The 72,089-nt window shown below is 40.9% G+C and overlaps 2 protein-coding genes across 2 annotated transcripts in view; both read right to left on the bottom strand.

Annotated features, from left to right (window-relative positions):
• PDK1 (pyruvate dehydrogenase kinase 1) overlaps positions 1–6,752 on the bottom strand; it is a 12,578-nt gene extending 5,826 nt beyond the window's left edge. The window contains exons 1-5 of the mRNA XM_082484129.1: positions 6,564–6,752; positions 3,086–3,227; positions 1,378–1,449; positions 567–751; positions 180–269 (exon numbers count right to left, since the gene is read on the bottom strand). Of these exons, the coding sequence (XP_082340255.1) occupies positions 180–269; positions 567–751; positions 1,378–1,449; positions 3,086–3,227; positions 6,564–6,681 (607 nt within the window). The 5' untranslated portion in view covers positions 6,682–6,752. The remainder of the gene's footprint in view (positions 1–179; positions 270–566; positions 752–1,377; positions 1,450–3,085; positions 3,228–6,563) is intronic.
• A 9,617-nt stretch (positions 6,753–16,369) lies between these two features.
• Positions 16,370–40,101, bottom strand: ITGA6 (integrin subunit alpha 6). The gene is made up of 24 exons (XM_082484441.1): positions 40,022–40,101; positions 38,009–38,264; positions 36,387–36,518; positions 33,895–34,105; positions 33,251–33,444; positions 33,023–33,111; positions 32,142–32,269; positions 29,593–29,688; positions 29,023–29,084; positions 27,520–27,677; positions 26,460–26,615; positions 24,964–25,079; positions 23,852–24,041; positions 23,687–23,770; positions 23,405–23,484; positions 23,164–23,241; positions 22,959–23,061; positions 21,669–21,842; positions 20,578–20,676; positions 20,076–20,186; positions 19,892–19,990; positions 19,420–19,545; positions 17,832–17,961; positions 16,370–16,477 (listed from the first exon to the last, which is right to left on the bottom strand). The coding sequence occupies exons 1-23, from the start codon at positions 40,088–40,090 to the stop codon at positions 17,854–17,856; spliced, it is 2,919 nt and encodes a 972-aa protein (XP_082340567.1). The 5' UTR covers positions 40,091–40,101; the 3' UTR covers positions 16,370–16,477; positions 17,832–17,853.
• Positions 40,102–72,089: the final 31,988 nt, after the last annotated feature.

The following is a 72,089-nucleotide window of genomic DNA, read 5'->3' as shown; positions in this document are numbered from 1 at the left end:
GAAAACTGTGCATTGTCAGGGAGATTTTGTATTTTCTCACAAAAACTGGGTATGAAATGAAATTTCTGCTCCAGGTAGGAAAGAACTAAACAGTACATGAATATCAAGATGTGTATTGGCTCTCAGTATAGACATTCATATAAGTTTTCAGGATTCTTGTTCTTATCTGATGAATTTACCTCTAATAACTTCAACAACATTGCAGCTAGGATCAATGCTTCCAATGTGTTTTGGATGAGCTGGATTAATTTTCCCACCAAACAGTAATGCTGCCAAAAAAGAAAATATTATTTAATACCCGATATAATTTTATATTTTTAGTTTGTGTCTTCAGTTTTGCTAAATAGAAATTTATAGGCAATCTATAATTCCAATCTTCACCATACTTGAAAGCCTACTATTAATAAATATTTTAAGAACTGTATTAAGAATGAGTTTATAAATAGCAAGGCAAATAGTGTACTTCTAAGAAGCACTTATGTACATATTAGGGACTTAAAAATGAAAGGAAAATACACTGACATAATACAGGTGTCATTTCCCCTCCTTTCAAGAATGGCACTTACAGTGTTGATTAAGGAGCATTCTAATTGAAATGCGACTCATGTAGAAACGGTCTAAAAAATACTGCACATTCTGTGAGGTCACTGGATCAATGCCAAAGCTTTCCTTGTACTCTATGACTCCTTGAGCCATCGTAGGAATTACATCATTGTGTCGATTCCGGATTTTTATCACAGTGTCTGTAAAACTAAAATTAATACATTGTTAGTATTTCTCTTTCACGTGGATTTAATAGTCTGGCAAACAGAGTATCTGCCCACAAAAATGAAGACTGTTACATACAGAAATACCACAGGTCTGCCTACAGCAATAAGACGACAGGTCAGTCTTTACAGCATATTTCAAGTGACTAGCATTGAAAAAATCAGTAATCAACCATTACTGATTACTTATAAAATAATTATTTATTTATTATCTTCATTACTTCCAAGAAAAAGAGAAAACTGTGCCAACCATTTTCACGCAGATCATCCCATACCTGTAACTTGGCAATTGACCAAGCCTCCTCCACAGGCGAAAAGTTCCATACATCAGTTCCAATATTACAAGTACGGAATTGGTAAATATTTGGTCCTTTAATGTATCCATAGCTTCTTCAGTGTAACAAAAAACACCCTGACCAGAACGATATGGCATAAAAGTGCTTTGTTTCTTGTTTTAATGTACCCTCCTTTTAGGGACAAAGGGTGACATTACTGCAATTCTTACGTGAAGTTTGGGGATAGCTGAAAGTTTTCTTAAGCTATCATTTTCTTGCCAGTCCTTCTACATAATATTAACGTAATATTAACATATGTGACAGCAAATCCTTACCTATGAATTGCCCCTGAATCTTCTGAGCTTTTGTCCTTAAAATCAAGGATCTCCTGAAGACTTTGGACATACCTTTAAACGAAAGAAACATTACAAAGACCAATTGTAATGACCAATTGAAAGGCTGAGGGACTTGGGTCTTTTTAGTCTAGAGAAAAGAAGACTGAGGGGGGATCTTATCAATGCTTATAAATACTTAAAGGGAAGGTGCCAGGGGAATGGGAACAGTCTTTTTTCAGTGGTGCCCAGTATTAGGACAAGAGGTAACGGGCACAAACTTGAACATAGAAAGTTCCATCTTAACATGAGGAGGAATTTCTTTACTTTGAGGGTGGCAGAACACTGGAACAGGCTGCCCAGAGAGGTTGTGGGCATGATGTTTTCTTCATGATGTTTTCTTCCAAAATTTCCAGAGCAATGAATTCCACAATTTAATTAGAATGCATAAAAGATCTTCCTTGTGTTCTAAACCCAGTAGGCGATCACTTATTTGCAGCCCCAGCGAGTTCCTGTTATTAGAAAATCTTCCCAGCTTGTTCATGATTTAAGTATTTCTGCCATCTCTTTCCTTAGATGTGTATTTTCTAAGCTGAAGAATTCTATTTGGTTTCTCCTCACGTAGAAATTGTTCCAACCCTCTGATTATCCCGCTTGGTCTTTTCTGTTCAGGATGGAGTGACTAAAACTGCATGCAATTCAGAGGAATAATGGGCTAACACAGTGGTACAATTATATCCCTCCCCATTTGTTACTTAATTCCTAACACTATTTGCCTTCTTGCCCATCAAATAACATATTCAGAAAAATATCCCCCGAAAAATACCAAAATTTCTTTTTCTATTGTAAGCAAGCAAACATACAGGGAGAGGAGGTTCATCTCTGTGCTCTACTTTGCATTTGTCCAAGTGGAATTCATCTCCCATTTGATCAATGTCGCTTAGTATCATGAGAATTTAAGCATTCCTGGTTAATTAAAAGCCTTCATCTTCATTGATAGCTCTTTTTATATTCAGTCATGTAATCAATCCCACTTATGCACTGGCAGACTTTCCAGTATCTTTAACTTTAAAAGCCTTTCCAGATAGCCATGTGCCTTTAGCACTTGCCAAGCAATCTCTTTGTTTTGCTTTCATCTTGCAAAAGTTTATGCTTATATGTAAGTTCCTCACTTAAAAGCAAATTTTACTTTTCGAAGTCTTTTTTACTTTAGTAGCCTCTTATTCTTTCTGTTGCTTTACATATTTTGGCTTTGGGAGCTTCCTATTGCTCTTTCTTCATATTTTCTACACCTATACTCTCAATCTGCAATAACCTGTCTTTTAAATGGTTTCTATTGTCTTTTGCAAGCATTTTATGCATTTGCCTGCTTCTGTTGGTTTCTTCAACTAACTTCATTTTGGATAAGTCACCTACCAAACATTTTTCTGGTGGATTTTTGTTTTTACTGAATTCTCATAAACATGACTATCTGCAGTACTTAATGATTTTTAATTCCCTTGTGGGTTGTCTAATTGCTCCTAAAATTTTCTTCCAAGTCTGTACATTTATTTTCTGATTTATGTCAGATTGGGATAGTTACTCAGTCTAAATAAGTGATGTTCATGTAACGAGCACATGAAATGTTCTTTCTGTAGAAGAGAATGAGTTCCTCCAACTTCTGTATATGCAGAAGGTCACCCTTAAAGGTATGAAACGACACTGTTCTTACCAGCTCTGCACCAGCTGAACTGAAGGTGTTCTTAGGAGGTTGTCTGGAAGCAGGCTTATTTCCTTCATTATGTTTGCCAATCTCACAGGCAACTCTTGTCGCAGAAACATAAATGAAGTCTTTTCACAAGCATTTTCAGATCCTAAGACCAAAATAAATATGTGACAACATCAGAATAAAGTTAATACTTGTGGTAGAGAACTACACAAACTCTTACTTTCTTGCATAAGAGGTCTGTGGTTTTGTTTTAAAGTTGACTCGGGGAGTCTGGTAAGCCAATGTTTCTTTCATGGCAGCAGCCCACTTATATGTCAAAGTGTAAACTCATATTGAAACTTACCGGTCCTGTTGTGGTAAGAAGAATCTTCAATATATAAAGAGTAACTAGTGCAATAGGTGCAGACACATACTATTCAACTTAAATATCGCTTCTATCCATGTAAATCGTTCATTTTATTTGCAGCAAACATTGACTGTAACTAGCACTGATCAAACAGTATGTCATTCTGAGCATGTCGGAGAGGCAAAAGAAACCAGCACAGGAAACCATGGGAAGGATGCTTGAGAAAGTATCATGGTCTCATACACCCTCCCTGATCACTGATCTTACTGAATTAGCATAACTCATATGGGAACACTTTCAGAAAATAAAATTCTGTAATATTTATCTCATTTTCAGCTCGATCTGTTGTAGTTTAAATTCACTGTCTTAAAGGAACAGAAGATGGATGAATGAAGTCACGTGAATCTGAGAGAGAAATGAAAGTAGGACAGCGACTGTGCTTAGCCATTACAATAGCAGTTCTCACATACATTTACTTTTTAATTTTTTTACATTTTTAAGAGCTAGAAGCTAAATTACTGCACCTGTTGATAACTGACCTGTCCTTTTATAAGGAAGGTGTCATCTGTGTAGGTGGCAATTAAATGTGGTTATTAAGATCAAGACCTAAATTTACTCCCACAACGCTCATTTTACTAGGCGAGAAAGGAGGGTCCGGAGTGGGGAAGAGGATAAGAAATTATGTACTTTATTCTCAGCCAGACTTCTTTCTAGACTTCAACAGTGTCATGTAAACAGCATCTAAACTTACTATCCTGTTCATGTGCTGCAGTGAAGTAGGTGAACACCTCAGGCTTGGTGTTTCATAACAGATAACTCCTAAAAATTAACTCTGGTGTTTCTGCTCTGTTCACTCCTTCCATTTGGCAAGGGGCAGTTGGGGGAAGAAGATTAAAGGAAAGGACATGGGAAAAGAGAATCTAGGAGTGTCTTAAACAGGAAAAATCTTCACCAAATTGAAATGGAGTAATTTAGTTTAATGCATCCCAACTCAGATATGTCATAAACTACACTGATGAGAGAATGCCAGTTAACTTAGTAAAAAAGTGAATCGCTTACAAGAAATTCCTGCCCAGTGACACTTACCAGTATTATGCGCTGTCTACATATCACCTCTGCCCAGAAACCTTTCATTCTTCTCCCTAGTCAGATTGCGTTTCAGGCATGACTGTTACTGGTCTTTCCCTTTTCTCGGGTAAAATTCCATGAACAAGTCAGACTGAAGGTATTAGAATGTAAAGATAATCTTCAAATGCCTCATATACTCAGCAAATGACATTCCACAAATTAGTTTTGTATCTGGAGGCCGTATCTTTGCAATCCTGGGTCAAATATGGAAGACAGCTTTAGGGTAAGCAAGACTTCAGTGAATAGGCAAATGACTTTGTTTCCCTGTGCCACTGTGGTCTACCTAGGCAAAGAATGGATAAGACTCCTACTGTGCGTTTATAACCCAAAATAACTGATGTATATGATCCAGACCTAAATTTGCTTATGGAATATTTCATTTGCTAGATCAAAACCTGGAGGAACTAGAACCAGACTTTTTTTTTTCTTTAATGTTAGCGTTACCAGATTTTATTTCTTCTTTGACTGCTCTCACTCTAGAGAAAGGAGCCAAAAAAAAGAGCCAAAACTGAAAACACCATCATATTGTAATGGCTACAGAATGTCTTACAGACAAATACTCAGTCTCAGTAGTGCACTCTACTCTTTTTTTGCCTTTGTTACTAGTTTTTACTATTGATTATTAAATCCTTAAGCAAGAGAGAGGGTAGAGAAGAAGTTTTCAAGATTACCTTACCTTATGTTCAGGTACTAACAGCAAAAAAGTAGCCTAATTTTTGACATGAGGAAATACTATGCCTTGAAAGTAAACACTGATTTTAAGGTAAGCATTATTTTATTGGTATTTTAGTGGTAAAATAATAGAGGTCAAAGCAAACTCTGAATTGCAAGACTCTTTGCTTAAAAGTATGGTGGCAACAGAATATATGCTGGGGTTCCTGTACAAATGTGGAGTTTTAAATACGGGATACATTTTATTGCAATGTATGAAACGTTGAATAGATGGATGAATTGACAGTGGATAGTCAAGAGAAACTTTTCTTTGCAAGTCTTTCTCCTTATGCAAAGTCTGGGGTTCTGGGATTAGTTCTCGGTTACATTTTACTTACAAAACCTTAAAACCCAATACCGCTATTAACTAGTTAAAAGTTTATACACAGCATCTATGTAAACATTTAGGCCTTGGGTACAGAAACAGAAGGTATTATAGTGTGGCTCCATCCCCAGGCTTTGAAAAGGTTTCTCGGTGTGACTCGCAAGACCTTTCTCTGTGTAGTCTTTGAGGCACAACAGAACAACTCCTGCGACCCCTTTAGCTCCCAAGCAGTCGGTCAGACCTGGGAGCACCACCAGTGGCTTCAGTGCGGGGCATAAGACCGAGCGAGTACCCCGTTACCCATTCACTCATTTTCAAGGCTGGATTCCCACTCCTCCCAGCACGGCTCGGAGCGTTTGCGTCCTGCTCCTTCTCTCACGCATCTCCTACACCGCCCACCGCCCGGGAAAGGTGTCCGTGCGGGGCGCAGACGGGTGGCCGAGGAGGAGCGGTGGTGGGCGGCTGCAGCTCCGCGGGGCGGCCCCCGGTTACGACGTGTTGGCGGTGCCCTGACGGGGCGCACGCTGTACCCGGCAAGAGGCTTACCGACCCTCGGTGGTCCTGAGCCACCGCTCTGACAGGGCCAGTGCTCGCCGCTGTCTCCACCCTCTCCCCAACACGTTCTGCAGAACAAAACAAACTACTTCTGTGATGCCAAAAAAAAAAAAAAAACCAAAAAACAACTGGAGGTTTTTCAGCTGGATTTCAACCTTGCCACAATACCAGTCTCCGCGGAAGGAGCCAACTGGGCTCCCTTCTCCCGGAAGGAAGCAGAACCTTTTTTTCTGCCAAAAAGGGCAGTATTAAGAAGAGGTAAGCAACAGCGGGGGCACGCGGCAGCGCGCGCGCCCACGGGGGGAGGGGGCGGGTGGGAGCTCGGGGCCGCGCCGGAGCCCCTCCACCCCACCCCACCCCACCCCACCCCACGCCGCTCCTCACACACACCTGCGGGCAGCGCGGCGGGAACTCACCGAAGTCCAGGAACTGCTTCATGGAAAGCGGCGATGGGGAGAAGCGCGAGTAGAAGTCCACCTGCTGGGGGATGCTGCCCGGGGAGGCGCCGCGCAGCAGGGCACGCAGCAGCCTCATGGCGCGGCTCTCGTCCCCCCTCAGCCCGGCCCGGCCGCCATTTCCCACCACGCCACCTCCCCCGGCCCCTGCCCAGGCCGCGGCCTCCTCCGCCGCGCGGCCGGGAGGAGGTGCCCGAAGGGGTGGGCGTCTCTTCCCGGCCCAGCCCCACGCAGCGGCGACGGGGCGGAGGAGAGGGCGGCTCTGAGGGAGCGGAGTGGGGCGGGAGGAGGGGGGGGTTGCTCGAAGCAGCCCAGCCCCCGAGGGCAGGGTCGCAGCCCCTGAGGCTCCGGTGCCTCGGCTGTCCGCCGATAGAAGGCGGCGCTCGCTTCCCGGAGGAGCCCAGCCTCGGACAGGTACGGTTACTCAAGGGGGCGGGCGCTTACCCGTCCCCGCGGCGGGAAACCGTGAGGGAACCGGAGGCAGCGCCGCCCTCCCCCTCCCCGGCGGAGGGGCGGTGGGTGCGAGGGGAGCGGCCAGGACCGCGGGGGCCTGGCGGCGGCGGCGGGCGGCGTGTGCTCTCCGGTAGGGAGGCCGAAAGGTGCTGCCCACGCATGGGTGCCGGTATCCCGCCGCGGAAGGGTGCTCGGGGAGGTTGTCCCGCTGGCTACACAGCGCGCTGCCCCTCGCCGCGGTCTGGGTCCGGGCCGGCCGGGCGGGGGCCCGTGAGGAGGGGCGGCCCCTCGATGGCAGCGGCGACTCGGCTCCCGGCGTGGGTTACCCGCGGGGCTGAAACGCAGCGGGAGCACCGCTGCCGGCCGGTGTGAGGGCAGAGCCTCACCTGAGGCGGGGGTAATCCGCCATTTAACAGTGTGTCTCCTTACTGAGGCGCCCGGTGCCCGCCTGGCTGTGTGGGGGGCCCGCGGCCTGCGCCAGCCCTGCGCGCCCGCCGCGGGGTCGCGGCACGGGAAGGAGAAAATCGAGGGGAGGGGTAGCTTGTTTCGGCGCTCAGGAGAAAGAGAAACGGACAAAATAAGAGGAAAAATAGGGCTTCTGTCTTTACAGGTGTACCCCGCATCGGTCAACAATGAACACAATGCGTGTCTTTATGGGTTTAAAAAGTACGTGGGCTGTATGTCACACTAACTCACTTTACCAGCTGTTAGGATACTAATGCAACATGAGGTACCCAACAGTGGTATTTAGCAGTTTATTGTCCTATTCAGGTAGAAGTATCCAAAACATTAACAAAAACGTCAGTTAAGTGTGATTGTAAGTGTTTCTGATAAACGTGCTGCAGTGCAGATGTTGAATCCTGTAATTCAAAATTGTATGCCATACAGTAGAATAGTGGATCTGGCCCTATATCATTTGCTTCTTTTATTGTGGATACTTATATTTGCCCCATAAATTTATCATATGAAATCAACTGTTAAGTATTGTTTGGTTTCCTTTAAACGTGCCTTTTACCTGTGGCTTGTCCGTGACCTGATGGCAGGAATGGATATCCAATGGCCTCCCTAGAGCAGGACTTATTTTGCTATTTCTATCACATTAATCCATTCAGTGCTTTGATGGATTGGTTGGAACCTCCCATTAGAGACATGAAGATACCATAATCAATTAAGGGCTTTTTTTTGTTTTGATGTTGCGATGAAATATGGAAACCATTCATTCAGTTTGCCTCCAGAGGCAATTTTCTGAGCAGTAACTACACCAATAGTATATAAGAATTAAGTGGTAGTTCAGGATTAGGTTGCTTCATCTGGTTTGTAGTCAGACTGTACCTTCATCTTGTGCCGAAAAATGAATGGCTTGTGTTCTGGCCAGGGAGTAGTGGCTAACAGGGCAAACTAACAGCTTGTCCGTCTTTGCAATTCTACAAATACCGGTTGCTGACAGTGTTTGCTTTATCACTGCTTGTAGGCATCCCCCAGAAGCACCAAATAGTAGCGCATGCTACTCCAGTTTGTAATAGTTCGGGACTCCTACTTAGGAATTGCTGTGCTTAAAACCAATTTATAATGGCCTCTCTGTTGTGAGCCAGCACTAGTTTAAAGCAGTGCCGGCAAGCAGCAAGTTGGGTATTTGAAAGCTGTTGCCATTTCTTATGATGACTCTGGATTGGCTTCATTTTTTATGCTTATATGTTACTGTCTCAATGCCTGATGTTTCAACTTAGAGGCATGCCTTAAAAACTGGCCTACTGCCTAAAGTTATCTTTGGACAGCAGTCCCCAGCCAGAAGATGTGACAAAGGCTGTCAGAGGCTAAGTAAATCATTGCACTTTGTAAGCTAGCACCTGTTTGCAATAATGTAAACAGCAAGCACTTTTCTCAGGGAAAAGCATACAGGATGAGCAGTCACAGAAGTACCATGGATAAATAATTGTGGATGATTCTTTAAATGCTGTGTTTGGTGCAGAACAAACCCTCTCTGTTTACCTGAAGGCGTTTTCTTGTTTTTCCCTAACTACTGATCAGATATTGATCCATGTAAATGTGTTCTGTTAAAATATTGGAGAATATTTTGAATCCATAGAATCAGAGAATGGTGTAGGTTGGAATGGACCTTAAGGATCATCTAGTTCCTACCCCCCTGCCATGGGCAGGGACACCATCCACTAGACCAAGTTGCTCAAAGCCCCATCCAACCTGGCCTTGAACACTTCCAGGGATGGGGCATACACAACTTCCCTGGGCAACCTGTTCCAGTGCCTCACCACCCTGAAAGTGAAAAATTTCTTCCTAGTATCTAATCAAAGTCTACCTTCTTCCAGTTTAAAGCCATTACCCCTCATCCTATCACTACATGGCCTTGTAAAAAGTCCTTCCCCAGGTCTCCTATAGGCCCCTTTTAGGTACTGGAAGGCCGGTATGAGGTCCCCCTAGAGCCTTCTTTTCTCCAGGCAGAATAACCCCAACTCTCTCAGCCTGTCTTCATAGGAGAGGTGTTCCATCCCTCTGATCATCTTTGTGGCCCTCCTTTTGACTTGCTCCAGGACACAGGTCTGTGTCCTTCCTATGTTGGGGGCCCCAGAGCTGGACACAGTACTCCAGGTGGGGTCTCACCAGAGCAGAGTAGAGAGGAAGAAGCACCTCCCTTGACCTGCTGGCCACACTTCTGATGCAGCCCAGAATCCTCTGTATCTTTTCTCCCCGCTGCCTCCCCCATCCCTTTTTAAAACCTGTTTCTCTTATTGATGATCTTCTGTGGGCTTACTCTGATTTGATCCAGCGTGACACTAGCTGGAGTTCTGTTGTGCCAATTTCTGTAAATTCTTATGCAAACCAAAAAAGAGAAATGCATTCTTTTTGTCATTTGGCATTTTTCTACTCGTATTCCTGCTTGTCAGTGTTCCTGAAATTATAATACATCTGGATCCATAGTTTGAATGGGATAGAACAAATCAGACTTCAAGATAATTGAAAACATAGCATTTGGTTTTAACCTAAGCAATTACTTTTGATTTTTCTTTTCAGTTTAAAGTTTAATAAGATAATTGGAAGCATAGCATTCTTGCAGGGTGTTCCACAGAAAGACTTCTTGGTTTCTTAAGGTGATACTATAAATAACCCCTCACTGGAAGTCTCTCTTCTTGGTTGCTGCATGTACTGGTGCTTTTTTCTTTTTCCTCCCTTTCCTCCAAAATAGGTGCATCATAGATTAAGAGGAAAACTTAAGTTACCAGGTACAGATATCCATAGAATAGCTCTCTTCTTTCAGTGATTTTTATGCTTTGCTATGATGCCTGCACAGATATCTGGTCCATCTATCCATGTCTCTTTTCAGCTTGTGTACTTACTCAGCACAAAGGCTTGTCATTGTTCTTAGGTTTTAGTCAGTATGTTCAGCTGCTTTTTCCTGTTGTCGTGGTTTAACCCCAGCCAGCAATTAAGCACCACCCAGCCACTTGCTCACTCCCTCCTGGTGGGATGAGGGCAAGAATCAGAAGAGTAAAAGTGAGAAAACTCATGCGTTGAGATAAAGACAGTTCAATAAGTAAAGCAAAAGCTGTGCACATGAGCAAATCAAAACCAGAAATTGATTCACCACTTCCTATCTGCAGGCATGTGTTCAGCCATCCCCAGGAAAGCAGGGCTCCATCACATGTATTGGTTACTTGGGAAGACAAAACACAGTAACTTCAAGTGTCCCCCTGTTCCTTCTTCCCCAGCTTTATGTACTGAGCATGATGTCATATGGTATGGAATTACCCTTTGGTCAGTTGGGGTCAGCTGTCCCTGCTGTGTCCCCTCCCCTCCTTGTGCACCCCCAGCCTACTTGCTGGTAGGGTGGTTGTGAGGAACAGAAAAGGCCTTGACTCTGTGTAAGCACTGCTCAGCAGTAACTAAAACATCTCTGCATTGTCAACACTGTTCTCAGCACAAATCCAAAACATAAGCCCATACTTGGCCACTATGAAGAAAATTAACTCTATCAGCACAGCCAAAACCAGCACAGCTATGTTAGAACATTCTTAGGGTTACAGTGACTTGATGTGGCTTTGGTCTTTTTTTGCAGGAGTAGAAATAAAAAGATACAAAAGTGGCACCAAAGTTGGTCAAAAATACAGAGTGGCTTCTGTATGTTACCAAATCATAGTAGATTCAAGAAAAGCATACAGATGGGATTATTTATTTTTATTCAGTGTATAACTAAACTTTGGAGTTTGTGGATTTTTGCCATATACAACTTTGTGACTCAAGATCAGAAGGCAGTTGGAGAAAGTATCATGGATGGCTTTTTCTTCCATAGGAAAAAAATATACTACAATAGCTACTGAAGTTGAGCACTAACTTTTTGTGGGAACAGGAACGGTGAAGTATCAGCATCATGCAGCTTAATTATGGGCCATTGTCCGAGGTGGGATGCTGCTTCAGGTGGATCTGTGGTCTGGTTGGGGATGGCTGTTATTATGTTGTTCCTCCTTGCTAAGCCAGAATCAGTAACAGGCTGTATCCTAAAGTGGCTGGCAATGATAGACTTATCTCTGTAACATTAACTGGTGGTCCTCTCCACTTCAAGAAACCAAGCAATATCCTGCAAACAATCAACTTAGCAGTTGCTTAATTCATACTCTCACAGCGAAAGTATTTTTTTCTGTCCCTTCCTCCCCTGTCCCCTGAAGACACTGGGATTTGAGAGATAAGAAGAAATAAATAGTTAGCACTGTATATCAATGGCGAGGGGGGTCTGTGGTGTTCTACGATAGCTAGTGTCCTGGTTCCCGCAAGGATGGGGGTTAATTTCCCCAAGGAGCCGGCAGGGGAGGCAAGTTTTCCATACCACGTGACCCACGCCCAGCTATAAGAGGAACTAGCCGGGGAGAGGGAGTCAGTCGCCACTCCGGGGCGGGCTGCGGTGGGGCGGGTCCGGTCGGTGCGCTGCGCGGCGGCACTGTAGTCGCGTTCTTATATCGGTGTTATTGTTTTTCTTTCTTCTTCCCTTTGTCTGTTCTGTTAAATTATAATATTTCAACTCACGAGTTTTGCCCTTTTCTGCCGATTTTTCCCACGGCTGTGGGAGTCGAGCAAGCGGCTGCGTGGTTCTTTGTTGCTGGCTGAGGCCAAACCACGACAGTTAGGTAAGCAGTAACAAAGACACCTCTGCTTGTTAAAAACTCAGTTCTCTGCCTCTGTCTTCTAGGATCTTTGAGGCAGGTACAGCCCTGAAGAGATGCTGCTTGCAAACAACCATTTTGCAGAGCTAGAAAATGAAGGAGGAAAGGGTCTTCAAGTATGGAAAACGCAAACTGCAGATCGCCCACCCCCGTACAATGATAATCTCACACCCTGGCTGGGGACTAAAGCCGATTTCTGTGGCAGTCTCTCAGGGTAAGGAGTTGCTGTGTTTTTCTCACAAGGCTCATGGATAGGACTCTAGCAAGGCTTATGAGGTTACAAAATGTGTGTGGTATTAATTGTGAATCCAGGGACTGGGAAGACAAATGAACATTTAAAGATGCCTGAGGACTGGGATAAAAACTGAAGCAACCGCTTACACAGCCACTGCAGTGTAGTAGTCACACAGGGGTGTGTTGTGGGGCAAGCCAGCTGAAGCACGTCCATGTGCCTCTTCTGGCTCAGGGCACTGGCTACAGTTGCCTGTTTGTTTCATCACTGTTTGTTCTCCTGGGTTTTGCAAAGCAACTGCTGACACTCTCACCTACTCTGAGCTGGGAGAAGTTATTTCAGTTGGTTGTACATAAGCAGCTTTCTGGTTCAGTGTAGTCTGTTTATTTTAGTTAAGACATGCTGTTGCAGTGACAGCATTGCAATGTGGGTGCTCTGAATGGGGAGGGGAGTTCTAGTGCCACTTTCAAAAGCTTCCATTCACCTTATGTGCCAATTCCTGACATTTGCATCTGAGCACCCTGTCCCATCTCTTCCTCCGCATATAACTTCTCTGCAGCTGGTTCTTGAACCTATGCTGCAATGGTCCCTTATATTGAAAGCTATATGTCTCCTGTGCTGTGACAGTTAAACATATGTGATGGCATTGCAGTTTACTAGCATTCAGTTTATGTACCTTAGGCTTATATAGTATTTTATTTTTTTTTATAGATATATAGATTTTTATAGATATATTTTATAGATATATTTTATAGATATATATATCTATATATATATAGATATAATTTTATAGATATATACACACACATACGACATACACAATACATATATATAACAACTATAGTACATTAGGTTTTATATGTGTGTATATATAGGTATACACTATACACATATGCTATTATGTATAGTACTGTACTTCTGTGTATATAGTATATACTACTATATCTAGTACTATATGTCTAGCATATAGGAGCATATATAAAACTTAATATAGTACCATACTTCCTATGATCAGCTACTTAACTGTTCTCCCAGTCTATTTTTTGTCTTGTGGATAAATGTTTCTGGGTTTAGTTATGTAAATAAGAGTAATTGTTTAATAAAAGCAGACTGAGTCTGTATCTTTGACATGCTCTGAAAGATGTAGCAGCATCCTCTGGTTCTAGTCCTAGAAGTTTCTTGGCTGCAACAACAAACACTGGTCTAGCAGGTATCTTCCTAACCGTTCTCTTCAGGCCTTGTTGCATCAAAAGGCCTTTCCTTTTCAGCAAAGGCAAGCAAAGCATCCTGTGAGGGTTAACATCTTAAAAATGAAGATAAATTAGGGGCTTTTTTTGGTGTGGTTTTTTTTTTTTCCCCTGCATCTTTTTGGCTTTTCTGGTTTTCGTTTTTTGGTTTTGGTTTTGTTTTTGTGGAATGTGGAGTTGTAGCTGTACCCTGAAATCATATAATTGACTGTCAATATCAAACTGCCAGTGCTAAATACAGATAGGTATGTGAAGTCCTTGACTAATTTTGGGGGATGTATCCATCTCCCCTAGTTACAGAAACACCTGTCTGGCAGGGGAGCTTTTAGAAGACTGCTTGCATTGAAGGTACCCCCAGGCAGCATGAGTGAAGTGTGGAGGAAGAGGGCAGCTCTGCGCCAAGGGGAGCTGACACTCGGTGCTTTGCCAGAGCCTGCTCTGCCAGACTCTTAGCAATGCTGGAAACTACAGCAAGCACCAGACAGCCTGTGGGGCGAGACTGTGTGTCATCTCCTGGAGCTGCCTTTGCATGGAGGAAGGCACTGAGACTTATGGCAATATTGAGAATGAGACAATTTGTTAAAGCTTGCAAATTTCAGTTTGCTCTCCTAGTGAACTTAGCTATGGCTACCTCAGTTAATTATGATAAGAAATCACTATTACCAAAACAGTGTTTAATTAAAAAAAAAATTTATTTCACACTTTTATACAAATATCCACAGGTAATTTCTAATCATGGAATGATATAGCACTGCTAGCTGGTATAAAAAAAGTTTGAGATTAAAAGTATACCAGTGACATGACTAACTTTTCAAGAACTTTCATTTTAACACAGCTAAGGTATTCATGTTCTTAAGCGAGGGCCACAATCTGCTTCTAAATCCAAGGCTATTGGCCAAGCTTCTTAGCCCCTGATTAGTCTGGCTTCTGATTGTGCTGAGCCTTTCAGCAAATAAGCCAGAATTTTAAAAGCTCAAAAACTGGGTAACAGCTAAATACATGTGTAAGTGTCCATAAAATGAGGGTCACAACATACTGAGATTATTTAGTGAGAAGGAGAAGAGTCTATAAATTAATGCACTTTCTATAATGACAACTTTTTAGGTGATCACACCTTTCAAGAAGGTATGTTCACAGTTAGTAGTAAAAATAAGACAACTGCCCTCCTAGCAGTATTTTACCCTATGAGGGGAAAAAAGTACCAAGAGGTTTTTGCATAGTTCAAATTACTAGCAATTAACGTGCACACTTTTTGAGCAGAATTTTGTTTCACATGGAATAAACAACTGTGAACTAAATATTCATTCTTAAATAGTACCAACGCTTTAGAACATGGGTAAAAAAGTAAACTCTTTCAATAGTTTCATCAGTTATGTTACAATAACTAGATTACTGATAAAAACAACATTGTGGTTCTACTTTTATCAACATTCAGGTATTCAAGACGATTCAGTAGTCTCAACGTGGATCAGCTCAGATCCCCATAGTTAAGGTAAGTTAGGCATTTATAGCCTCCTTCAAGTGCTGTATAACGGTTGCAGTAGTCAATGCGTTTTGCCAAACAGGAAGTCCTTATGAAGCTGGAAAGCTGTTTCCAGAGAACCTCTCACTTTCTGGCAGTAAGTATAAAACTGTATCTAAAAACTCTACTTCTGCTTGGTGTCCAAATCATTAAATAGCCTGAAGTAATATACAAACGATGTTACAAGACCTGATAATTCCTATTATGTAAAGTTTAAAGTATCAGGAAAAAGAGCCCCCGTACACATCATTGGAATAAATATTTACATTTTTAGAAAGCATTGGCACCTTCAGTGATGTATTACAGTGCAGTGAAAGCCTCAGGTATCATAATCTGAAGTTCAAAAACACAGTGGATTTTAAGTTTCAGTTAAGTCTTTGGCCTAAAAGTTAGTCAAAGACAATGATTTATAACAAAAATAAATACAAAAATGACTAAAATATATATATATACAGAAAGTACATCTAATATTCAAGCCTCTCTTTTAAAAATAACCTGTGTCTATTTGTTGTGAGCAAGAATCACACAATCTGATCTTAAAAAAAAAAAAAAAAAAAAATGGAGCAACATGACCTATTGCACATGTAATTTAAGATGATGCTTTTTGTTAAGCCCTAACTACTGCAGCAGGCAAAGTTTATGACTAAAGTAGATTTGCAGGTCTTCAGATTATACTTGAACAAAGTGTGTTAAGGCCACTGTGTGTTTATAATGGACTATGCATTGATGGAAGGATGGAGAACCTGTCTTGACCTTAACCATGCATTCCTTGCATACCTAAGGAGGTTAGAATCACAGGAAAACATCCGCCATAGTGGTTTTGCATATTTCGCAGAAAATACCCCAAATCAACACAGTATCTTCTAAAGCGTGAGTTAGATTTGAAGGGGAAAAGAGGCAGTCTGGAAATTAAATAATGCAAGTAGAGTCTGTTGAAGCAATTTTAACTGTGCAAACAAAAGCCTCAATATACGTATATAATATCTACAATCAAATGGTGAATGTCCATAGTGTTCATAGGTCTAACTCCATCAGTATTCCATTAATGAAAACATAAACCTTTATCTGAACTTCATGGATGAAAATAATTTTCCCTAAGAATAACTTTCATTTTCATTCCATTTTGTGAACCACTGTTTTGTCTCAAGGTCTTTGTATTTCCCATCTTTGATCTGCCGCTCTTCTTTTCGAATTCTTACAGCATGGTATCGGGGGAGACTGTCTTCGTACCTAGAACGCTGGAAGAACCCGCACTGGGGCAGAGAAGAAAAAGAACGATTTAGGTTTCAGTTGCTGCCAAAGTACTACAATTATAGAGGCAGTAAATACTTCCTTTGCACAGACATACAGGTAAGAAAATTGGAAAAAAAAAAATCTGCAGGCCAAAAATGTAGGGTATGTAGCTGTAAAAAATGTGAACCAACAGGTTTCCACCTGAACTAACTTACATATATGCTGTATTAGAACATGAGTCTTGCTTAGTTTGCTGTAAGATAAAAAACAGACATAACTTGAAAATTTTGTAATGTCCCCGACACAAGTCTCCCTAGATGAAATCTAGTACAGCTTATTTGTGCCCTGCAATTTTTTTATTCAAAGACACTGTAAAAACTAATTGAGGAATGGACTGAAATTAATTTTCAAAACAAAACGGAGTTATGGCCACAGTGTTACAAAGATGATGATTGGTACACTCAACTTTACAAGCTTATGATGTCAAGATTAAAGTTAAAAGACATTGTGCCATCCAGCTGTCATTACATACTGTTAGGAAAAAATAAATTAAAGTGGCAAGGTTTTGTTCATAGTATTTGGGGTGTTGGCTTTTTTTGCTTTTGTTTGCTTTTTTTTTTTTTTAATAATAATATTGGAACTGAATTTAAAAAAAAAATATGTTCAGACGTAGACAAAATCTTTGGTCGTCTCTTAGTTAAGATTTCATTAAACATTGTTTTGATGTATTTTAGTTAAGAATTCCTCCCCACCCCAATCCCAAGCACCACTTATTAATATAGTGTACATGCATGCAATATCTTAAGTTGAATAAAGGTTGCTAGAAGCATAAATCATCATGCATCTAGTAGCTTCAGCAAAGTGTTCCTAGAAAAGTATACCTTAGAATTGAAGGAAAACAGATGTTTCCACAGCAATTAAATCCCCATTATGAAAATGCCCTTCATTATAAGCAACATGTATCTTTTAGCATGCACTAAAGGTTAGTAAAGCATTTTTTTTTATCATCCACAGTGTCTTAGCTTTAACTCTTTAACTCTTAACTGCAGCATTGATTACCATCTCCCAGGCTTAAAAAGACTTACTTGTACCGTGTTAAAACATAAATTTTTTTTAAAAGTAAAAATACTTAAAAACCATTGCAACAGATGAAGATGTTTTCTAAAGAAATAAACAAAAGGCTTTTTACACCAAGGTAAACACCTGTGTTTGTTCACGTGCACCAAAAGCCAAAAATCTATTGACAGAACGAGCAAGCAAGTACAATAGTTTGAAATCCGAAAGTTAATAGAACATATGCAGTAAAGCTTCATAGTTAGCCACCGCAACCATAGCACGTGCCATAGCTAAAAATTAAAAAATATCATCAATTACCAATTACAGAAGTAGATCAATACTATGCATCAGAAGTAAGCCTCTCTTTATCAGATGGCTGAGCATGGATCTCAGCCTTGTGATATGTGGCATCATAATGATCTTTCTTATTTCTCTTGAAGAAACCACACTACAAGGAAGCAAGGTATTTAGTCAATTTTTGTGGACTAGAAGAAGTCAAACCTATTAAAACTGACTTAAATTACTGAACTATCTTCCCATTCTCCCTTCACAGGCCAAAAAAAAAATAAAATCACAAGCTGTTTCTAAATCTGAGAACTTCTTGGACTAACTCAATCTGTAAAATAATAGAATTAGCTGAGGTAAAGAATATTATTTTAGAGACATTTTGATAAATTTGTAATATATGTGTCGTGATTGTTGTGTTTTTTTTTTTTTTTTAAGAAAAGCTACTATAAAGTATGTCCATAGCAACTAAAGCTGGCTGGGAAGAGCAGAAAGAAGGCTATGCAGAAACCTGTTTGTGGAGTAGTGCACAGGATAGACACAGGGTAGAACAAAAATGAGTACTGCTTTGACCTGTACAGCAAGAGCATTTGTCTTAAACCAGTCATGTAACTGTCTTGGAAGTACCATGTTTGTCCTTCATAAGATGGCACAGTGTTTGTCATCAAAAGAAGCATTTTACCATGCGTGTGCATATGTGAAAATGCATGTATTTTCATGTGCAGTAGAACACTAGTAGTCATAATTTAACAGCCCACCCAAAGTATTAATTCATCAGGAAGATTTGCAGCAGGGGCTGGGTATTTTTTAGAAAATCGGGAAGTCAGAACTCCTGTCAGAAGTAACTTGCAGCAAATAATAGTTCCTCAGCAAAGCCAACTGCTGCAGTCTCTCCAGAAGAAAGTGACAGATAGGATATTATTTACCTCTTTTTTCTTAATAACCTTCTGCTATCCCATAACAGCAAATACTAACTGCCTATGCCTGTAAAAATAAGAATAAAAGGACTGCCCTGTTATACTTGGAACCACAGTTAGTTGTAAAAATGCCCAAGGTAGTTAGAATAGGTACTCGATTTTTTTTTTCTTTTGCGAATTGTTAATCTTTTGTTATACACACTTATTTAATCCTTTAGGGTTTCTAAGATAAAAAGCCAATACACTTGGCTATGTATTGTTTTCCGTACCTTTCAGTTATTTTCATCTACTATCAGTTTAATGGTATTTCTAATGTTATGAGAACAAAGCCCTGCTAAAACAGTTGTAGATAGTTCACACAAAGTTTCACACCTAGTTGCAGAAGCCCCAATTAGCTGTATCCATCCACATCAAAGTAATTATGGTGTCTGAACATTTGTCTCACCTTTTGCCCAGAGCTCAGAGTATTTCTTTTGCAGATGTGGAAACAGAAAATATTTATAACAAGTCTTCCCGTGTAACTATTTTCCTTCCAAATGTTACAAAACTGAGAAACTGATAATGGTACTGTATGGTCTGGGCAGTTTTGCTCTATTTTGAGTCCCAAATACAAACCAAAATACTTAATAATTTGCTTAATTAGTTTGCTGTCTTGTCACTTGTAGACCAGGAAGTGTAAAATAACCAGATGAATAAAAACTCACCTTCCATAGTAAGAATACCAACAGCGCAAGCATCAGTATTCCAGCAAAAATAGCTACCGCAATGATCCACCAAGGTACTCCTGTATAAAGTGCTACTGGTTTTGCAGGAAAGACAGTAACACGCACCTAAGAGAGAATATACGTGAAGATGAAAAAAGCATTTCAGAAGCATCCATAGTTAATATAAAGCTGCCATTTATACAGTCTTATCTCTTCTCCAACAAGATGACTTCTCTCTCATCTACAAAATGTTTCTGAAGAAAAAGTTCCTACTGTTAAAATTTCAATACAGTAGTGGATTTTTCCAACCCAATTAAAAGGTAAAAATGATCAATAATTCCAAAAAATCAATTAAAACCCTAAACTTTTAGCTACTTTTGTTTTAACATTGTGGGTTTTTTCCCCCAGTCTTTGAGATAAACTGGAAACATCACAACCATAACATATGGTTAGCATTAAATGTTGAACCTACCTGAGCAACTTCATTTGTGAGTTTAACATTCTTAGCTGCAGCAGGAACACTGATTGAAGCCCTAACCAGAATGTCCAGGTAGTTCATTTTGGAGTATTCCTGTTCCAAAGTAAAATATGGACATTTTAGACACAGGACAGGAAAGAACTCTGACCTTCCAAAAATGGCAGGTGAGAGGACTTACTTCTAAGAAAGTACTGTTCCACAGTCTGGAACGCAGCACAATAGATGCCTTGCTGTCTAAGCCCTTCAGGGGACATTTTATGTCCACACAGTTTGCATTCACATTGCAGTCCTGCAATTACACATTTCTACATGTAAATAAAAACACATCCTCACAAATTGCTTAAACTCCCCCCTCCTCCACCCCCCCCAAATTAAAACTTGGATGATATGCATCATATTTATGTGCAAGAACCAAAATCTGTTTGTACTGACAGCAACAGAAAATACAATGAAGATACTATTACCTGTTTATTTTAATGTAGTAACTACGTAGGAATACTTTCCTATTTCTCTCTCTTCAGTAGATAATCTAAGTAGTCAAATTTCAAAAGCTTCGACACTTGAATTCAAGATAAAAACAAAGCAAAGAGATACCTTCTTTCACCCTGCCAAACTCAGAAAAGCCTTATGAGTGCGAGGGGAAGTATCCGACAAAACTATGGCTGGTGCAACGTGCTTACCAAGGTCTTGTATTTTCTTTCTGAGAATAAAGAAAAGGTCTTGCTCTCTGTAGCCTGCTTCTCTGCAACCTCACGTTTCCTTCTTGAGTTATGGGATTCCTAAAAGAAAAAAAAAAAGGGGTAAGAGAGTTTTAGTAGTTTATTGTAAGTATCTCTTAATTCTGACCCCATTCAAGCAGAGAAACAAGAATTCAGTGAGTGTTTTCTTTTTCCAAGATCAGCACGTGAGTGACGTCATTATATATCCCTACTTATCCACACTTATTGCTAATAGTGGAGTCAGAACAATTACTAGAGTTTGAGATTACCTAAAGGAAGGTCAACTGACTACTTTCTTTAATAGGTCAATGGGGGGGTTAGATTTTTAAAGCTTTCAATGCTATTTCAATTTTTGTTCTATATAAAGGGTATTAATGTAACTATGCTAAAAGAGTAAGACTGCTATGGTCAGTAGATACGTTTGTTTTTAAACTGTGTACTAATGGCACTCATTGAGAGTTTTGTTAACTAATGTAGTGATCTGACAAGAATGGGTCTATGTGCATGCAGTTTTAATGATGAAAATTAAAACTCCTCCTAAATGATCTTATATGAAAAAAATAATGAAAATGAAGGCTCAGGGTTTAAGGAAAAAATCTTGCTAGATAGGCACAATGAAGGGCTATGAAACTTTCTTGAGAAATTCTTTTTATCATATTTTTTGTAAGTAAGTAAATTTAAGTGCAAGCCCTTTCTCTTTAAAAAAATTACATGGAATTCCCCCAGGCTGGGGAGATGCTTACGGTTGTTTATTGTTTATTATCAATAATGCTGATGAAATTAATTAAAACAAACAGCAATTTCATCCTGTAAGAACATATGACAACAGTGCCCATTGCAAAAACAGTCACCATGACATAGCATCTATCCTTTAGCATGTTATCCTCATTAGCTGTTATGAAGTCTCCTAAGCCTTGACACATTGATCACATACTGCGCTCACACTCAAGACAACAAAAGTCCTTCTGGAAGCAAGCTCTTATGCCCTACTATCACATGCTGCAGTGCTTGCATGTTGTACTAATTCATGAACAGAAGACAGGGTAACGTACCGCAACATGCAAACTATTGATTTCATTCTCGGGTTGACAGGAGACTTTTTCCAAGCCTTTGGAATCTATTTTCATCAAATAAAGGAGCCATTTGCCATTCTTAATTTCTTTCGGCCATTGGATGTCCAGGGAAGCAGTACCAAATGTTTTCAATGGTCTGCCCAAGTTAGTTACCTGTTAAAACAAACGTTCTTTAAACTGTGAAATACTTTTAAAGGGATTTTTCAATCAGAAGTGTTATTGACTTGGGCAAGTTTTAAGCATGCAGCTACCAGGAAATTTAAGAGCAGATGAAAGATCGTTAAAAACAGAGTATAAATACAAAGCATATACTAAAACTAGCATACTTGGATAGCAAGTAAATAGAGAGTTTAAACATAAAAGGATTAAAATTCCCTAACATGAACTTCAAGTTGTTGATTTTTAGAAATCTGTCTTCACGTGAAACAACTCAAATTTAGAGTTAACAAATCATTCAGTTACACAACTGAGGCAAATTGCAAGGTTTTGAGGAACTGACACAAAAGATAACCAGCTCTCATAAGTCTGGAAGTTGTTTCCCAACATGTTTTTTGCTTCCTTAGTGTTACTCTTCATGATAGCAAGTTATAAAACAGATATTCTAGCTGCTTCTACTTTTAACACATGTAGGTACAGAAGGAAGTAAAGGATTAACAGAGATGGACTTTAATCCTGACAAACCACTATGTACAAAGACATTAAGGCTTGCATTAATGGTGAAGAAAATGCAACACGCTGATAAACCGAGATTTTACAGAACCAAAACTGTCTCTCAGCTTTCTCCCCAATTTATTAATTAGGCAGAAGACCAAAAGAGTGGAAGACCCACACACTCAAAGTGGCTCCTGTGATGTATTCTTGTGCCTGCTCAATCCAGCATGCAGTAAGTACACACACTCACTGTCTGTGTGCATCAGTTAACACCTGGGCATGCCACAGTGAGGGGTCTGGGTTTACATTTGGTTCCCTTCCTACATGGGGTTTTATGCTGTACAGCTGAATGTGCATGAACTGCTCAAACAAACAAACAAACAAAAAAAAGCATACAGCCAGCCTCAGGCCACTTGCTCGAAAGATGATCATAAAGCATCGAGGCCTAAAGAAGCTCTAGTCTGCAGTCAAATTGCATGTTCTGATCAGGAAGTCAGGATTCTGGGACAAGAAAATCCGATTTTAAATTCAGCAACTTTTCCAAATATTCATATGCATAAAGAGAGAAGATGTTCATTTGATTAAAAGCAGCTGTTGGCATTAATCTAAATTACTCACTCTGAATTCATACTCTATGAGGTTTCCAATATGATCTTCAGATTTCACGGCACTCTCACCAATGACGTTACCTCCAAAATATACCTGAGAAGGCTTAGCAACTCTGTTCAGGTGAGGGTGGGAAAGGAGAATAATCACATTTTAATGAAGTCTGCAGCAAAACTGTCGTCCCCAGCCTGGGGAGGGGAGTGCTATCAACACTTACCCAGTGAGTGATAAAAGCAATTCAAGAACTACTTTAGCACTAGCTGTAATTGGAGTCGAATTAACTTGAGTGCTTGTTCTACAATGAAAAGGAAACAGTGGTGTTTATTTTATAAATTTAGTGGTTTTCACTTTACTCTCAAATTGCTTTTGTGAATCAAACAAATTAATTCAAAATGTTTACAACTGTATATAAAAACATAGCATGCGCATGCACACACAAACACGCAAAGAAAACTTACGTTTCCAACTTCAGATTGATGTCTAAGTCTGTTGTATCAACATTAACTTTAGTGGTACTTAAGATCAGATAAAAGGTTACCTAGAGAAGAAAGAACATCCATGAAATATGTAAACATTTTATAAAATATATTAATATATGAGTCTTACAGAAATACACCATCAAGTTCTAGCGTTAAAAAGACTGATCCAAATCAAATTTCCAGTTATGACACACACAAACTTTGGAAGACTGCAGTCAGAAATCAGATTTTATAATTTTGAGTAAAATAGGTGCAACTTACATTGGAATTTCTTTTGAAAGGATTTCCAAGTTCACACTCTGCTTGAGAACCATTTTGGTTAGCACCACACGTTAGCTGTTTTTCCTAATTAAACAGAATATGTTTATAAGTAAAAATATGCATAAAACACAAATTTTGATGTCTTTTTTTCTTAAAAATACTTACAGGATAACCCCTCATCTCCCTGAATGCAGAATACGTCAGACTGTCTGGAAAAGTTGCAATTAGCTTAGCTTCATAGGCATCTTCACCATCTTTTTGTGGATTTTTTGCATCAGATGGATTGTTTGTCACTGTTATTTCCAGGGCAATGTCCTTCTGATCTTTCAGAACAAGCACTGGCGTGCCATTTTCACTACAGAGACAGAGTATACAGGGTTGTGTGCATTAGGAAAACAGATGTGTATGAAAGTTTGCTTCTTACTATGGTTTACCCAAATGTCATTCCCTCTATTAGGGAAGAACTACTCTAAGACCGTAAACACATGAATGGTTGTAGTTTTTTTTTTTCCCAGACGAGTATTTCATCTCTGAAAGTGGCCAGCAGTTAACAGAATATAACAGACACACCCCTCAAGTAATCAAGAGTTTATACAGTATTTCCAAACCAGCACTTGCATCTGGTTCATGTCTAATAGTGATGCATTTTCTCCGAATAAATCTACTGACCTACATTTGTCTTGTAAAGTACACACACTTTTGGTTTCCGAGTCAGATTGTGGCACTCGCAGCTAAACGTGACTGACTGTTCACAGCAAGTAAACATACTTGCTTTTGTTTGTTTTACACCTCCTTTCTAATTTCACTGTCCCTCCAGGGAGGAGGGATGCAGCAGGGTGTTAAGTGCGTGTTATGGTGAAATGATTTCTCTGTTCACTTCTCTGCAACTGCTTGTCTTGGGCTACTAGACTATAGTATATCGTGTTGTCATACTCTCAATCAAATTTAATCTCAAAAATAGTTAACAGTAGCACACACAATAAACTACTGCAAGACTGGTTTAGAATTTCTGGTTTCTCCAGGGGTTAAATCCTTTTTCTCTAACTTTTAGCCCACATCTGCACAGTTGTGGCCTCTTCGTACCCACTGGACTCTGTACTATCCCTCTTCTAAAGCTCATTCCCACTCCCTGACCTTCCTCACCCTGACAGATCAGTACAGGGCTGTGTTTGCCAGACTAACAGAACAAAGCTGCTCCACCTCCCAAAACTCTCTCCTAAAAGTTCTTTTAAACACTTATTAATTTGATTTTTAGCAATGCAATTATCAAGGCTTACATGGGTAAATAAGTAAACCTGTCTTCATTTCCTTCTCTAGTGCAAAACCGGTACTGAAGTTTCAGATTGCTGTGACATTCATTGTCTTCTCCACATCCTTCTTTTAAGAACTCCACCTAAACAAAACCAAAGCACTTTTATTACTGCATGCCACGTGATACAAGCTTAAAACAAGATTTCTGATGTGCAAAGCATAAAGCATCAACAGGGAGCTTGGAGACATTTCCCTGGGTAGAATAAGATGACCTGACTCTTACTTCTTGCCTGTCAAGAGAGTTTTTCTTTGTGAGACGTAGCCCTTGATGCTGATAATTTTGAACTTTAAATGTGACTAAAAGGCAGAGTTAGATAATGCCGAGTGAGAGGTACACTTCTAATGAGGAGAAATATCCTTAAAGGCTGATTCTTCAGTGAGCACTGAGGAAATGAGATCTTTTACCCAAGATATTCCCTCTTTTTAACGTCACTGCTGCAGAGTTCTAATGCTGTTAGAGCATCCTAACCACGGAAGAATTAGACTGTACATTATTTTGTGATGTGGGACAAGTGCTCATAGCCAGAGGCGATGGGTGAGCCAGCAATGTGCCCTTGTGGCCAAGAAGGCCAATGGTATCCTGGGGTGTATTAAAAAGAGTGTGGCCAGCAGGTTGAGGGAGGTCATCCTCCCCCTCTGCTCTGCCCTGGTGAGGCCACATCTGGAGTACCCTGTTCAGTTCTGGGCTCCCCAGTTCAAGAAAGACAGGGGAACTACTGGACAGAGTCCAGTGGAGGGCTGCAAAGGTGATCAAGGGAACAGAGCACCTCTCTTATGAGGAAAGGCTGAGAGACCTGGGTCTGTTTAGCCTGGAGAAGAGAAGACTGAGAGGGGATCTCATCAGTGCTTATAAAAATATCTAAAGGGCGGGTATCGAGAGAACGGGGCCAGACTCTTCAGTGGTGCCCAGCCACAGGACAAGAGGCAACAGGCACAAGCTGGAACACAGGAAATTTGCTCTGAACATGAGGAAAAACTTGTTTACTTGGAGAGTGACAGAGCACTGGAACAGGCTGTCCAGAGAGGTTGTGGAGTCTTCTCTGGAGATATTCAAAACCCACCTGGGTACATTCCTGTTCAGCCTGCTCTAGGTGAACCTACTTTGGCAGGGGGGTTGGACCAGATGATCTCCAAAGGTCCCTTCCAAGCCCTACCATTCTGTGATCCTGTGATTTCCATTTTTAATCAAAAGTACATTTCCTCATAAACTTGTTGGGAAGAGAAAAAACCTCATACCTATCAACTATACCATCTTCACTTTTGTTGCAAAAGAAACACAGGATCTAGTTCATAACATTTTGTAACAAGTTCATAGCACAATATAAAATATAAGCCAGTAGTTACAAGTCCAGTGCCACCCCAGTTACTTCCCTTTGGTCATAATTTAGCTTTCCACAGTCTTTAAAATTCAGTGATATATCAAAGTGCAGATTTATGGGAAAATGTGATCTCAAAGGCTTACTTTTGTGGTCTTTGTTTCAGATTCGTTTGAATTTAGAATCGGTATAAGATCCGGAAGTGATCTCTCTTTTCTTGTGGACAGTGAGCTAGACTCCAGGCCAGCAATTTTAACACTGACTGATATTGGAATGGGGCGTAGCTTATCTTTAATTTTTTCCTGTTAAAATATTTTAAATAGCTTAGTTAGTGTACAGCACAGAGAAGAAAACATAAAAACTAGCTTTTGATATACATTTTAGAATAAGCAGTGAAGCAAAATCTTTTCTGCTACATTTTGCAGTATTAAAACTATTTGCAGTATTAAAACTATTCACCATATAGAAACCCAGTATATTCTAAAAACGTGCAAGAACACAAGGACCCTATCCTTGCTGTCTTGCCTTTTTTCTGGCTTCCTGATCTGTTTATTTCTCTCAGCATTAAGAATTCCTAGAATAACAGGTGGTAACTCGGGCAAGTGAAATTCACACTACAACAGTAAAATAACACACTTTCGCCCTGTTGCATAAGTTCAAGCTCTTTAATTTGCTGTGGTCAAAAGCACCTTGGAGGCTCCTTACTGCTGAGCCACAGAGAGTCCATTCAGCTCCTGGAGCTGTGCCACCTTTAAGGGCCAGTGCAGCAGCCAAGTCGGCGAGCACATACCAAGCTTTCTTGTCCTGCCCATTCATCCCCTCCAAAACCCATGGGTTGAAATTCTTTTCCTAGCCAGTCACACCGTTAAATTCTATAACAATTACTTCCGTTGGAAACGGCTCTCCATTTTTGGCATTTATTCCCTTTGTATTGTTCCAAATTAGTTCAGCTCTATTGACCTCCAGAGCATGCTGCAGCAGCTACAATTTTTATTCATGCTTTGTAAGAAGGGCAACAGGAGGAAGCAGCATGTGTGCATGGAATAGTAAGGTACTACTTAACTATGCTCTTTTTTCTAGTTTTGAACCTTTATATTGTATGTGACTTAAGTTCTATACAAAGGTACCATGAGGCTGAAAAAAAAAGCATGCTTTTGTTTTAAAGGGATCTAAATGAAATAAATAAAATAAAATACTTTGCCTTACCTGCAGTACAAGCTTGGTTGTCACACACTCTTTTGAGTTCTGCCCCCTTAGGGTTGTACTTGCAGTAAACTGATCGGAGAGGTGGTCTCTAAACCGTACCCTAGATGGCAGGCCTAACTGCCTCCTCTCGTTTTCTGCTTCAAATGTATAGTTGATCTCTATGAAGAAATAAAATAGGTCACTATAAAAAAAGATCCCTTGCCTTATTAAAAAGGACTTTCATTTCTCCAGGTATGATCTTACAACATTACTCTAGAAGACTGTTTCAGCCAGTGCTGGGCTTCACAAACTGTTTTCAGTTATTTACAAAACTTTCTCCATCTGTCAGTTTTGTCCCTCTCCAGTTGAGGGCCCGGTGTCCTGTGCATGCGTCTAAAGGAAACATCTAAACCAAATCCTTTTATTCCAAAAGTTGCCCCACTAGTTTACCGGCAGACAGAGCTGGCTGGAGGAGCTGTAATAGCTGCTGTGGAGCCAGTAGAGGGCTGAGATACAAAACTTTTTAAGTACTCTGACTGGGCTGTCCTTGATTTCTGTTTTGTCCCAAATAACACCTAAGCAGCCAGCAGGATTTTGAGATCAAGGTACACTGTTAACTTTAACACTGAAAGCAAAAGTGTGACTAGAGCTTTCTAGTTGATACTGAGGCATGTTATGATAGATCTGAACTCTGCATCTTTTAATCATCTCCATATTCACTGAGCTAATTCAATGTTGCAAGGATGGGAACAGCACCCAGTGTGCCAGACCTAGGGAGCATGCAGAAGGGCATACATGAGCCGCCTCTGAGGGCTGGGAGCGCTTGACCTGTTGAAGGACCAGGACCTTATGCAGACACATCCTATGGATTTTACAAGTAACTGAGAAATTCAGGACAACACAGGAGGAGAAGGAGGTTTGGGCTTAAAATTCTTCTAATTTCCTCTCAAAATCCTGCAGTTTTCTGGGCTGTAATAACAGCAGCATCGTAACGAGAAAAAACAGGAGATGACAAACTAATGCTTTAAATTTTTAACTATATTTACGGCACAGTCTTCCAGGCTCCTATTAATAAAAAGATTTTTTTTATTTCAGTTACTGATTTCCACAAATCTATTTTCATGAATACAGAACACTGTTTTATAGGGTAAGTCTCCGATAAGAACTAATGCTTACTAATGATATACAAAATGGGCTTTTAAAACTATTTTCTAAAGCAGCAGCAACCTAAAGAGGCAAAATTATTTTGGTCTGTATGGCAGCCATTTGCTCCCTGGCAGTTAGATTACCGAGAAAGCTTCAGTTCAGTCTGTCATCCACAGAACTTCCTAACACACCAGCATTACCCTAAATACGTGTTACTCTCAATACAGATAGTGCAATAGCTGATAGACCTCAGTATTGAGTCACATTTTAAATTTGACAGTCACTATAATTTGTGTACTCTTCTTCCATGATACACTCTAAAGAAACAATAAAAAACAAACCACATGACAAACAAAAAATATTATCTTCAAAACTTACTTATTCTTGGATTTAAATCACTGGGGTTTGCAGTATATTGAAAACATGCTTTCACATCCATCCTGTAAAAAGTGCCAAGAAATTAATATTAACTTCAATAAGGCGTGATCCAACAGACTGAAAAGTTTTAATAGTCCATTGACTGATATTATTGGTCTTACAACTGTGTATTTCATGCTAGAACAGTAACTTGCTGCTTACTAAACTGAATTACAAAGCAAGAAAAAATGCTTAATAAGCAATTCGAAAAAATATTGTCTGGCATTTGCTCTCACATCTCCACTCATGAGAAAACTGTTCAAGTTAAGATACTTGTAAGCGTTAGAAGTGGCAAAGTGACATTCATTTGCAAAAATGGGCATTATGAACAGAACATATTCCACACCTTGCCTTTAGCACAGTAGTCACAGCAAATTCAAGAAGTCAAAATGGTCACATGTAGGTACATTTGCTTAACCTGCATGACTGTCATATCCCTTCGTGTTATCATCATCACTGACTGAACGAATTTTGTCAACAAAAAACTCAATACACCATGGCTTCTGATAGAATAATTCTTTTAAAATTTACCATATTTCACTAGGGTCCTCAGGGTTCTTTTTCTTTAGATCAATTCTGTCAGGCTGTACTGTAATGCTTCTTTTAATGCTTATCACAGGCCGAGATCTTCATTTGGGGAAAATGGGGAACGAAAAGAAGGAGTAAAAAAAGAAGGAAAAAATTCTGTTAAGATTAAGGAAATAATTCGTGTGAATCCCAGATGCCCTCCATGCCTGCACTGATTTGCAACAAAGACACCCCAAGAAACACAAGAGTTTGGCTTTGATAATGGTTAGAAACAAAAGAAAACTACTTAAAGCTAAGCAAAGCAAATCCCAAAAACCAACTACAGTTGTATTAAATGCCTGACAGGGAAGCAGGCTACATTAACGTGACATGGTTGTCATTTTATACATATATAAAAAACCCAGAAAATTCAAAGTTGTGGTTCCCACCCCAATGGTAATTCAGCCCCTTTGACCAACTGCAGGTACTAAAATTCATTCAAATTAACGTTCACAACAGCTTTAATGTGGAGCCTGGGTGGCTGTGGGAAACGATGTTTTCATTCCCTGACTCCTCCGCGTGTAGGCTGTAACCATAATTCAGTTTGATAACTTTTCCTTTCCTCTTCCTTTTTGGAAGGGACAAGAAAAGACAGTTCACGTGAACAAATGAATGAACTGATCCTGCTGTCTTTGAAGCATCTAAGGGTTGTTTAACATGGTGTCCTGGTTTGAGGTAAAACAGAACCAATTTTGTTCAGTAACTTCGCTTCTTAGCTGGGCCTCTTCTAACAACTGAAATTAACTGCATATTGTGCAGACAGTGTTCACTCTCTCAGAGTGATAAGGCCAATTGTTTATAGCTGATGCCCAGGCATGGTATGCAGAGAGGCTCCTGCTTATACTTATTGTCATAACAGTCAAGGCCAACCAACTTTGTTATTTGCCACGTTGGAGGGTCGGAAGCGGAAAAGCATAGTGGGGTCCCACCTGCAGGGAGGAGCGGACAGGACAGGTGACCCAAAACTGACCAACAGGGTATTCCATCCCATCTGCCTCATGCTCAGTATAAAAGCTGAGGGACCAAAGGGTCAGGGGCTCTTCCTTCAATGGCCGACATCTGAGGAGGACTCTCTCTGCCTGTGATCCCAATCCTGACTCCAGATCCGGAATCCAGTTCCCGTCCGTTACTGAGTCCAGCCTGGGACTGCCCCAGTGCCAGCCGGTGACGTGATTGTCATCTCGGGAGCTTGATACGGTTTTGTATATATTTTTCATTATTTCTTTTTATTTTATTATTAATATTTCATTAAAGTAGTTTAGTTTCTTCTAAACTCTTAAGTCTCTTTTTCCTCCTCTGCCTCTCTCTTTGTAGAGGGGTAGAGGGGAGCATCTGTCGGTCCCATCTGGGGTCCTTCGGGTCCCCAGTGGTGGATTTGGCCTAAACCACGACACATGGCCATTAAGCCACCTCCTCCTGTTCTAGCAAATTTAACTGGCCCACCCCTTTCACTGTTCGTCACCATAAAGGTTTTCATTCTTACCTTTGTAAAAGTTTTTGTACTGCTCTTATCAGCAAATCATTAAAGCTCCTTTTGAATAAGAAGAACACTTAATAATCTACCCAACTTCCCTTCCACAAGCAATGAGAGTTGCTTTTGTTGGGTGCTGTTTCAGTATATTTAAGAACATTCCAATTATATTCACAGATACCATACACCTTAGAGATGGGATCATCAAAAAATTATCCGAAAGATTATTTTGCCTGAAAGGTAAGTTGTTTTCATCTTCAAAATTGAGATAACCAGTTTTGGAGCTTCTGCTCCTCCTCCTTTGGAACCTGACTGCAACCACCAAAGACCTGAACTTGATGAAGCATTCACAGCTCTGAGGAGGAGACAGTCCTCTTCCCGCTCATTACTAGTGATTCAACTTAACAGTAAATTAAACTGGGAAAAAAACAGAAGACTGCAAAAGACCATGACCTCATCCCTAATTAAAGCAGACGCTACAGAAATCCGAAAGGATCTCATCTGCAGGGCTTCCTCACAGCTGTTTCATGGACCCACTGCAATCTCAGCAAGGCCGTATGCCTCACTGCTTTTGGAGCCTCAGCTACAAAAGAGGGGTTTGGTTTTGTTTTATTCTGTCTTCAATAAAGCGGGATTAGATTTATGTAAGAGCAGCAAACAAAAGCTCTAGCAAATGTATCAGTTCACTTCCCCTTTCTTAAGGCAAGAGAATTACTTATCACCCTTAATTAATTCCATCAAAGGACACAGGCATCCAAGTAAGCTGCCATAGGGCAAAATTGGAGTACAGATATACGACACACATCAGCGCTCCACAGTAACTGTCTACATGTATGGATAGTAAGGCAGCTTCTCAGTGCGAAGAGGAGTATAAAGTCACAAACCAATTTATCAATTTTTTTTTTTTCCCCCAGAATTTCCAACTCCTAGAGGGAAAAACACACTCCAGGCCAAACAGCTTTTTATTACCTTGGAGCAGTTTGGTTTTAAAAATCTAAACCCAAACCCTTGGCATAATTAGTTACAGTTCTGTATATAATACCTGAACACAGATACAGAATCTGAAAGGGAACCAACAGCAATATCAGGGTAGGAATTTTTATCCAGGTCCATGTTTCCAGCAATAGAGTAACCAAAGAAACTGGTGCCTGTTTTTTCACCATCAAGAATCTAAAGAACAAACAGATTGAGGGAATTCAGACATTTAAAAGCTATAAAAGTGAAATAAGTAACAAGTTAACATCATTGTCTTATGGCCAGGAAAAAAATTAAAAAAAAAAGAGAGAGAAGAAATACAAGGAAATAGGACCTCTGTATTCAGGTGACACTGAAGTGCCAAGACGATTTCATTTTCTTCCAAGCAGTTATTTTACAACAGCAATGAGTACCAGAAATGACTGGTTTGCATAGAAATGTTGCCTAGCTTATCTTTATTTATAGTATTTATGCAGTATAGGCACTTGAGACTGAAAAAGTATTCTAGAAAAGTATTCTAACAGTATTCTAATAAAGTTCCATTCTCACCTTGCAAAGTGCACAGTGGTTCTCAAGAAAAAAAAAAGTTATAAACATCTTTTAGTAAAAAAAGAAAGTGAAATAGTAGAATGAAAGAGAAGATGAAGAAACAAATTATTTTCAAATCCCCAAATTTCCTTCAAAAAAGCTAAAAACTTACACATCTACATATCTTTTTCCTTCTCTACATGTTATTGGTGCCAAAGGACTGCCCCAGAAGAAAAACTTGTATTAAAATCAAGAATTTGTAATCTTTCTGGTCAGCAATGCAATCTTTGAAGGGTCCTGTGCCTTTTCTGCATACCCACCACCCCACTTGCAGTAATGGAAGAGGAGAAGATGGATAGCCCCATCATCCCTTTAACTTTGTGCAAGACTACTTATATATAGTAAAGGTTATTTCGTTACCTGTGCTGGTTTTGTATTTATTCCATTCCTGGATCCATGATAAATGTATACTTTGCCAAAACCATCGTATGGAGCCCCTACTGCAATATCTGTTGAAAATAAGTTGTAACATCTAAAATCATTCTTACTCTTTCTGCAGCTTGCAATCATGATCAGGGTTAAGATGTTGCAAATCTGGCATTAGCAAAAAGGTCATGTACATTTTTATTGTAATCGCTTTTCACTCACCTGGATATCCGTCCTGATTAATGTCCCCAACATTTTCAACTGCAAGACCAAACATGGAGTCAGTGGTTCCATTTAAGCGAATAGGTTTTACTCCTTCCCATTTGCCTTGCCGGTTCATGTAGATGTACACAGCGCCACCAATATCTCCACTTCTGTCAAAATACTGTGGGGCTCCAACAACAATGTCTTGCCATCTTAGAATGAAAGAAAAAAAAAAAAAGATCAGTGCTTTTACGGAAGAACTGTGAAAAATAAGTGATCAGACTGTGGTCTCAAGGTCAGCGAGTCAAAGAGCTGCTGAGAAAAGACTAAAAAGTACATTAAACTGGTTGAGCAACAACAGCTCCACTGATGCTGCAAGCTGATTATAGTCCCTTTGTGACATACACAGATCTTTCTAGGGCCTTCTTTGGGTATGAGATTTCTTTACGCTAATTGTTTACATTTACATAAACTCTTTTCTATAATGAGAAATGTAGACTGTCCCCTGACAGGTTCTCCGAGATGCTCGCCATTTCCTCCAGCAAAACATGGCAGATGGGAGTGGGCATTCCTTGTATTCCTAATGTAAAAAAAACAAATCAGAAATAAACGAGGTTGCCATCCTTCATTATACAGGCAGCAGGAGTTAACCGCGGCCATACCCGTCACTGTTGAGATCCACAACAGCAACGTCGTAGCCAAAAGAAGAGGCCAACCCTTCTCCTTCAAACATGTGCTCCAGTGAAAGCGCTCTCTGATTTTTCTCTTTTTTCAGTAAAACAACTGCTCCACTGTGGTTGGCTCTTGGGGCACCGGACACAAAAGTCATCTCATCTTGGGAGACAATTCCTTTACCAGAGTCCAAAGAGAAACCTTTAACAGAGAAAGAAATAAAATATAAACAAATAAACAAACAGCCTGTATTGTTAATAGGAAAAAGAAATTCCCCTACTATATTTAAGTGGTATATTGAATAGAAGTTTTGTCTAAAACAGCATACGATATCCTGGGAATTCTCCATTTCTATTTGGACTGGTGGATGCATGTTTACAACTTTATACTCCTTCATACATTACATTTAAGTATTTCCCCCACAAAACGTATTATTTCATTGCTCACTCAGATATATTTTTCACAGACACCAAATACAAGATCATTTTTAAACATGCCAGCTTAGAAATGACTAGACCTTACCACTTGAATATAGCTCGAGTATTTCACCTCTGGCAAAATTATTATAAAACTTCCTAAGTACAAGTCAGTATCATTCTGTTGCAAACATGCAAAATGTACTGCACAAGCACAGTATTTTACATGGATGATGTATACAGTATTTGAGAATGACCTTACATGGTAATGGTGAAATTGGCAATTTTTTGATTTAGTTCAGCCCTAAAGGACACGTTCAAATGAATTTAGTCTTACGTATTCTTTATAAAGGTCAATACATTTTAAAATATATGAAAAACTGAGTTAAAATAATATACTGCATATAGCAACATATCAAATAAAAGTCAAAGTAGAACATTATGCACATTGCAAGGAAGAAAGATGCTTGCCAGCAGATGGAAATCGCCCGTCTGAAACACTTCACCACTACTATGAAAATTCTCAATTACAGCAATTCACACTGAGACAGTTTCAGAAAAATTCAGGGAGTCCCATCTGGGGTAGGGATGAGAGGGTCTGCAGAAATGCATGACAAATCAGTGTTTCTCTGAAGCCGTGTTATTTTGCAAGCTCCTCTTCACCCGAATCCCTGTTTTTACATGCTTTTACTTGCAATGCATTTGAGATGATGGGGACGGAGGGGAAAGGATAATGTCAAAGGTCTGGAGATTACGTCTGACCAGATGCTGCCACCTCAAGTGGTCACAAACCTAAGTAGCTATTCATCATTACATCCACCGGTTTGTCCACCTGTATGCCGGGAGGCAATGTTTTGTATACAAACTGATCAGGATGAGTATCTGATACAGCTGTCAAAAATAGAAGACCTGTAAACAGCAGTGAAAGATTGAAGAGAAAAAAAAACAGTAGTTAAGCAAAGCAGCTATAACCGTGTTTATTTACTGTCTGAACAGAGGGAACAGCAATGCCAGTGAACAGCAGACTTGCCTGGAAGATGTTTTGATTGCAACAAATCAAAGGCAGCATTTACATTTAGGAGATAAATGCATTTGTTATGAAACTGCAAAAAATCAGTATTACTCTGTTCACAGCAAAGGACACCTCCACAGCACTCCTCGCCTTACCAATTCTTATTTCACCAGAGGAAGTTATCAGCTTGACTTTCTAACGTAAGCTCTTACGATTTTTTTTTCATCCAGTAATTACTGCTGATATTTAATGGAAGTTTATGTTCTATTTCTTGTAACAGGTATGTACCTCAAAGTTGGCTCTTTTCTTGGCTTGCTTTTACTTTTTATATTAGCAATGCCCTTTCTATCTGTTCAGCTTTCCACCAATCACACAGAAATTCCGGTTTCAAGTTACCAAAATTGTATTTGTTTCATATTCTCAAAGCAGTGGATCAACACACCGCAGAAATCTGTACTAGAACAGAAAGGTTCTTTATCCTTAAGGCCTTTCCAAAAGTGCAGCGTAGCGTTTTCTCTGCACCAGCATATCTCACTGGTGTACAGTAACATCCACTGGCCTAAGGATAAAGCGCAAGAGACTCACCTCCTGCAACACAGACACACACTTAAAATATAAACACTACTGATATTATGGCATTTTAAAGGCCTGTGAAAACTTGAAGAATAAAAAAATTGCACTCACCTACCAGGAGAGAGGAACTTGCAGTCATAACAGTTACATCCAGAAACTCCAATTTTTATAAACCTTCTGATAGCGCATGGCAGAGACCTTGTGACTACAGTACTACTGGGAACCTGTAGGTCCTCATCACAGCTCTTAAATCTCTCATTACATTAGCAGCTCTTCTAGGTACCTCAGTAGAGTATCATCTTACACTTAAAACTGGCCCACACATCTGGTCCAGATGGAGATGTGAATTATCCAAAATGGTTAACATGTTACAAGGTCCACAAATGAAGGATTTTCTGCACCCATTTCGTATCACTGCACCAGGCTGGGAAACAAACGTTTAAGAAGCCTGAAGAGATTTACCTTATGTACTTAATCCTACCTAAGTAACTGTTAGCTGGAACAGGAACTAGATTCTTATCTTGGCGGCTCTCATCACCAACTTCGTAAGGCCCATCATCAAAGATACCCAGATCATAAAATGTCTGATTCTTTTGCTCTGCACGAACCACCCCTGAAGAAATGAAATGATAAAATAAAAGTAAATGTAAAGGAGAAAAATAACAAATAAATGGTTCCCAACTAACATTAATTACAATGAATGAGAGAGTGACTGCTGTTTAAATGGGACAAACACAAAATAGTGCACTTGGTGACGGTGTTTTCAAAAGGCAATGAATCTCTAAGTTCTATCTGTGTGCCAGAATCTCCTGCTGCTCTACAGAGAGGCCATGCAACGATCTGGAAAACATGGGATACTAAGAAAATTCTCAACAAAAATATAGGACCAACTGGGTCAAGAACCACCCTCATCCCACAGTTCTTAACCTCACACAGCCTCTCTTAAAAGGCAGGTAAGTACACAAGAACACACACAAAAAAATTACTGTTCAGCTATGACAAACACCAGTGACATATTTAGAAAACATTATTTAAAGGGAAAAGAGCTATTGTTTGATAAAATGCGTGCTTCCCTTTTATCAACATGTATATTTAACATTTTGGCAAGCACAAACATGTTTTTCCACGATACAAGAGCACTCATGACTGATATACTGTTGTAGCACTTCTCTGCAATTAAAGTAAAAGTGTCTGAACCCAATATGCTGTTTCAGCTTGGTCAGATTTTGTTGACAGAGATGTGGAAGATTAAGTTTTCACTAAAGTACACCTTGTGCCAGAGCTTAACTCAAACATTTTGCATGGTTCATATAGCAGGCACAGGTCTACAAGGGGAAAAAAATGTGATGGTTCGAGAATGAGGGAAGTATTTACAGCTGTTGGTGTAATGAAGTGCAATGGGAAAAATCACTTGAAGAAAAAGAGACAGAGCTGGCCATTTAGATGCTTCTCAATATAAACTAACAGAGAAAATCTATGGGGTTTTTTCCCTTAAGTTTTGGAATATCTCCTAGCTGATATAGAGTACTTGGCTCTTAGTCAGACAGATTATCCATGGAATTTTACATGGATATCCATGAATTTAGATACGACTACACGTAGTATTGCTCTGTTCAGTTATCTTCCTGCAATCCTCCAGTATTTAATTTGGGAAAGCACTACTTTCCACAGACTTCACAAAGAATAAAGTTGAGAATACTGCAGGATAAGCAAAGAACTCAGTGCAGCTATCTAACATTTGCTCAAATGCAGGAAAAAAGGTTGGTCAAATAACTTCAAAATAATTTAGTAATCTGTTCCAGTATGGAAGTCTCAAAGCAAGCACTAATAAGGGAAAAATTTGCTGTACGTATGTGCATAGTTCCATTATCCATTCACAAGTACTCCCTCAAAGATATTTAAAGGAACTCCAGTAAATACTTTTGATACAGGAGCATAGCATTTTGTGAAAACAGGGTAAAATCATTAGATCCCTATTATCCCCTCCCCCTCAAAAAAAAAAAAAAAAAAAAAAGACCCACACACACCAAACTTCAGATGCAACCTTTGTGAGCAATCTCAGAGGAAATGGGAAGGGTAGGCAGGAAGGAAGCCAGGTCGTACCTTTCCAATTGTAAGTGCCTGGGGCACCAAATACAATATAATGATAGTCTCTAGTAAATGTAGCAGCAACACCTTGCTGACAGGAACCAAACTTCTCATGGCCTCTTAAACGACCATCACAAAAACTCCATACTCCATTATCCATATCATCCTTAATAGTGAGATCCTGGCTCAGCACATAGCACCTTCCAATGATATCCCGGGTTTCCTGCACTGTGTTTACATACTGCCTTTTCTCATAGCGATGTGCACACGTCTGCAAGATAGAAGAAATAACAAGTGATGCTTTCTGTATGCTTGTATGCAAGTCATCAAAGAAGGCTGGTCTCCTTTAGCAATACTGCATGCTAGCAACACGGTAAATCACCTTGTAGTCACACCCGTGTCGCAATGCAGAGAAAGTCCACTGTTCCCTATGGGCAACATATGGGCATCTATGGGTACAAGTCAAAGCAACCAACTTCATGGTCAAGGAAGGGTGCACGGTTAAATCCCTCTTCTCTGTGGGATTTAACATTTTTAGCCCTAAAGCTTTCCCTGATACCTAATACCCTATCTTTCAAGAAGTGAGGAGAGAACCACCCTGTCTCTCAAAGAAGGACATGGCTGTGTTTCCCCACAGCTGTCAGTTAAATGACTTACTTGTTTGTGCAGGACATGAGAACCATCATCTACCTGAGACTATTCAGAACTCACCCCTTCCAGAAAGGTGCCACAAAGCAGAGGCTGAAAGTTTTTCCAGTGAAGGGGAGGGAAGTTGTTCCTACTTCCTACGCTGGATGTTGCACTTACGGGACAACTGTCACTGGGACAGAGCAGCAGCACTGAGCACAACCTATTCCTTAACCTTTTGGACTGTTCACCTGGGAACAGAATTCTAATCAAATATTTAACACCAAGGATGAAGAGCCACTGGGTTAAGTGGTGTAACCACCAAACCATTGCAAAAAGAGGTGGAACAGTCAAATCCCTTTGACAGCAGTGTTTTTGGCAGAACCAGACGTAGTACGTGTGTGAAAAGCAGAAGCAAGCCAGGTTTCTCAGCTGATATATGTTTTTGATGGTTCCTGTCAAGGCTTAAATATTAAGCAAACACCCAGCTGCTCCCGAGCACTGCAGCACTGCTCTGCTGCATAGCAGCCTTCAGGCTGCCCAAACCTCATCTAAGAAGTCCATTTGCCACTTATCACTTACAAAGAAAAGCTCCTTCACAGAAAAGACAAGACAGCATTAGTTGATAATTAATTAATGAGCAGGACTCTTTCTGGCTGCTCTGTCCCCCTTCGGGTTCTGAGGCAGACTGAAGCAAGCTATCACTGCCTCTATACCCTTAAATAACCCCAGATTCACACCCTGAAGCTGCCTGCCTCCAGTTTTGGAAGCAGTGATGTCAAGCTGCAAGAATATAATTAGATGGGGAAGCCTCACTGCACACCCATTTTATGATGTAGCTGGTATCCTGCAGCATCATGGGAGGTTTATTTAACTGAGAAAGAGCTAAAAAAGTAACATTCTCTGGTTAACTCCTTAAAGCTTTTTCTCTCTGTGTTGTATAAACTAAAGAACAGCTAGTAGTCTTACTGCAGTGCAACGGCCACATTCATTCATAGGAGCAACTCAGCCAAAGTCCCTGATGAAAGTTAAAGTGAGGCTGATCATCTTGGAAAACAGGCTGATGACAGTCTGCTATTTTTACAACCTTATCACACTATTTTTCCCTATTTCTGTAGCCAGTGGTATTTAAAAGAAACAATGTGTATATCACAAAAAATAAGTGGACACCCTGAAAATGAACTGTCCATCCTAGATTGTTACAAAGGTTATAAAGAAAGGCTAACTCACAGTTAGAAAAATAATTTAAAGCTTTTACAATCTCAAGTGTCTCACTTTGCTAGGGAGTCATTTAAGTCCTTACAAGAAATCACAGGAGTAGACATAGCAAAGTTATCTTTCAGAATGCTGCACAGAAACGCAGACCCAAAATGTTTTTATAAGTCAGTCCTTTAGACTTACCACCACATTTCCTCCTGGCCCCTGACTTTGGACAGTTACACCCATCCATTGGTCTTCTTTACTCTCCATCTTCGGGTCAGCTGCAGAATATCATAATACAGTTTCAAATATTGACAGTTAACTACTTTTTTTCTTTTTTTTTTTTAAAGTCCCTGTCAGGACTGAACTTCATACAGTACATGAGACAGTCTGCAGGTGGCAGTGTCTGTACGTTTTATCACTGACAACATCTGTTTTATTAAACACTTCTAGCATATTAGTTCATGTCACATCAATTTACAAAAAAATAAGATCATCCAAACCTACCAGGATTTAAGCATCCCATGGTATCTTAGCAATTAAGCTACAACTTATTCTGATGCAAAAGAAGTTATGTATAAATCCATAGAGGCAACTGTCTAATACACTGCCTCTGGAAAGGACCACATCAAATAAGAAAAATCAGACAACTGTTTCAATCCAAAACAAAAGTGCTGAGGAACTTACTGTCCTCATCAAATATGACACGTGTGCAGCGTGTATTTGGAGACGTGATGTCACAGCTGTACAACCCTCCTGTTCTGTTGGCTTGTTGGGATGGAAAGGCCTTTTCCCGAGGAGCTCCAACCAGCAATCTGCAGGGAAAGAGAAATAACTTCAAGGGATCTGCAGAGGTAATATTAGAAAACAGGAAGGCAAAAGAATCAGGAAGTGTTTTCACCATGTTGCTAGAGGTTTGATGTGCAAATATTTGAAGATGGATGAAAAGCTACACCACAGCACTGTTCCTAAAAAAAAAAAAAAAAGGGTGGGAGAGCTGTAAATCAGCTATAATTCTGCAATTATTGGACCTGCAGACCAGTAAATGTATTGTTATTACTGCTGTTATTGTTGCAATGTTCACTGAGACAGGCTGATAAAAATTTTTAAAAAGTAGGCATCTGGCAGTTTTGCAAAAAACATCCTTCTATCAGGGAATCAAGCAGGGTATTTTTTGCCTGACTAGAAATTGTTGGTAAGGGTGGGAAAAGTATTGCTACTAAAATGACCACAAACCCCCAAAACAGTGAATGTAAATGCTCGCAGGCTTTCTTCTAGTTTTATGCCAGTCCTGTGTCCATTGTTTGGCTGAATTTACGGGCGTCTTAATATCTCCGACCTGTGGAGCAAAGCAAGATCCCTCCTGACCCAAGCAATTATTCACTGAACTATTCCAGGCTCTGTGCAAACACTCGCTCCCCCTCTCCACTCCTCTGGCCAGATACTCCATTTTGAAGCTGAAAATGTTTTTCTCCAACAAATCTCTCGTCCCACAAAGGACTTATTTCTCCTATAAAAAGGCCGCTCTAACAAGCCTTCTTTAGACACCGTTCTGGTAACCAAATCTGAAGGTTCTTATTTAAAAAACTGAATAAAGCAAATTTTTTTCCTGTATCAACTCACCCCCGTGAGTATTATCACAAAATCACCAGTAGACATATTTACTTGCAAAATAAGGGTTTTCAGCCAAAACTACTCTTACATTGTCTATTTTTCTTTGAAGTGTCACACACACACAAAGCACAGCTGCCTCTCAAGCTGCTAACTAATAACAACCAGCATGCAATACGTTGTGGAAGAAACACGAAACATGATGCTTAGCTGAAAAAATGAGGACAGGAAACAGTGTGTGGATATGTGCAACACAGCAGGCAGGATGGATGGATGGATGGACAGACGGATGGACGTATGGATGCTGAACCAGACTCCACGTGTTTCCTGACCCTGGTACTAAACATTTGAAAGAAGAGATCGCTGACATTACAGTGTCAAGAAGGGCAAAGCTGGGACTACAGTTGGATCCACAAGGCTGAAAGAGGAACTCAGACCCTCTTTAAGGCTTCAGCTTTAGAGTTTTGCTCTTGAGAGAAAAGCTTTTCTGCATGCTTTATAGTGGCATTGGGACAGAGCACACTGCTGTCCCTCAGAATACTTTTCTAACTAAAAACAAGACTCACTGTTATTCATATCTAACAATTAAGACTGAATCACTTAAGATCAACAGGTAATTTTTGTTATTAAGAAAACATTTATTCAATGTCACTAAAGAAACGAGACACAAAATGAAACCAATGTATTATGAGAAAAAAAATTTTTTAAAACAGAAAATTACATCTGTATTGTGAAACAGCCATGTTTTCACCACTTTTCTAGAACTAAATCCTCCTGAAATCCAAAATTTGCCCTAATGAAGGTAACCCCCTGAATGGGGAAAACTTCAGGTAAAATATTTGCTTTCAACAGATATATATATATAAAATCAGGATATACAGTGTGGGTGGGTTTTGGTTTAAAGCATTTCCTTCTTTTCCCCCTACATATGTCTGGCATCTTTTTCAAAGATTTTTTCAGAAACGTAGCAGTCATCACAAGAGTTTGTAATCTAAACAACCATGCTTTTAGAAAGGCCATTAATAACTTCATTTTCTAATTCTGGCAACAGTGCATTTAACTCTAATCTCTTAGAGTAATTCTTTTGCAAAGCATCTGTTTCTGAGCTATTCCTAATGTGGGAATACATACATTTTGTCCTCAGTTCTGTTATCCCCCGGGGAGAGACAGATGAGACCTTATTTTTCTTTTACATTAACAACCATAAAATTAACACAGTAGAGGCACTAGTTTCCTAACAAATATAAATTTTTATAATTTCTACTTTTTCATTCAAAGCCTGGGGGGTAAAAACGATGTACTGAATTTCACTTACAGAAATTTGAACAGAAACCTTTTTTTTTTCCAACATTGTGAACACAACTAAAAGCTTCTGGAATTGAAATACTTAATTTGGTTTAATTCACTCATCTGCAAACTACTGATAGCAGCAGTGCTAGATCAAGAAAATTACAACCCTGTTCTTTTCTATGGGGTAGCTAGACTGTATCATCCCCCTAGCCAAATGACACCTTTTACAACATACCATGACGTGACCGTAATCACAGAATGGTAGGGGTTGGAAGGGACCTTTGGAGATCATCCAGTCCAATCGCCCTGCTAAAGCAGGTTCACCTAGAGCAGGCTGAACAGGAATGCATCCAGGTGGGTTTTGAATATCTCCAAAGAAGACGACTCCACAACCTCTCTGGACAGCCTCTTCCACTGCTCTGTCACCCTCAAAGTAAACAAGTTTTTCCTCATGTTCAGATGGAATTTCCTGTGTTCCAGCTTGTGCCCATTGCCCCTTATCCTGTTGCTGGGCACTACTGAAAAGAGTCTGACCCCATTCTTTTGATACCCGCCCTTCAGATATTTATAAGCACTGATGAGATCCCCTCTCAGTCCTCTCCTCTCCAGACTAAACAGACCCAGGTCTCTCAGCCTTTCCTAAGAGAGGTGCTCCGTTCCCTTGATCACCTTTGTAGCCCTCCACTGGACTCTCTCCAGTAGTTCCCCGTCTTTCTTGAACTGGGGAGCCCAGAACTGGACAGGGTACTCCAGATGTGGCCTCACCAGGGCAGAGCAGAGGGGGAGGATGACCTCCCTCAACCTGCTGGCCACACTCTTTTTAATGCACCCCAGGATACCACTGGCCTTCTTGGCCACAATGGCATCATAATATTGATGACAATTCAGCCAGAGAGAAGACCTACTGAGGCATCAGGGAACAAACAGCATAGCCAACAGAACGTATAGTGTTCCTGACATAAGATGCCCCAAACATCCCATGGCATCTCAAACAGACACCTATTGAGATCAATAGATGAAAAATGCAACTGTTCAGCCTTTTTAAAAAAAAAAAAAAAAAAAAATTGACAATCCAACATGATCTCAAAGGAAACAGGTGACCTTAGGTCTTTCCCGGTGCCCATATCCCCGTCCAAATCTTGCATAAGTTATTTTCCACTGTAAACAAAGTATTTTAAAGCAGACTTTTTTAAAAACCTCCAGAGTTCAAAGAACTTTTGTCAGGAAACCTGTCACTAGTCTTCAAGGCTCATCAAACAAAAATTTTGAATCCCTTTAGGTACATCACTGCAAGTCCTTATTCACAACACAATTCAACAGTAGCACACACTGTGAACAGGCGCTTGCAAAGGATTAGATCAGTTCAGGTAGACACTGTGGTAAATACTGAAATGCATTTTCAAGTAGCAGCCAAAGATGTGACTTGTGCTTCTTCATTACCTATTTGCCCCAAAGATCACAGCAGAGGAGACTAAACCTACGCTTCCTGGTTCTGCAAGACAGTTTGCTAAAGATAATGAGGATTATCAACTTTATTAGGAATGTAAGTAAGAAAGTAACATGCAAATAATCTTTGGCTGAATCAATCAAGCAAAATACAAAAATCCCTTGTCAATCACATTGTGACTTGTGATCAACAGAACTGCTATTCACCTTGCCTACCGTTCAAGAGGTACATGTGAAAAATCAGAATTCTATTGTAGAAGCCAAAATAGTTCACTTAAAAATAAAAGTGCGCACAAAACTAAAGAAGTTTGACAGGGACTGGGCACCAGTGTGAATTTCAGCGTGACTGCAGCAATCCAAATGAATCAGCTTGTACACTAAGCTGTGCTACGTGCTTAGCAGAGTCCTTCCAGACTGAGGACACATTCCAGTCATTACTGTATGGCTACTTATTTGGCTGTGTTTTAATAAAAGAATTTTAATCAAGTTTGAGCTCATTATGCCAAAAACGGGTTAGGTTTTTCTGCAGCTATACATGCTTCATGTTAGCTTTCTCAGTGGAACTCAAAACCTCTTTCTCCAAAAGGAAAGCAGTAAGACGAGGTGCTCTCCTAGCTATCGCTATCTCCTTATACTGGCAGATGAAACACGGAGATTAAAACTGAAGAACTTCCTCTGCAAATGAAGACTGACGAGAAATGAAGTTCTTCATTTCTCTCTACCCATGATCACAGTATGATTCATTTATTCACTGGGATTTCTCCCTGAAGGTGTACGAGGGCTACAGTCACTACTTTCAATTCAGGCCTGAATGTCCAAAGTCAGGCTCCAGAATCCATTATTTAGATACCAAAATGACACTCCGACTGTCAATACTGCAGAGTCAAAGATGAAAACCCCAGAGACCCCAACATGGAGATAATTTAACTGATTTTCTATCCCACGGCAAGTCTGCCTTATTACTATGCAGAGAACAGAAGCTCAGCCATACAGTACACTGACATAAACACGCCTCAGCATCAGTTCCTACTGGAGCCTTAGCTTTTTATATTTTAGTTATGATTACATAGTATCTAAAATGATTACCGTATGAACCAAAATTCAGACACAAAAAACAAATACTATTCATGTAAATTACAGAATCAGATCCTTCATACTACTTGAATCCCGATTTTCCTCATTCATCTTGCTTAAATATATACTATAAACTGATTAGGTTTTCCCTGAGCCAATCAGACTGCACAGGTGTTAAATGAACTTCTACCAATAGTTCATTACGTTACATTTCTATAGATTAAAAGAAATGTCTATCATGTGAAAATGCTGGAAAAAAATCAGAATTCTCTCATACCCTGGCACAAAGCTACATGCTCTTTAGCTCCAGTTATACCCCATAATTAAAACATGTGCCTTCCAACTTCAAACTAAAATTCTAATTTCAAACCAAATAAATCAGTCCTGTTGCTCTATTGGTTAGAATTAGATTAATTACTGCTTTCTCTTAATTACTTCTTGGACATACATGATAATGACGGAAGTCCCACTGCCAATTATGAGCATCTGTTGGCTTTCAGGGACACATTTACTCTTTTACAATCCCGGATTCATGGCCAAACCTGAGATAATCCTACAGGATTAGAGGTCCAGGATTGCCATGTAATGCCAGTTTAACTAACTGACCTCACTGAGATGCAATTTTGGCTCAGGTGGAGGGTGACCGCATTGCGCGGACACGGGTGACCCCAGCTGTCCCTATATGCGCGAGGGGCAGCCACAACAGGGATAGGCACGAGCCACCTCTCAGGAGAGGGACCCACGTAGCACCAGGTCCCCCCACATAACCTCAGGACACAGCTACACCCACCCACCTCACTGCGGCATTGCCTTACACCTGAATGAACAGCTGAGGCAAGAAAAACTCCATTTCATCCGTTATGCCGAGTGCTGCTCGAGACTCAGAAAAGGCATCAAGACATCTGACTTGATCGAGAGCTGAGCTGTGCCTTTAGATAACTGTATGATGAAAAGATACTTTATAAACCCACACATTTCCAAGAAGTGGAAGGAGGTGGGAACCCGCTGCCCCTGGCAGGCAGGCACCAGGCCTCAGTTCATCAGCTGCTGTTGATCAGCGTTCAGCAAGAGCAGTCAGGTGAACATCAAGAAGAAAGGCTATAACTTAATTTAATCAAAAGTAGCCTATCAGTTATTAAAATTGAAAGGAAAATACACCAGAAGTAACTTTCCATTTTAATAGATATTACAGAGTATTAAGCAGTGTTAGTGTAGTATTAAGGTTTAAAACCCTCCCTGCTTTCACTGGTAATTTTTGAGAAGTTTAGTAGGTGGCTGTGGCTCCTTCTCAACGAATAAAAACAACAGTGGAAACTGGGAGTAGCTTCTGCTCACAGCTATCTGAACTCCTTCCAATACTGCTCATGAAACTACCCTGGTCCCTTCCAAAAGGAAAGTTGCAGTTAAGATGAGAAAACCATATCAAAGGAAATCCAGAAAACCTCCGAGCTCCTGGAAGTGTTCCCTCGCTCCGCAGTGAAATTCTTTTTCTCACCTACAGCCTGGAACTGTCTGAGGACAACATACGATTTTCACAACATACTTCAGAGAAGAAAAACTGTCAGCGATTCATTAAAGTTCTATTTTGGAATAAACACTTACTCAAAAGAAATCAAGTCAAAGGAGGGAGACCATCTTCAACATTTTTTGAAAGCAAATCCTGTTCATCAAAGTAAGTGGCTTCCATTGAGCAAATTACATTTTCATTTTAACAAATACAAAAAATACCACAGTCTGCACTGAGCTCAGATACTCTGCTATCTCCCAAAACTTTCTTCATTCCTTAAATTCTTTCCTTTTCGGTGGTATCTTCCACCCCAAACAAGGCATCACATCTTTGCCATCCTTTCTTTAAAAGTACCAGCAACACATCAATAGTGCCAGCTCTGAGCTTTAACAGACTGCAGTAGGAATCACCGAAAGTGTTTCCTGGGTAACAAACCATTTCCACATACAGGCAGAATAAAATAGTCGGTGGTGTAAGTAATTTCCAATTTTGCAACCTTCATTGAGCACAAATGTCCAATTTAAGGTTGCTGTTCTCAGATAACAATGCTGCCACTGCAGACTTTGCACTTCATTGTGTTTTCAGAAAGACTCCATACATACAAGGGGGGCAAATTTGGAAAGTGATGAAGCTAAATACTATGAAACTTCTTCCACCCCTGACTAGACAGACTCCCGCGTTTTTTTCCTCTCACATTCCCAGTACTTGCTTGCAAAGAGTTTCACTGGCTTGAACAAAATTAAGAAATTAGAGTACCTCTAACTCCTATTTAGATTAAATTTTACTACCAAGTCACCAGTCACACTCACTAGTTGTGTATCAAACGCTTAAAACCTCCAGGCAGAGACCCCTGATCTCAATGTGGACATCTAGAGCCCTCTGTTGAAGGTGTATTTTCAGCCCTCTGCACTGGTTTGGTCTCAACAGTTTTTAAGCTTGATGAAAGGGAAGGATGGGAACATCTTAACCCCACAATGTTTCAACATAACTAAAGTTGCTCAATGTGACAGATGCTGCGTTTGAATACTGGCAGCACCTTCTCTGCTTTGTGCCTGGAATTGGCTTCTAGCAACAGAAACAAGTCACAGGACAAGAGCACCACAGACTAATTAGCAGAGAGATCGTCCTTCCACGCACTCGGGCTACTAACGGGAAATGGAGCTGAACTACGGGACTGGTCTTCTCCAAAACAACCCCCTCCTGGCAAAACACAACCAGTAACTATGTCAGCGGGGAACTTGTTTGTGACACTTTTTACAGAGATGCCCATTACTGCCAGCCATTATTAACAGCTATTTTAAGTGACTGATGATTCTCTTGATCTGCTACTCTACAGTTACATTTTCCAACTACCAATGCAAAGCCATGGCCAAGTACACCATTAATCTCTGTAGCCCAGAGGCTTGGCAGGCACTTGAGGGACTGTGATTTTCATTTTATTCGTTCAGGCTTTTTTAGGAAGCGGATTATCATAGTGGCTGGGAAAAGAAGCCAAAAGCAGCGTAAGGACTAGGGCAAGCTACTACAAAGCAACACTGGAACTACAAAGATACCTGTTGTTCTGGAAAGGCCACTTATTATTGACTTTCTGAAAGTCACATGGAAAAATAAACCCTTTCTCCTCACAGTCCAGAGCCCAGTCTCTATGGATTTGAAAGTTTTTGCAGATCTCATTTTCATTGGTAGAAAGCATTTTTCCTACAAGAAATGGTCCAGTCTGCTCCAAAGTCCCATTTCAAAATAGTTTTCCATCTCAGACACCACTCTCTGGCTTTAACCAGGAGATACCTCACATTTTTCATATTGTCAAACAGCAAGTGAAACCTGTGCAACGTTTACTGTTTTAATTTCTCCCTTACAAGCTACACATTCCTTCAGATTTAAAAAGAAAGCACAACACCCGTGCCAGGAACAGACCTGAGCGTGAAGTGATACTGTAAAACATGTATTAGTTTTATAATTAATCTATGACAAACTTCTGGAAGAAATAATACTAAAGACATTTTCACTCAGATTTTCTAACACAGCAGTGCCTGTTACTGCATGAAATCCCCTTATAACAACAACATGGGGTTTAACTCAAGAAGTGACAAGCATGCCACATAAAGAAACAAACCTGGGAGGCGATGCCCCAGCACCTCCAGCCCAGCAGCCACCTTGCCTGCATTCGGCTCACTGAAACCACCCCACTCCCACCACGGACACTGGGGCACAACCCAGCTACTATCCTCTGACCCGGTGGTTTAAGGCACCAGTGCTGACAGCACCAGGACAAGCCGAGCAAGGGCAGCTGCACTAAAGCTGGGGTGACCCAGCAGTCCCTAGCTACCTGCCAGCCCAGAAATGGCAAATTGTCAGTCCCTGCCACCCCCACACCGCCCTCGCTCCCACTCCAACAGCCCCCACACACCAAGGCCTTGGCCCATCTCCTCGCCCAGCACTGCCCCAGCTCTGGCAGCAAAACTGGCTACCAAATAAAGTGGTGAGTTAGTGCTGTGATCATTGTTTTGTGGACGTGCTCACTCTACAGGCTCAAGTAAGCAAGAACATGACAGAAATCAGGAATTACTGTCTCCTGCACCTGGGCTGCTGGCCATTCATGCCATAGAAAACCTCTAAATTCAGATTTAAACTTCTTTGTATTTGCAGGACTTGTCCTTCTATTCCCTCCAACACAGGTCACCTCCATTTGTACTTCATGAAAAACGAAAGGGGTATTGCATCACCTATTAGGTACATGTTTTAGAAAACAAACATGGAAGTAATCAAAATATGGAAACAGTTGTTGAGACTTCTCCCCTCCACCAAAAGCAATCTGAAAGCACAGGGCTCCCAAGTCAGTATTTGAAGGCAGTACTTGTCAGAGAGGTTAGAACCATAACAGGCACATACTGTTTATCAACACCCCAAAAGCCATTTAAAAAAAAAAAACAACTGCAGTTTTAATACAGCCCAGAACAAATATTTGGATTGAAATATCATTCCTCTATTTCTTTCACTGAATGAAGTACATCAGTTTCACTTACGACCTTAATTAAACCATTAAAAGGCATGAAAGAAGTACAGGAAGGGGGACGGACATTTCACGTTAGAATGAATGGCCAATGTAACATGCCACACCTACCACTCCACAGCCGTGCAGTATTTGAAGAGCGACTCTCCCCAAGCTAACCTGAGCTGTGGTCCCTTCACCCATGCATCCAATTTACGAGGCTCCTCCTGCTCCTTCTTTTCCACACTTCCCACCTTCCCCCTCTGAATTGTAGGGGGTAAAAAACAGACAGGCAGAAACCTCTTGCACTATATATGCAACCACAGAAACAGTAATATATGACTTGGGGAGATTCACCATCTGAACAAAACAAGTCCATCGCATTCAGCTAAAGCATCCCAACCAGAGCCCCCGTGGGAAGCCCACCCATGCCAGACCAACACTGGCACTCTCAGGCAAGCTCTGCCCTCCTAGCTGCCAACATAAGCCCACAGCACCACAAAGAGGTACCCTGTGGGAGCGAGCTAAAGAGCTCCACGTGTGTAGAAACGGCAGGTACCTTTGATACCAAGCTGAAGCACATATGGTTCCCTCCCTAGAGCAATACAGCCAAATTTTGGGATGTTTTATGAGCAGATAGGTCAAACAGGTGCTATGCTTGGGTAGATAAAAGAAAGTTTTGAGACACAGTAGCCGTGAATAGAGTAGATATGGAGTATATGCTAGAATGAGCTAGTTTTGTGTAATTAAGTGTTGCCTAATTAGGCCAAAGGGAAAACTGAGCATGCACGAAGACCGAGTTCAATCAGTGAGGAAGACTATCAATGACCACCTGAGAGCCCTGGAAGACCACCAACAGACATAAATGCACAAGTGTCAAGAACATTTACATATATTAATGAGTTATAGAAATATCATGAATATGTTAATCATTTCTTGGAAATCTAATGAATATGTATATTTTGATTGCATATAATCTTTGTAGTTAAGCAAGTGGGTGCGCGCACTAGGTGGAGCGATCCCCTGTGCGTCCAGCGCTGCAATAAAGAATGCCTGCTTTCTAAAACTCCAAACTGAGTCTTAGAGAGTTAATTTTTTTCCATCTTATGGTAACACCTTCCCAATACGTAATCCCTAATAAATGGTGCAGAGAACGAGTACACAGCCAGCCAGCAAACACGCACTTCGACAGGCGAAAGTCACTTGCATGCTGAAGTACAGATTTCAAATTATTCTCTCAGTTTTAAAACTATCCTAGCCCTCTGTTAAATGCATATAACAGGATCCATAGTTTAAGTGAGGCTTTTCTTCAAGCCATGAACTTAATCACAAAAGCAGACATGTCACTGGGTACGTGTACTGACACATAGTCCCCCCCACTCCTTCAAATTAACTGAAAAAACAGGTATTCAAATCACTTGGAAGAAGAACATCACTCTTATAAGAAGTGGAGTAGGATGTTCGCAGGTGAACCAAGTCATACAAATGCCCATGCAGTTGGGACATTTAAGGAATCTTTTTTATGTTTCACACAGATACTGAAACGCTGTTCAAATAGATCAACAGAAATAAATTCTACATTCACAAGAAACTTCTCCATATACATATTTGTAGAAGCAGCAGCAATTATACTTTACCATGAGCAGGAATGTAGAAACTCAGAGAATTTCAACCAGCTTTCAAAACCTAAGAACAAGATTTTTCTGTTTGCAAAATAACTTACATTTGAGACTATGCCAAGAAATCCACTGCATTCTCTTCCGCTATATACTGCTCCCCCTCCACATGCACACATGCTTAATTTTTATATGCCTCCCCTCACACATACTTTTTTTCCCATCTTTCACCACTCCCCAAATTCTCACTTGAGCAGGACCTGGAATTAATTATTTGGGTTCAAGTATTTTTAACACCCTATGTAGGCTGAAAGTTGTGCAAACAGTATTGCAGCTATCACTAGGACTGGATCTGACCTGACAAAAGTATTCTTCCACTATATGCAGAAATAGCAGCTTGGCTGAGAAGAGAGAAGAAACCTACCTCTTCATCAATATTCTCGGGCCATGCTACACAATTATCAAACATTTCTCTTAGCAGAAAAATAAGTTGAGTGGATGAAAGGTTTACAGGGAATTGCCTAAGTGGTAGCAGCTACGAGAGTTGGCTATATAAGAAAAAAATACCACAAATTTATTTTAGCACCTATGGCCAAGAAAATAATGTGATTTTCACTTAAGCTTTGTTTCACACTAAACAAACATGGATAATTAAATGAGCCGTGATCTCTTTTCACACACTGTGCTAGACACAGCTAAGGTCTAAGAGCCAGCAGATCTAACCACTATGCAGATTCCACACCACCACCACAAAGTGCAAGGCTAACCAATCTTTGTAATTCCCCTACAAGAGTGAAGAGTTATGAGAAAACAAGGACACAGAAAACTCAACTAGACACGACGATAATGTGCTCGCTATCAGCAACAGCTGGTTGCCACTTTTGAGTACTTCCAGGATAAACATGAATTTCCCTCAGACCTTTGACCTGTGCATGTGCTGCTGAGCAAACAACCTCGGGCAGTCATTACAGAGGTGAGTCGTTCCCAGCATATCTGCAATCTCGGTTTGCTTTGTTTTTTAAAGATATATTTTGTAGACCTGCTTTTGAGGAGGGTAACTGCCAGCTGAAACAGGCAGAAGTTAAGCTCATTTAGCTCCATTTGAAAAATTGGCTGTCATCTTCACTAAAAAGGAAACACTACTCAGTCTCTGTAAGAAAGTCTGCCGTTCCTATGGACGCTCTCTATCAGCAAACTCAACAACAACGCTGATCATTCCTATATGCTCTTCCTCCTTTCTTGAAAGATCTCCAAACTCCCTGAAAGTAGAAAACAAATGCAAAGAACACAGCTGAAAAGTAACCTCGAAACTCACTAGCTGACAGTGAAATCCAGCGCAGGATCCATACATGTTACCCTGGAGGACCCGAGTACATTTTTATGCTGTGGATGGCACCTAGACAGCCAGCATCCCGTGAACCCCTCTTGCTTCTGTTCTTGATCCTGCACACCTCCTCCCTTCCAAACACAGTCCAAACATCCTCATACACGTTAGTACAACTGCTTAACAGAAATCAGTATTAGGAAATGACATATTTTTAGATGCAGTTCTGTAAGAGGAAACAAGAAAAACAGCCAACACTCCAACACAGCCAAAACCGGTCAGTCCATACTAGCAAATGCTCAAAAAAATCACAATGCAAGAACCAGTACTTTTTGCCTTTTACTATCATTTTGATACAAAATCTAATCTCAGGTACTTCACAGAATACATCTGCCTGCTCTTTAAACTAAACCAACATAACTGCCCTTCTCCTTTCCAAAGCACTAGTTATGGAATTCTCAAAACAGCCTTAAAAAATGTGATACTCACGATACCTTAAACCCAGGGGAAGTGTGTTTTACCAAGGATACAATACACTGTATGCTAAAGTTGTGAAAGAAGCTTTATTAACCTATGGTTCGGTTAATTTTTAATATACTGAATAATTCCCTTAAAAATTGAAATGAGACTTTTTTTCCACATTCACATTTACTTTTCTGGCTAAATTCTTCTGCCATTACTTTCAAAGCAGCAACTTGCTTATATCTCTCTCTCTCAATCAACAATATCCAATGCTAATAAATGAATTAGTCAATGTTTTCCAAACCACTCTGTATATTTCTTTCTTCAGATATTCCTGTGCCTCTTACCATACCTACCCTTGCTAAATACCACTGAGCTGTTCATTTCCCAGCTAATGTTTCACAGTACAGACCACCATCTGCTCATTCAATAATATGGATTTTTGCTAACTTGTTTTTAAATAGCCATTTGCCCGATAGCCTAATCTCAGTCTTATCCCTTCTGCAGAATACGTCCCGAAAACATGGCATTTTTACAGCTATGGCTAGAATGATTCATCCAGCCCCAGGCTGGTTCTGAAACATTTAAACAACAGCTGATTTTAAACAGCAGTTCTCCCGAAATGAATGAGGTATTTCCTATAAAAACTCACCAGATTGCATTCCTTACAAAACTGACAGTTGCTCGGGCACATGCGAAAAGGGTTTTGGGTAGAGTTTAAAAGAGAAGAAAAGAATGACCCATGTTGACTGGTGAACAATTTACTCTGTAACATGCCAGGCAACCCAATACACCAATTTGGGAAATGTTCTGTTTCATTTTGTGGAGGATCCAGACAGCAACAAATTAGATCAATAAACCATCCTTCTCTGCTTGTTATCCTTTAAGAAAAAACGTTTATGAGAAACCAACCCACCTGTCCTGCTTCTGCATAAGTTTTTCTTTGTTATTTACAAATTAACATTAGCAGCACTAGTAAGACATAATACACAGAATATTGAGCTCACCAAGCACTGTAACAGTGAGTTTGTGCTCCTCTTCATTCCTATTTTACAGTTAAAGAAATAGTATCACTATAAATTACGTTGAGATTTTTGGATGGAAGAGCCTACATAACTACAGAACATTTATTAAAGCACAGTCAATAGTACCGAGACTTCTCAGAAACTTAAATAAAAATTGTTTAATTAAATAAAAACACTTAATTTGACAGTCATACTACAAAGATTTACATTTGGCTTGTACAGTTACATATTGGATCCATCAAATAGTCCAGGTGCAGACCAATGGGGTTAGCCAGTATTTCTGAAGAAGATACAACACAGACTATTTATTATATCCTGCCACAGTGCAGGACATTTTTCTGCTAGCTTGTAACAAAAAAAAGGGATTAATTAGGACTCTCTACACAGGTGACTGGTATTTTTAACAGTAGACAATGCAGTACCTAAAAGTCCACATCTGGATGAAGATGGATCCATACCTGATAGTAGGGTTGCCTTATGGTTTATTCTTTAAACATATGCCAGCTTAAAGAGTCTTATTCACCATGAAGGTAGCTAGCACAAGAGTGAAATTGATACAGAAATTGTATATTCTGATAATCATTCTGACATAGCTGTACCTCTGTGCCCAACACTACCAGTACATCTCACCCCTCTGCACACAGCTGTTTGAAAGCTCTTTGCTGCTCTCAAGGCCTCAGAAGATCTGGAAAATGAAAACAGAAACCAAAGGAAAACTACGTCCTCAAATAACAAAGCTAAATTTTAAGATTCCAGCTCATAAATAATGTAAAGATACAGTGCTCCCTTTAGTGTCCCTGTTGCAGAAGGACTCCTGGCACATCACTCCCAAATCCTGCTGCTTTGGGTCAGAGCAGCACACAGAAAGCAAGCCTCCTGTTGTGCATGCTGCGTACTTCAGATACTTGAATGGTTCACTCTACACCCCTGCATCTTGATCAATATTCTCTCTGTCTGCCTTGCTTTCTACCCTTCTGCAGCTCATGGGGTCACATTTTAAGTCTAAAGAGCACCATAAATTTTCTTGTGCCAGTCAGTCCGTAAGACTGGGACAGCAGAACTTCACTCAAGCAGCTGTCTGCCAGCTGAAGCTTTCAGGATGCCAACGCCACAGAGAGCCTCGATTCTTCACTCAGCTCCAGCCTGTGCAGCCGAGAATGGGGCAGAGCACGCAGGCAGCACACATGCCCCAGTTAGCACCCCACCACCCCACCTCTCATCGCACCAGGGGAGCCACAGAAAAAAATGCTTCTCCAACTCACTGCCACCTCAGGTTTTAGATGACACATGGTTATGCTCTTCAAACATATTTTAGCCCATACAACTTACAACTACAGTTCTCAAAACAAACTATACGTCAGACTATGAGGGTACAGGACGACGTCTCCCCCAAAAAATTAGAGCAAACACTGTTAAGGACGACAACTCCTTTTCACAATGGAATACCTCACAGACAGTTTCACTGAAGGCTTTATGTCAGATACACACAGAGACACATCTACTTTGCCCATCTGTGTGTGTCTCATATCAGCTTAGATTGAAAAGCAAGAGAATAGTTGCTGGTCTTTCCAACTGTGAACCCTCCCCCCAACGCTTTTCTGCCCAGCCTTCGAGCATCATTAAGCAGAGTTGTCAGGACCCACAGCTCCTGCTCAAGAACACAACAACTTGTCAAGGAGAATGCTTTTCCATTGTCCTTAACTCCTATTTTGTGCAGTTCATTAGTTTTCATTCACTTTAGTAAAGAGAAAAGCCTTTCGCTTCCTTCCCGAGATCAAGGTCTGTCCCTGCCTGCGTTGTATTATTTTGTTCCAGTTACAATATTTTAACCTTGCTAGTTTTAGAGGATGCAAGATGACGTTTTTGATCTGTTTCTGAGAGGTGTCTAATACTTTGGCTGCAATAGAGCTCACTGCGCTAGCCTATGCTGTGTTCATCAGGGCTGATTTATATCCTAATGTTATTAAATAAGAACTACCCTGTATAAATTCTATCCTTTTAGAAAGGGATGAGTACAACAGACTTGGACCAGAGGAACTTAAAGCAATTTTGGTTAATTGAGCCATCATTTCTATTTTAATGCTCTTAGAATGGTTTGGCAGGTCCGTGTTTTACACAGAGTAATAGCTTACAGAACAACCTTCTCTTTCCAAACACACAGCCTGAAGAAAGAGGAATTTGTGCCTCCATAAATTTCCATTCACATCTATTGAGACATTTAAAAATAAGAAAGCATAAGCCAAAACGCGCCTAAACCCATCATCATTCCTACCCTGTGAATATTATGCTCTAGCAACCCCACCGAAGACGTGGTACCTCTTACATTAGAAACTGATCCATCGATCAGAATCAGCATAGATAAAAACAAAAAGCTATGAAACCAAGGAGTTGTATCAAGTACAAGCATCTTCCAGTAAGAGCATAACAATTTTATGAGCTGTAATTGAAGCTGATAGCCTATCCTGTTCCTCAAAGCTGGAGTCTGCACATAAGGCCATTTATCATCACTGCTGACAAAAGGCATATGCTACAGTCCTTACTCACGGAAGGCTCCCACTAGCACTAAGAATTAAAAAAATCATGGCTGTAACACCAGTGTAAGAAAAATAACATATCTACCACAGGGTTACTTAAGATTCTTACACACTTACAGGTGACCATAGTAAAAAACATTACTGGAAAAGTATACGACCTGTTGAAAAACAAGTTTGACAAGGGGATGAAGGACTGGGATAAAAGGTTTGCCACTTACAAACTAGCTTTACACCATCAACATCTGTCACACCAGTTAAGGCTGCAGGGAAGTTGAGCCTGTGAACTCACACAGCTAATGGCAAAGGACTATGCCATAGCATATCCTTCCTGACACAGCCTTTTTAGAGCGACCTGGGCTAAACTGTCCTGAGAGAAGCACATTCTTGCTGTATGACCTGTGAATTCACTACTGCCTTGCAGGGTCTGCTCTTTTTCCACACCAACGGAAGTGGTTACACTAGTGCAACTTCCTAGTGCATGTCAGCCCAATGCTCCGTTTCGTCCTTCTTGCTTTAATAGAGTTCTGCAGGACAAAGTACACAATTCTTTCCTGTTCATTTGAGCAAAACCAACAACAACAAAAAATACCAAAATAAAGATATTGACCTTTTCTTTTCCACCTGTAAGAACAGGAGTCAGATAGTGACAACTATATGATAGAGTTTCCAATCTTTTGTATACCTGACCTGTAAACCTGTCAACTGTGTCTCTGCCGCAGATAATCCATAGCACAACTCAAACGTAGCACTGGGAGAAAGCTTGTCTTCCACAGTACGTATCTATAGCAATTCTACGTTCTTCCCCCTTATGCAGTGTAAATTTATCTTCTTACTTCTTTCACCTATGATATTAGTATGATGGATCTTCTTTTTAAAAAAATCTTTCCCTTACTACTACAGGGAAACTCTTAAACTACTCCTCCCTCCTCCTTCCCAACTTCATTTGGCCCCAACCTTTGCCACAGGACACCTATCTTGAACATAGACAGACTCCTCTGCTATCACAAACTAAGAAAGTAATCAAGCATGCTAAGCAGGTTATCCAAGAATAGCTTGCACAGACAAAAACAGAGAGACAGTCAAGAAATAAAAAAAAAAAACAACACTAAGTGCAATGAGACAGTAAGGACACAGTCTTTAATTAAAAAAAGAAAAATTAATAATAAATCCTTTTTTTAATTGACAGAAGCACTAAAGACCAGCACTTAAATCCTGAAGATGTAAAAATGCACTGTTATTAATTCAGTCCCCCTGAAGCTTGAAGTACACTACACCACCTCTGCAAACAGAAATTGTCATTTTCTACTGCAGACCAACATAATCCAGCTCTTTTGTTGCTGTAGTAAAGTGTCTAATGAGCACAAGCCTCCAGTCAACTGGCTAAACGCCACTGACGATGCACTGCAGCAGTACAGCAATGTCAGCAGCCCTTGCTGACCTAAGGCAACTTCGTTATGTATTGATGAACAGCTCACAGTAGAGAGATGCAGGATCAGCAAAACCTGTCACAAGCAAAAATTTCAGTAAGATACTGCAATTTTTAGGACTTCGTGGCTGCTAATGGTCAGTGCGGTCTTGACATAAAGTACCTATCCACAGCTTTCAACCACATGGCTTTTCAGTGGATGAGGTCTTGCATGTTGATTCCAACAATCTTATCCTTTTTTGCCTTAAACACTAACAAGAAGCCTGCATGAATTCAGCTCCATATTTCTACTGAAAATAATATCAGAATTATTTGCAAGTAAAGTTACACACAAATTTAGGTATACCTGGGGCTTGTGTTCTAATTCAAGGTATTTGCTTAAATCATTGTGAACTACAAGGAAAAAGGGCTAAAACGGGCCTGCTGGACATCCTACATGGAATATGTACACATACATATCACTTTTATATATATTCTATATATAGAAAATTACACATATGTGACTATACTTACTATATATAATGAGTAGCTAGTAATAATACATTTATTATAATAGTAACATATTTTTAATATATAGTAGCTTGTATATACATATAGTGAGTGTGGTCCCCATTTACAGATGCTAGATACACTCGCATTCTCCACCACAGGACTACTTAAACTTCAACCACATCACTCCTATAGCTACGCTGTCCCTGAGTCTCAGGCCCCTCCAAGTTACAAACCTTCCAGTCTGCAGACAAAAGGCACTGCTGTTGTGCCACCATCCCTTCACAGAACCAGAACTCCCTCATTTTCATCATATTGACAGATTAAAACCAGAACAATCTTATACAGGACAACAAGCCCAGCTCTCTTAGAGCTCCATGAGTCTTTTCAGCTACCTGATTCACTGTGCTTGATAATGAACCAGAACTGTACACAGAATTTCAGGCAGGCTGCCCTTAGCACCTCCAACGTAAATGCTCCCCTGATGCACACTAAGACTGTGTTCGGCTGTCCTTCACACCCACGTGCCATTAGCAGTCTGCTTTCAGTCACTGCGAATTAATAAAGTTTTTTCTCCTCTCCCACTGACAAACTTTCCAACTTTTTTCACCCGAAGACATTCACACAGAAAAACAAAATCCTGTTACTAGTCTATAGCCTTATACTCAGTACCATTTACAAACAAAGTCAAAGCAGTTGAACAGTCGTCTACCTATGTGGTTGGGAGTTAAGTAATTCCTCATCAGCAAACACGACATTAGTAGCTAACACTAACAAATGAAAAGATTGCCATTAAAAGCTAATATGCAATCCACAGTATCCTGTGACTAAGAAAGAAGGCGATCAAAAGCAAATATCATGTTTAATCAAAGGCTATTTCAGCTGTACCTGTATTTGTCACACTTCCTAGGCATTCTCCACCCTCCTCCTTACAGAGGATTTTCATAATGCTTAACACTGAATTATCCGGCATGAGGAAGAGGGAACCATTTCACTTAAGAACCACTTAAGTGAGGCAATAGAAAAATTACACACCGTTTAGTTTATTTTACCAAGCCTTGCTGCAAGCCATAGACCAAAACAGCCCTTGAACAGAATTTACATATTTCATCTTCCCTCATTTGCTTTTTTTTCAAAGAATTGGCTGATCTTGCATGTCTGTGATAATTCACCCCTAATTTTGTAAAATTGGAGGGGCAGGGGGGTGCTCAAGTTGGCAGGGTTTTTTTGGAATGGGGGACCCTGCCAGATGAGAACCCAAGTGTCCTTTTTAATTAAGTTTCAATGATGAAATGGGGTTTGTGTATTTTTGGCAACTACTCAACAGTGTTCACACTCAAACTGTAACTGAGCTTTGAAGTTAGCATCCATTCAAGAAGAAGGGGTAAAATAAATACTTCTATCTGACTAAGAGATAGCTACACATAAAACCACTTCTGCAGTAGAGATAAGACACAGACTAAAATGCAGTTGAGACTGCAGAGGTATTGCACCCCAGAGAACAACTACTAAAATTCCTGCTGTTACAGATAATGGGCAGCACACAGGCATTAGACATACTTGTTTCTCAGTAGGAGACCTCAGTATGACCTCCACTGCCATAACTTTCCACCTTCACCGAGTGTCTGGACAGCAAACACCGTTTGTTCCACCTACAAAGAGTCCAGCTATTTAGAAACTGCACGTGGTTTCCATGGAACAGGCCACACAAATTGCTTGGTATTAGTTCAACATTGCTATATTTTTATCTGATATAAATATACAGCCTAACATAGGAGGCTTCACTTTAAGTTTCCCCACCAAAACTCCCATCTGTTTCATGAGAGAGAACTTACACAAAGCGAGCTAAGCACACCTCTGTCCCTACAAAAGGTAGGTACAGTTCAGCATGTTGAATATCGTCTTCTCTTACAGCCACACACTACTACTCTTACAGACAGGAAAATGATGTTCAAAGTGACTGTAACACGGCTGTGTGATATAAAAGGCTTTATTCCAAGAGTTCTACCCAGCAGCTACCCAGGGTAGCACCCAAATTCTTTATGCTAAAACTCATTAATAGATTTTTAAAACAGCCAAGACGGCTCATACTCAGAAGTGCACATCACCATAAAACGTGGTTTCTCTAGCCTAGTTTTGTCTCTATTAGAGATCCCTTGCTTCTCACGAAAGCCTGGATTCAGAAAGCCACGTCAAGGCAGATAGCATCTGGCTCTGCTCTGTCCCCAGACTTGGATTGCCTGAGGAAACACTCTACTATACATACAATACAGAACTTTCATGCCAATAATCTCTGAAGCATTTCAGTCAAATATTACAGACTAGTTTGAATACTATGGCCATTCTTGTGTTCCTACTGACTTCTCAGTAATAGGCTATCTGTCTCTGCATATTCTGACACACTCATTCCACCAGTATTGACTACAATAGGAAACTAACAAGCTTCAGGAACTGCTTTCTTAGTAGAACTAAAATAAGACCAATGCAAGAGTTATCCTGTCAAAAATTAAGATAAAGGCCTCTGAGAAGGAGCTCACAGATTTGTGTTTCATACTTCAGGATACCATGAGTCATTTTGTCTACTAGATGGAAGACAGAACGTGGATATTTGTGATTTATACCCCTTTACACACTGTAATTGCTACAAAATCAACACAGAAAGCAAGTGTGAGCAAAATGGACCCACATGACTTTTCAGTAAGTTTACCAGCTAACTTTATGAAGGGTACAATTTCCTTGCATCTTCCTTCTGTCACTAACTCTATATGGATTATGGGCTTGACCTCCCTTGAATTAAAACCAAATATTTGGGGGTGGGACATTTATTTAATAACAATACTTTATACAAGACACACTCCATCCAGCGCTACTGGATAGGGTGCGGTCAGGCACTGCCCAGATACAGTCCCGAAGAGACAAGGATCCTGGAGATGTACAAAGGAGCCTTACTTTGCTTTCCGAATTTCCCAAAAGAAGTTCCTAGCTTCCACCCATACGCCACCAACACCGATTTATTCTTCCCGACTTCCTTGTATCACCTCCCACCTGCACTCCCGGGCAGGTTCCGTCTTGGAACAGCGGCCCCTGCGTTACCCGAGGCCAGGCAGACACGGGGAAAACAACACCGAGAGCCCGGACAGCCACCCGCAGCCCCGGGGCACCGGCAGAGCACCTCGGCACTGCCCGGGCAGCCCGCCCCGGGCCCCCGCCCCGCTCCCCCCGCAGACGCGGCTGTCGCTGCCGCGGCGGGAAGGTTTCCCAGCGGGGGTGGCTGCTGCTCGCTTCCCCCTTTTTCCCCCCCGGCTCCCCGCCGGCCACCGGGGCGGGCAGGGCGGCACCTCAGCCCCCGGGCACCGCCCCGCCCGGGCGCACGCTGCCCGCGGGCGGCCTATGGCGCCGCAGCACCCCGCGGGCGGCGGCAGGTGCCCCCCCCCCCCACTCCCTCCCCGCGGGGCGCCCCACCGCTCCGGCCCAGCCCCGTTCCGCTCCCCGCCGCCAGCGGGCGGGCGGCCACCAGGTGGGGGCTGGCGGCCCCAACGAGTTTCTCGGCGGTGGAAGGGAGGACAGTCCCCCGCGGGCGGCCTGGGACAGAGGCAGGCGGGGGGTGGGGGAGGGAGCACTTACAGCCGTTTCTCCTGCGGCTGCAGCTGCCGGTGCATGGCCAGCGAGAAGCCGAAGAGGCTGCCCGGCTCCCCGCGCCGGCTGATCACGTTGTCCGTGTCCAGGTTGAAGGCGCCGGCCAGCCCCGGCAGGAGGGGCAGGTAGAAGAGGAGCGCGGCCGCCATCTGCCCTTGCCGGCCACAGGAACCTGCTGCCGACCGCCGCCGCCGCCGCTCCCCGCGCTGAGGGCGCCCGTTGTGCCCCGCCGGCTCCGCGCGCCGTGACGGAGCCCGCCCCGCCCCGCCCCGCCCGCCCTCCGCCGCCGCGGGGCTGCCCGGCCCCCGAGCGCTGGAGCCCCCGCCGCGGGGGCGGCGGGCAACGGCAACGGCACGGCACGGCACACAACGTCCCCGGGGCCTGTCCCCCTCCCTCCTCTCCCCCACCGGCGAAGGACAGCCGAGGGCGCTGCGCTGCCCCGCCCGCGGGTCGCTGGCCACCTCCCGGGGCACACCGCCTCCCGCGCCCCCACCCCGGGTGTCCGTGGCTCTTCGCAACTGGAAATGAAGCCTGGCTGCGCTGGGGCCGGGAGACAGCCGCGGGTGAGGGCCGGGCCGGAGCCGGGGGGGAAAGGGCAGAGACACCTCCCCCCCGGTGCACGGTAAGAGCGGACATCGGTCTGGGCACCGCTGAGCGGCGCGTCGGGTACCGACCATGTGCATAACACCTCGCTGAAACGCTCTAAGGGTGATACGGGGCTATAGGCAGCATGACCCCAGTATAACAGGGGCTTCTCCGGTTCAGTCTGTATTCCCCAAACAACACACCCACAAGGAAAAAAATAAAAAAATAATAATAATCAGTGCATATGTATCTCTTGTTTTCCAGGCTCTTCAGACAGCACATGAGGACAGGGACTCAAGCCTTCATGCATCTCCTCCAGCATCTCCTATTTCTGAACAGATCTGAGAATTTCTTACCCTTGCCTTTTAATTGTTTGAAAACAATACATGATTTTGGATCCCAGATCATTTTACCTCACGTTTTCACCCGTAACTCCAAAAGGGTATTTGCAAGCATACCTTAATGCACTTCATCCACCTGAGACAGAGAGAAGTTTTGGTCTGTTTGTAACAGAGCCTTGGTTTAGTGCTCTGGTTTTGGGGAGGGGATGCAAGGTTTTAAAACCTCATGAGTGCCAAGCAGCATGAGAACACTCTAGTTCTTCGTTTCTACCAATATCCAAGATATGAAGAGAGATGCTTCTCTTCTCACGCAAGAGATTCCAGAGAAAGCAAGAAAAGAGCAATCAAGACAGAGCACTCAAATATGTTGACACTCCAAATAACTCCTTCTGGAACAATACTCTGCTCCCATGGAGTTAATCCAGGCTACTTTTTCCAGAGTAATTATTCTAGTATAACTCCATGTATAGACAAGTCTTTGGCTCAAGTCCAAAACACCCTTGATCAAAAGAGAGGAGAAAACACACCAGAAATGTGCATCTAATGTGGAAACAAAACATTTTGTTAAATTAGGCTCCCAGATATTTATTTCTAATAGAGTCCTTCCCTGCTTGCTCTTCATGCCCAACTCATTCAAAGTCTTAATCCAGCGTTCAATCACTTCACAGTCACTGCCACAGCAGAAAACTGTACTGGCATAAACACTGCCCTACAGTTTCACTAAAGGACCCGTTAGAGGGAAGGGTCCCAGTCCAATTACAAGTAGGCTTACTACAATCCACGTATTTCACAGTAATTAGTAAGGATTGAAAACAAGTCTTTTAAAATAGCGTTGAAGTCTGTACCAAAGTCTTAGCAGTTTGCCCTTTGGGGCTATTTAAACTTGCATGCCTATAATAGTCTTATAGTAACTATAGTTACTTTTTAAGTAATGCTTGTACTCAATAACTTGTGTAGAGAGCCACTGAAATACTTTCATCCAGAGCCATCTGAACAATACTGGTGCATTAGGTTCATCTGACTTCTCCCTTTCCCTCCCTCCTCTAACCAGCGCTGCCTGGGCACGTTGTACCTGTTTGTTGTTATCCACAGAGGCTGCTGAGGGGAGACAGAGTTTTCTCATCTCCAGATGCAGTAATAAGCATTCCAAGACATAGTTACATTCAAACCTGTCTCAAGTGACCACAGCAGGAACAACAAAAATAGACCATATACAGGGTGGAGCAGAACTGCACACAAACAGCTTAGAGTTACCTTGGATGGTCTCTCATCATTTTGCACTATTTTCATTTCGTCTAGATGAGGAGAGAAAAAAAAGTGTTTTAAAAAAAGTCAGTTTCCTTCCTTTGCTCTTCCTCCAAAACAAACACGCTGTGGGTTATCTATAACTAACATGTACTTCAGGAATTCCTCTTTGTACCATCCCTGTATAAAGGGGGACCAAGATGAGGTATGATGACCAATTAAACATGAGCACTCTGCTATGCAAAATAACAGCACGATTCTAAGAAAGGCAATGGCGAGCTCAAAGCTGTCTTTTTTGTTGTTGTTGTTACAAATGCTCTGCTATTACTGAGTTTTCAAGCTGTCGGCTTATTAATGGTGTGTTGATACTTGGCCAAAGGGCTACAAGGTGTTTGCCTGCTGTGTCTACAGATTGAGCAAGCCTTACTGCCAGCAATGCTTTCCTCCTCCGTACAACCGTGTAGTAAATTTAAAAGGAAAAAAAAAAATAATTTCTCGAAAATAGAAGAGGTGGGATAGAAAAACTAGAGCTTGGAAGGACATTTTAGGCTTTCCCTAGAAGGAAGCTTGCCTTGCACAATGTTTGACATTTCTGAACTTTTATCGTTTATATGAACAAAACACACTACGCAAATAAATTTACAGCTTGTGAATACTCAGCTGTGCAGCTTTAATGCAGCACATCAAATGGTCCCGAAAAGCCAAAATATAAACATCCCCTTCCCATTTCATTAAAAAAAAAAGGCTTGATTTTATAATTGATGTAATTCTAGATGAAAAAAATGATACAGGCCAAAAGGTTTTGTTCACTGTGCAAGTTTTAAAGCTATAGAGTTGTTTCAGCTCAGAAACATGAACTAGTTTTAAGTGTTAGTAGCCTGGATCAACCTTCTGGATGGTCTTTCCTGAACGCAATACACATACCATTTTTAGAACTACATGTTCTCCAAATTATTTACATTTATTGAACGGATGCATCTCAACAGCTACAATAAACAGTTGAATTTTTATGCAGCCAGGCTATCAGACTATTTTTGCTAGTATATCCCCTATGGCTGTTCTTGGTGCTCTGTTAATAATGACATTAGAACTAGAAAACAGCAGCACATGAGATAAAGGTGTTTACAGTGGTAAGGGAGACAAACTGCTCAACACCACGTAAGCAAAATGTTTTGCTCTGAACAGTCTGAAAACCAGGACATTAAAATAGCTACATTTACACACTTGGTATTCTGAATTATATAGAACTGACACTCATATTTATATCATTTATAACTGAATGAAGAATGTCTCAATCTCTCTTTCCTACCTTTTCAGAAAGATTCCTAAGATGCAAATTTTTTACTTGTTGCTATATTTAAATCAGATTAACTAGAGTTCCAGATGAAGATGTTGCTATGTTCTTACAACTTTTCTTTCTCTCTTTGATGTCTAAAACAACTATAGACATCATTCTGCCATTCTTTACTGGCTTGCAAAATAAAAATACTTTACCTCTGTCTACAAATTGTTTAGAATTTGACATGATATTCCAGGTTTGAAGTCTTTAAGTCTGAATTTTTAACATTCAGTGTGATAGCTTTAATTTAATGTTTCTATACAATATACAAAGTATTACACAAATAAAAATGAGTTGAAAGAAATATTTCAGTCCAGACTCAGAATTTTGGTGAACACTGCAACCAGTGTTATATAGCAGTTCTTTAAGTCTTTTACATGGAGAGAATGTTTTTCCACCCAAGTTGTCAGGTACATTCCTTAAGTAGTTTCAGAATGACCAGCCTGAACTGTTTGGAGAGTAAACATCTTTGTAAACATACTTGGAGGCACTTAACGAGCATAGCTAGGCAGAGATCAGAGAAATGCTGGTGACAAATGGGGACTAAACACCCATAGTTTGGATTGCTGTGGAAAGAATTAAGGATGTTCCTTCAAAATTACTGATAACTAAGGCATAAAACTGCAGTTACTTTGAACATATGCCTGTACTCTAATTCACTAGTTATATACACCATGTAAGATTCCTCCCTTCCCCCCTCAGTAAGGGCAGTGTAAGCTTAAACATCGTTATACACATCATAGGCTACTTTGGAGCCCCATTTTGTGACTCTCTCAGCCAGACATACATATCCTTAAACCTCTTACATCATCATGGGTGAAACTTGTAACACTGACTGCACCCCAGACTCGTTGTACCACACATGCTCCTTGATCTACAACACTGTCCTGCACATGAAACTTTGTTTGTCTTGTACCATTGTTCACCAGGGCAGAGAGACATAACCAAACTTTTGGGCAATTCTAGCCAACTCTCCCTCAATATCTGTCTATACACGCATCTTCCAGCCAGTTTGGGCCAAAGCAGCCAACCATTGCTCATAGGCTAGCAGAGGAGATTAATTTTTTTAATTAAGGTAAGCAAGGTATTTCTTGGGTAGGTGCTAGCAGGGAGCAGGGGAGGAAGAGAGAAGGTTTACAAGCAAGATATTCATAGGCTCTCCCTGGAGATTCTCCCCAGGAACTCAGGAAGCAAAATGAGCCTTCATGGGACACATTTTAACTCCATCAAGAGCCAAAAATAATCACTGTTCAGAACAAAACACTTTTGTTCTCCTAGCTCACACAGACTCTGACTAAAGAGTCTTTGGCCATCTCCCAAAGCACAACTCCACACAACCTCAATAGCACTTACCTCCAAAGAGCTGCACTGGGTGCTGGACACCCATGACCTGGCCCTGGGACAGAGTCTGCAAAGCACAAGACCAGGAATTACAGTCACTTGAGAGATCTGGTCTCTAGGTCACTTTCTAGCTTATTGTAACAGCACAGCATAGCTGAGACCCCCAACTCCCCTTGCAGCAAACCAGTGGAAGCAGCTGCTTGGTTATTACCACACTTGTTACACCTGCTTCCCCCATCAGGTCCTGGATTAGACCCAGCTGTGAGGGCAGCCAGCTGGCTGCTTGGCTTCCATGCAGGAGGTAAAGCCAGTCAGTTTGCACAGAGGTTTCCAATGATTGACAAGAACCATGCAATTTTTATTATTATTTAAAAAAAAAAAAAAATAGATTTGAGGTCTTTGATAGTCACTGTCTGTAACAATTTTGCAATTTTAGCAATACAGCCACCTCATTCACTTGTGCTAATCAAACTGTGTCTGCCACTGATTCAACAGGACCTGTGTTCAAGACGTGTTTAAACGTGGCTTTCAGACCACTGCAGACAAAGCCAGCAAAGGCTGCTTCTCTGGTTAATGTCTAACGGTAGCAGCCTCAGAAAGATGCTTTCTCTACTTTCTTTACTTTTGCTTTGCTAATGGAAGTATTTTCCATTTTCTTTTAAAAATAAAAATAAATCTAATAATTGTAATATCCTGATTTCTGAAGGACAAATTGGACAAGGTAGAGCTGAGTACCACAGTCATCTTTTTTACTTCATTTGGATTACTGTTTAAAAGTATTTCTTTTCTGGGCAATATATAGTTTTAATCTATCTTAGTCTTTTAAATCAATTAAAAATCAACCGATCCAATCTTTTGTTATATTATCTCAATTGCTAATGTGCTCAGTAACAATGATGAAAATATTAATTATTCAAAAGCAGTAAACAAACAAACAAAAAAAACCTAAATAAAAGTTTGTAAAGGCCCGGGCTGGGAGGCTCAGGATTTGAGCTACTGTCTGAATGAAAATCAGGTTGTTCTCTCTCCCTGCTTTGCCTGGATGTGAATAGCAGTTATGTGGAGCCTGAGGACACACTCTAGTTCTCACAAGCTCCCTGCTGAGCAAGGCAACCTTTAGTTTTTGGAGCTTCAAAAGTTATTATACAGAAACAAAAGATTCTCCTACCTACATGCCAATCTACCTGTACTGCTATTTCATGTGAAAAAACTATCAGATACTTTCACTTTCTCATGTAGTCCAACAAATTAAGAAAATCAACAAATTAAGAAAATCTGTTCTCCACAGAAGAATTTTTAAAAATACCATTTCTTTATCCAACCACTAGCCATTTACATCCACCAAAGGAAAAAGACTGAGGATAGTCTACATATGCAGTATTTTCCAATTAACTGCTTCTGTTTAATTATTAAACAACTACATTAGCTTAACAGGAAGGAGGTATGTTTTTATTTTAATGCCAGAATAAGACTGCTCACACATAAGTTAATCAGGAACAATGTCATGTTTAAACAAGCACTACAGAAGTAGTCATGAAAAAAAAAAAAAAAAGAAAATAGTTCCTCTGCAGTTCCAGTTTTATTAAATGAAAAGATTCATTGCACGATGCTGCCATGACCAGGCAGGCTTAGTGAGTGAATGGCAAATCTAATCAGTTTGGCAAAGGGTTTTATGGAAGCTGCTGCGTTGGCTTTGCTGACTTCAAGTGATTTGTTCTTTTGTTCATTTGTTGCAAACAACTAAAATCTAGGGCAAGAAAGGAAAGGTCATTCATTAATTATGGAAGCGCAAATTTTTATATTGTATTGGAGAGGTTTTAAACGCAGTTTTGAATTTTGTACTCATTGTGTATTCAGTTTTTCCACTATTTTCCCCCCATCTTTTTATACATCTAAATTTCAAGCGCCCTTCCTAGGAAAAGGTAAAATGATTTGTGCCTTGTAGGCAATCAAGATTTAAGGCACTGAGTTTTAAACAATTACTCCAGTAACACAAATGGCACAAATGCATAAATGGCAAAAACGCATTTCCACATTTCTATACATTGTAAGTACTCTAATCTTTATTTTCAGATCATCTCTTGCTTGGTCCTTCTCTCCAGATTAATTCTGTCAGGAAAAATTTTCTTCCTGAGAGTTCTAAAAATCAGGTTTTGAACTTTTGTAGGGTAATTCACCTTTAAACAAGCCCAGTCTTATTTTCTGTGATAAGAGGAACTATTCTAAAATACACATAACAACTACATACATTTTCAACTGCAATTAACAGTCCCTGTGTGGGTGTGCTGGGAGTTCTCTGCCTTGTTTATTCACATGTCTCTCACACCAGCAGTCTCAAAAAGAACACCCCAAACCTATCCGAGCTCATTCCATACATCTGGGAACACGAACAACTGAGGAAGGTAAGATGATACGGTCAGGGAGAGGTGTTCTCAGTTTTCACTAGGGCTGTACCTTTCCTATCATTTCTTGCATGGCACACATTTCTTTACTTGTGGGTGTGTGGCTTTAGTACATACCAGACAAATAGTATGTTTTCCAGCATACAAACAAGTAAACTACTGTGAATTTCTGACTACATTGAGTGAAATGCATGCATCAGTTCCTATTACTCATCTTTTTCTAAAGTCAACCTGCATCTCCAGGATAAAGGTTCACTTTTAAGCAATTCAGCAACCTAACTGGCAGTTATATCAAGGCATGATTATTTGCTTCTTGAGTGCAAATAAAGGTACACTGACCCGTTTTACTGTGGATCTGTTCTTAACATTAATCAAATAAAATGCAGTTATTCTAAAGTAATGACGTGTTTTCCATGGCAAACATAAAGGACTATCTCAAAGCATTTTCATTCTTCCCCTGTGAGGTATAGCAGTATCATAATCTCCATTTCCAAGTGGAAAAGATTGATGGTCTACTTAAGGGAAAGAGAGCGCCCCAGCATCATAGAGGAAAGCTGTAGCAGAACCCACAGCCAGATCTGGTTTCTGGATTCTCCCTCCTCCGCCGCCTTGTTATAAAAGCCCCGTCTAAAACTGAAAATTCACAAGTTCGCTTCTGCACAGCTATCAGCTGCTGAGCTGGGATACCAGAACATATGCACATTTGGCTGACAGTCCCCATCCTTTGAATACCACACAGTGTTAGTAAAAGGCATGCTTCATTGTAGGTAAGCGCTACTGTCCCTCATGAAGCTTTCTGACTCTCCATCTCTGGGAATTTTTGCAGTACAGCATGGGTTGCAGCTGTACTTATCAGAGAATAAGTGTTCAGTGTCAAAAAATTCCTTCTGTTCCACTTCATCACTTCACTTTCACATAATATTTAAAGACTCAAGGAGTTCTCTCTGTTCCACTCCAGCCTTCAAAATGCCAGTTTTCAAGCCCCTTACTGTCACAGAATCACAGAATGGTCAGGGTTGGAAGGGACCTCTGGAGATCATCTAGACCACCCCCCCTGCCAGAGCAGGGTCACCTACAGCAAGTTGTACAGGACAGTGTCCAGGCAGGTTTTGAATGTCTCCAGTGTGGGAGACTCCACAACCTCTCTGGGCAGCCTGTTCCAGTGCTCTGCCACCCTCAAAGTAAACAAGTTCCTCCTCATGTTAAGATGGAATTTCCTATGTTCAAGTTTGTGCCCGTTACTTCTTGTCCTATCACTGGGCACCACTGAAAAAAAGACTGTTCCCACCCCCCTAACACCCTCCCTTTAAGTATTTGTAAGTATTGATGAGATCACCCCTCAGTCTTCTTTTCTGTAGACTAAAAAGATCCAAGTCCCTCAGCCTTTCCCCATAAGAAAGATGCTCCAATCCCCTAATCATCTTAGTAGCCCTTTGCTGGACTTTCTCCAGCAGTTCCCTGCCCTTCTTGAACTGGGGAGGCCAGAACCGGACACAATACTCCAGATGCAGCCTCACCAGGGCAGAGTAGAGGGGGAGGATGACCTCCCTCAGCCTGCTGGCCACACTCTTCTTGATGCACCCCAGGATGCCATTGGCATTCTTGGCCACAAGGGCACATTGCTAGCTCCAGTCACCCCTGGAGCCAACTGACCATTGTTGGGAGAAGGAACTGATTTGCCTATATTTGTGGAAATACAACTACCAGATCTGCCAGGTGTGCAGCGGCTAGAAGAGAAATCTGATCAGATGAGTGTTCTGCAGACAATAGGCAACAATCAACAGATGTTACAAGCACTTGCTGACCAACTGCACATGGTAGGACAATCACCACGCAGTGGGATCAGGTCATGGTACAAGCTTGTGCCTGTCAGCAGTGACTGCAAGCCCTTCAGATCCTGTGTTCCTGAGGCTGCACGCCAAGTTTATTTCTGCCTCAGGATGCCAAAATGACAGCTGCTTTCAGAGGGAGGAATCAGGGTATCAATCTTATGGGGAAAGTTTGCATCACTCAACAATCTGTTTGGTGTCAGAAAAAGGAGATATTACAGGAAGCAGTCAATTTGCAGATATGCGTAACCATTAACCATAGCCTGCATGCGGAAGCACAAGTATGGATAAAGCACAGCTATTAATATTTAAGTCAATTAAGAAGGCTTCCCTAAATGTGTAGCTAACAGACTGGCCCTATCTAGAAGCCAAAACATTGTGGTGAAGTAGGAACATAAAAATACTCTATTGTAGATAATATAATTTGAAGTACATTTGCAATAACAGTCCTATAGCATTATGTAGTCTTAATATCAAATTGCCACATTGCTTAGCAGCAGTTCTACTTCTTCGCAATAAATTTGTTGTACGTGATTAGTATTGCTGGGTGCATAGCCTTATTCCAGTTTTGTTTCCAATGTAATAGAAGACGTAATTTACTTCAATTTGAACAGCAGCTTTTTGCTAAGGTTTATGATAGGGAATGCTGCATAGTTTTGGCATATTCATTCTGTTATTTTGTAATTCTTGCTGCACGTACACAATCATAAGGTGATCTGCTACTTTCAACTACAGTGTTCTGCTCAGTATCTACA

Source organism: Vanellus vanellus, assembly GCF_965231255.1.
Source record: "Vanellus vanellus genome assembly, chromosome: 5".
Taxonomy (NCBI): domain Eukaryota; kingdom Metazoa; phylum Chordata; class Aves; order Charadriiformes; family Charadriidae; genus Vanellus; species Vanellus vanellus.
Note: the sequence above shows the minus strand (reverse complement) of the source record. Positions and strands in the feature narration are given on the sequence as shown.

What these genes read in the sequence shown, in the direction of transcription:
- ITGA6 (XM_082484441.1), bottom strand. Translation starts at nt 40,090, where the DNA reads ATGGAGAGTAAAGAAGACCAATGGATGGGTGTAACTGTCCAAAGTCAG. An exon ending in CAACCAAGCTTGTACTGCAG is followed by an intron (nt 26,616 to 27,519) that starts GTAAGGCAAAGT and finishes ATATTTTAACAG; the next exon opens with GAAAAAATTAAAGATAAGCT. An exon ending in TCATAGAGTATGAATTCAGA is followed by an intron (nt 21,843 to 22,958) that starts GTGAGTAATTTA and finishes TTGTTTTAACAG; the next exon opens with GTAACTAACTTGGGCAGACC.